Genomic DNA, 72,089 nt, shown 5'->3' with positions numbered 1-72,089 from the left:
ATAAGTCTCATTGAATCTAAAACTGTTCTTCACTAATGTACTCATCTAATATCATAATAACAGAATAGGGCTTACCTTGCAGAATCTGCATTTTGATGTCGACTAATTTAACAGCAAGCTACATTTAAAATGCCATAATTGAGAGTGATATTATATTTGCTCAATATAACAAAATACATTTCAAGGCCATCCCACCATACATTTCTGTATAGGTAAATGGATGTAGAACCAGCACAGCACAGCTAAAATTAGGTACAATAAAGTGAAGAATGGAGCATGCACCAATGTTTATTGGGTTCCCAGAATTCACTGAAAATGTTAATACTGGTATCTACATTTCCCATTGTGTCTAAGAATGTGTGAGTGTTACCAATTACATGTAGATTACAAGGTTCTGTGCCTGTCTTTAGGAAAGGCAAGCACTGATTGAAAAGCACTGGTATGCTGTCAGGTTCACCTAATTGAATGCATGGATGACTGGAGAAATGGATAGTTTCTGGGCATTTTAAGTATACTGTAACTATTACCATGCAAATTACAAATGTATCCAAAAGTATACTAAGTGTGATCAATGGTGTCACTCTTTTTTCTTCTTCTTTTTTTTTTAAACCTGTCCTGTTCAGCTGCATGGCCTTGCAGAATGGTGGCTCTGTATGCCTTTGTGCTAGAAAGGTTTAGCTGTCCAACCTTTACTCCCTCTGCTCATTTTAATTTTTTTTAAAATTATTATTATGATGTTGGCGGCACGGTGGCCGACTGGTTAGAGCATCAACCTCACGGTTCTGAGGAGCGGGGTTCAATCCCCGGCCTCGCCTGTGTGGAGTTTGCATGTTCTCCCAGTGCCTGCGTGGGGTTTCTCCTTGCGCTCCGGTTTCCTCCCATATCCCAAAAACATGCATGAATTGAAGACTCTAAATTGCCCGTAGGTGAGAATGTGAGTGCGAATGGTTGTTTGTTTGTATGTGCCCTGCGATTGGCTGGCAACAAGTTCAGGGTGTACCCCGCCTTCTGCCCGATGTTAGCTAGGATAGGCTCCAGCACGCCCGTGACCCTAGTGAGGAGAAGTGGCTCAAAAAATGGATGAATGGATATGATGTTTATTGAAAATGCAGCCGGACGGAAAAGGGGTTTATGGGACAGACAGAGGGACAGAGTGGACAAGGGGACTAGGGGTGAGAACCACAGCAGAACAATAGTGAGACACTATAGATATTTGGACACAAGTAACATTACAACAGTCAAATCGTGTTATTTGTGGATGGGGGTGGGGGGAATACTCACCAAGAGAATAAGATAAAAGAGGAAAGAAAAGGGTGTACCCCACCTCTCGCCCAAAGATAGCTGGGATAGGCTCCAGCACACCCGCGACCCTAGTAAGGATAAGTTGGACAGAAAATGGATGGATGGACGGATGGATATTTACCTGGCATCGAATTGCTTTTGCTATTCTATTATGTAATCACGTCACACTTCAACAGTAAACATCTCTGACAAATAGTTTTCTCGACTATCAAATGCTACATTTATTTTTAACATTTAAAGGAGATATAGTATGGAACAATTTTGTCAATTTGTCCGCTGTATGCACTACATGCATGGATGCACAGACTGATTGAGTGTCGAAGAGTAATCTGAAACTACAATTTTTCTTTTATGGGTGATCTACTGTATGTGCACTTCGCAGTCGCTTGTTCTGTTAAAGTTGCGTTTTGCTGGATTTGATTTCATCAGCCACAAAAACATCTTCAGCTGTTTTTGTACTACTAGTGTTTTGACATTTTTCCATTGAGTTACGAGATACAAGATTCCGACACAAATTGCTAGAGATGTGGATAAATAAATAATGCTGCTGGCTGTGTTGTTGTTTTTTCCATGAGGAGGAGTGCACAGGAAACTGGATGCAGCTGTCCAGAAGAAGAAAGTTTACACCAAGATACCAATATCTGCCAAGTTTGGCGAGCTCATGATGTATACATGCTCATTGAAAGAAATAAACAAGCTAAACCAGAATTCAAAAGGAAAGTCCTCTTCTGATGTTTTGACTGGCTGACCTATACACTGACAAGCACAATAGCACTACTGCCTCAATACTAGAAGGACGATCAGAGGTGAGTGGCCGATTGACTCAAAGGAAAACCCATATTATACTGTAACTTGTTGAATTGTGTCATGGGTCAGGCTACTACTATTACCATTAGTGCACCGATCCAACAACAGACGGCCATCCGCTCCATATGTGATTTAACCACATACTGTGCTATTGTATTTATTGTAGTGTGTTTCAGTATGTAACAGCTGCATGGCCTTGCAGAATGGTGGCTCTGTATGCCTTTGTGCTAGAAAGGTTTAGCTGTCCAACCTTTACTCCCTCTGCTCATTTTAATTTTTTTTAAAATTATTATTATGATGTTGGCGGCACGGTGGCCGACTGGTTAGAGCATCAACCTCACGGTTCTGAGGAGCGGGGTTCAATCCCCGGCCTCGCCTGTGTGGAGTTTGCATGTTCTCCCAGTGCCTGCGTGGGGTTTCTCCTTGCGCTCCGGTTTCCTCCCATATCCCAAAAACATGCATGAATTGAAGACTCTAAATTGCCCGTAGGTGAGAATGTGAGTGCGAATGGTTGTTTGTTTGTATGTGCCCTGCGATTGGCTGGCAACAAGTTCAGGGTGTACCCCGCCTTCTGCCCGATGTTAGCTAGGATAGGCTCCAGCACGCCCGTGACCCTAGTGAGGAGAAGTGGCTCAAAAAATGGATGAATGGATATGATGTTTATTGAAAATGCAGCCGGACGGAAAAGGGGTTTATGGGACAGACAGAGGGACAGAGTGGACAAGGGGACTAGGGGTGAGAACCACAGCAGAACAATAGTGAGACACTATAGATATTTGGACACAAGTAACATTACAACAGTCAAATCGTGTTATTTGTGGATGGGGGTGGGGGGAATACTCACCAAGAGAATAAGATAAAAGAGGAAAGAAAAGGGTGTACCCCACCTCTCGCCCAAAGATAGCTGGGATAGGCTCCAGCACACCCGCGACCCTAGTAAGGATAAGTTGGACAGAAAATGGATGGATGGACGGATGGATATTTACCTGGCATCGAATTGCTTTTGCTATTCTATTATGTAATCACGTCACACTTCAACAGTAAACATCTCTGACAAATAGTTTTCTCGACTATCAAATGCTACATTTATTTTTAACATTTAAAGGAGATATAGTATGGAACAATTTTGTCAATTTGTCCGCTGTATGCACTACATGCATGGATGCACAGACTGATTGAGTGTCGAAGAGTAATCTGAAACTACAATTTTTCTTTTATGGGTGATCTACTGTATGTGCACTTCGCAGTCGCTTGTTCTGTTAAAGTTGCGTTTTGCTGGATTTGATTTCATCAGCCACAAAAACATCTTCAGCTGTTTTTGTACTACTAGTGTTTTGACATTTTTCCATTGAGTTACGAGATACAAGATTCCGACACAAATTGCTAGAGATGTGGATAAATAAATAATGCTGCTGGCTGTGTTGTTGTTTTTTCCATGAGGAGGAGTGCACAGGAAACTGGATGCAGCTGTCCAGAAGAAGAAAGTTTACACCAAGATACCAATATCTGCCAAGTTTGGCGAGCTCATGATGTATACATGCTCATTGAAAGAAATAAACAAGCTAAACCAGAATTCAAAAGGAAAGTCCTCTTCTGATGTTTTGACTGGCTGACCTATACACTGACAAGCACAATAGCACTACTGCCTCAATACTAGAAGGACGATCAGAGGTGAGTGGCCGATTGACTCAAAGGAAAACCCATATTATACTGTAACTTGTTGAATTGTGTCATGGGTCAGGCTACTACTATTACCATTAGTGCACCGATCCAACAACAGACGGCCATCCGCTCCATATGTGATTTAACCACATACTGTGCTATTGTATTTATTGTAGTGTGTTTCAGTATGTAACATAACTGCCATGTCTTCGCTGCAGGGCATGAAGTAATAACTTACGGCATTTGAACAGTAAAGCCTGGGCTAGCCCGACTTTTTTTTTAATTTATTTTTTTGTCCTGTTCGGCTGTTAGGTCAAGCAGAACAGAGGATCTGTATCCCTTTTATCCCAGAACAGTTTTACTGTGTCACAGTGGAGTTTTTAAGCTTCCACTGTGGTTTCTTAGTATTATAATTGAAGTTTATTGAGAATCAAAGTCGATCAGTCCAACAGAACAAAGTGTATAGAGGGGAGAGAGAAACGAAGACAAAAGACAAAGCACTAATTGTAAACCGGATGAGAAAAGTAAGTCAATACATTGTCTACAACAATGAAACATTAAACATGAGTGTTGCATGTGGCTGTAGTGCTACACCCAGTGAGGGAAGGACAGGAGAAGAAGCATGCAGGAGGGGTCATGAACCCAGCTGTACAACTGAAGTGTGGTGGGCTTGACTTTGTAAATTATTAAAGTATATAGGATGAGAGTATGAGTGAGGGGATACACAAGCAATTCGCATATTCATGAGTTATTTGTCGCAATAAGTGAGTGGCCCCACACCCAGTGAAAGAGTCCCAGGGGTGTGTACCTGCGGACACATGCAAGTGAATTGACACCGTTTTACATGCACAAAGACTGACAGAAGTGTACTGTAATTGCTGTGCCCGCACCCAGGAGGCTGAGGACCCCAACCAATCAATCAATTGAGGGGTGGGATCGGACCCAGGGGTCCACCCGAGAGCAGCCTGGTGGACAGGACATGTCCCACACCGAGGGACCCAGGGCGATCCACCGGACACACCGAGGCGCCCCGACAACTGGCCACCGGGTGGGCGCTGCAGGGACCCAATGCCAAACCAAGGAAGCAGGCCAGAGGAGCAACAGGGGAGCCTCACCTCCCCCACCAGCAACCAGAGCGGGGGAACCAGGCGGGCGCCAGCTGACACCACTCCAGCACCCACGGAACATGGGTGAGTCACCATCACACCACCAATACTCCCCGGGAGGTCACCCCAGTTTCTCCGGGCACTCCGGTTTCCTCCCACAAAAACATGGATGGTAGGTTAATTGACAACTCTAAATTGCCCGTAGGTGTGAATGTGAGTGCGAATGGTTGTTTGTTTATATGTGCCCTGCGATTGGCTGGCAACCAGTTCAGGGTGTACCAATGATAGCTGGGATAGGCTCCAGCACGCCCGCAACCCTAGTGAGGAGAAGCGGTTCAGTAAATAGATGGATGGATATACGAAGAGTATGATATGATTCGACCTCTCAATACAGCTTTCCCGGTTTCCCACAACAGAGATGGGGATATAGTTGGGTAGTCGTTGAATTTCAAAAACTCATCCCATTCCTTCCTCACGAAAGAATCAAAATACGGGTCCTTCAATAGGGACGTGTTGAAGCATCATGTTAGTGGGGGTCCCAAACTTGACTAAACTTTTAGATTGAGAGTAATTGGTGCATGGTCGCTGAAGATGATTGGATGTATTTTGGGAGTAATTCTTTGAGCTGCCGAATTGTTTGAAAGAAAAAAAACTATTCTTGAGAAAGAGCGGTGAACCGACGTAAAAAAATGTGTATTCTCTATTTGTACAGTTTTTCAGCCTCCTTATGTCAACAAGACGAGAGTCGTCCATATACTGCTCTAGCATATTGGGGCATTGAGCGCTCTATTAGGGGATTTAGCGTAAGGTTAAAATCACCTCCCATGATAATTGTAGACTTGACTAACAAGTTTAACAAGTTTGAAAAGAGCATGTGAAAAAAGGCTGGATCATCTTTATTTGGAGCGTATACATTGACGATTGTGTAAAGCTTGTTAAATATTGTAGCCTGTATAATTATATGTCGGCCTTCTGGATCTGCTACTGTACTATTTATTGTAAAAAGTAGTCTTTTATGGACTAGTATTGAGACTCCTCTTTGTCTACAGTTATAAAAGGCCGAGATAACTTGAGTGAAATTAGAGACATTGAGGCATTTTTCTTCTGACTCAGTAATGTGCGTTTCATGTAATAGGAAGAGGTCTGTTTTAAATTTAGTGGTATAATCCATAATCTTAATTCTCTTTGCCTGCGATCGAATGTCATTGACATTCTGTTGGATTTATTTTACCCAACATTATAATAGACACAAAAGAAATGAAGACGCTGGTTTCTTTTTCTCATGAAGAGGGCGTATGGGAGACTGTTCAGATCACAGTCTCTCAACACGCTCTAAACAAACCCCCCCCCCCTCGCTCCTGTATTTATTTGAAATAGGAGGGATTTACAAATCATAATGTTCTAAGCAATAAGACACAACACAAAATATTTGATAATAAGAAGGTTATTCCCAGACATAGTATTCTAAACAATAAGACACGACACATAATATTTGATAATAAGAGGGTTTTTCCCATACATAGTATTCTAAGCAATAAGACACAACACAAAATATTGGACCAACACTTGTCCCGACCCGACCACATCCGATCACGTCCTTGGTCCAGGCACCCTTCCATCGGATGATGCTGAGTCATCTTTTCGAAGGCGAGACATCTAAAATCGTCCATAATACTAATGCAAGCTAAGCAAATAAATGATAACTTCTACAATTTATCTAACATTTCCCTCCTGTTTATCATGTATTTGCAAAAATTCTCATATCATCTTACAGTCACTTCATTTCGATTTTTAACTGTAGAATCATTTTTATGAAACAAATACATTTACACTCAGAGTAAACTTGTCATATATGAATGTTGTAGTTTAAACATCGTAATCATCTGTATCAGGAAACAAATCAGTTAAAGCAAAATCATCATTATCATCATAATCATCATTATCATCATACAGTAATGGATACATCAGCTCCATACGATTCTCCATGGGGGTTATGGCTGTGGTGATTAATTTACTGATTAATGCCCGAATGCATGGGATACAACAACATCCACATAATGTCAGAATGGCTGCAAAAACAGCAATTGATATCAATATTGGTGAAATTAGGGTTTTATATTTACCAAAAACGTCCATCCGAGCTGTCCCACAAGGAGTGTTGATTGAGGGTCCGTAGACCATCGATGGCTCTGGTCAAGCTGCCATCTGAAGCAGTATTGTTTGTTCTCCAAACATACCGCAAACACCTCCCTCTCTTGCGAGGAGCATGTCGACAGCTATGCGGTCTTTGGAACGTCCTTGAGCTGCTCGTGCACAGCTTCCAACCCACTCTGAGTCCAATTTCCTAATCTCTGTACATTGAAGTGGATGTAGTTTATCCCATCAACATTTTTATTAATCGTACACCACCAGCATATGAAAGACTCAAATCCTCCTGCAACTTGGTCAGCCAATTTGTATTGATTCGCCACCCCACGAGGAACACTTATGGTGTCGATGTATGTTGGATTATTTTGCCCCTGCCAGGACAAATCTCTTTTTTGTATATTTTCTAGATTGGACAAAAACATTAGTGCCCTTTCCATTAAATCTTGAACAGGCATAGGGTATACTGACACATGCAATATCAAAGTGATAATAGCGCATAATCTAGATATATCTTTAGGTAATCTATCAAACAGTCTATCATCTCCGCACCACCACCAGATGTCGCTCCGTGACACTGGCACAAAATATGGTCCGACTTTTAAGATTACTTTACACTGTGTGTCGTTCAGTGGTCCTAATTTTTTCCCTTTACTAATCATGTTTATACAAGTGAAATTATTTGGTGCTACTAAAGTAGAAAACATCGGTTTGTGTTTATCTGCTTCTGTTACGGGATATATAGGATCCCATGATTTACACCTCTTAGTTGGTACAGTAGTGTTCATGAATGGAATAATACAATCTTGTGATAATTGTGCCGGAACTATGCGCAACAAAGGCCTGGGACCCATGCAAATTACACAATCTTAGCGAATCTCATAACCAACGTGGGTGTGCCTTTCTGCTGAGTTCTCACTAAAAGGGTTGGTGTCTTTTTTCTTCACTGACCAGCAAGCGTTTTCAGAATCTACACATCTGCTCCCGCTCCGTTATCAGACTTTAGCTCACCTTCCCTATTTGAGTACTCAGCTGAAATGAGTCTTTTACAGTGTGTTAAATGAACCCACGTGTTTCTTTCTGCTATTTTTTTAGGGCTGTAAAGTGTCAATCTATCTGTGCCACCATCCCTCCGGTTGAGACATGTGACACAGCATGGCTCAATATAGCAGCCCATTTTGAATAGTTTTTTTTTCTCTTTTTTTTTCTCTGTGCTAATGTAAATTTCATTTTGTAGTTTTGCACTTTGTTTTTCACAATAATTACGGTCTTGTTGTGGAATACTCATATTGGCTATCAGTATAGATTGTACCATCTTTATTTATCATTAGTTTGCATGCCTCGGTTAATGCTACTAATTCAGCAGCTTGTTTAGCCAATTCCTGTCAATCATGCTGCGTGCCTTCATCAAGTAAGGGTATTAGTGTGGCTGGATTTAAGGTTGTGCATCGCTCAACAGTCAAATGTGGTTGTGATAGCAAGATGGCAATGCAAGATAAATGTCTTGCCGGTGATAAAAACGCCATATTGGTTTGCAATAGGAGAGCAGACACTGTATGTGGGACCTTAAGGGTGAACTGCTCTCTAGTTGAAAAATAAGCTATTGGTCTTAGCTTATCACCGTATTGTTGTGTAAGTACGGAGGTCATGCAATAGCTTTTACAATCTACCATTTGAATGAATGTTTTATCATTAAATTTGGAAGGCCTAGCGCAGCACTGGACACCAAATGTTGTTTAATGTCACAGAAGGCCTTTTCTGCCTCTGTACTCCATTAAACAGGTGATGTCATTTTAAGGTTGTTTTCATACATTAATTTTGACAATGGTGCAACAATTTCTGCATAGTTTGGAATCGATGCTCTACAATAATTTGTCAGACCTAAAAATGATTATTATATGTTTCTTCGTCTGTGGTTTAGGATTTTTTAAGACTATAGCTTTCCTGTCTTCTAATATAGTCCTTCCTCCTATACTTAAATTATGGCCTAGATATTTAACTTGTCTTTTACATCATTGCAATTTATTTTTGTTAACTTTATGTCCCTCTTCTGTTAGATGAGGCAGTAAAGTCAATGAATCTTTGCATGTCTCTCCATCTGTAGATGCCAGAAGACATGCGTGTTGTCATAACTTGTGAATAATTAGTTGGACTTTCACAGTAACCTTGCGGTAATCTAGTAAATGTATATATATTTTTTTTTTTTCTCAAATGTGAATGCAAACCAAAATTGACTGTTATTTTCTATTGGTACTGAAAAGAATGCATTATTATTTGGTTATTTCAGGTTTTTCAGCGTCCAAACTCAGAATGTCCTGTAAATTGAAATCCACCTCTTCATTCTCTGTAATGTTTACACAAGAGGATTTGCTGAGTTGGGAAGCAGGCTGGCCTAGTCATGCGGTAGTTTGTCCGTATGGGTGCTGATGCTTTTGTTTCCTTATTTTTTTTACAACTTTCTTCAATTATCTTTTTCTCGCTAATTCTTATTATTGGTCCTGTCTCGTCATCTTCCTGTCTTTGAAACAACATATTTTTATGTCTACCTTCCTGCTCTTTTTGTTCATTTGTTAAGTGTTTCTTATTTTCCCCTCCTTTTTCTCTTTTAGACGCCATGTTTAACCAGAAGAGTAAGTCGTCAAATCCATCTTTTTGTATTTGTGTATTTTTTGTAAAGTTGAACTATTTTTTTGCGAATTTAGCTGGCCAGCGAAACCGTATTTGGTTATCCACGTGTTTAAATGTTCTATTTTGGAATGGTTTTGTAGTTGAACATATTTCCAATCTTTACACGTTAGGTCTATTTTTTGATCCAGTTTACTGTTATTTATTCCCATTTTTGTGAATTTGGAAGTCAGTTCATTTGCACCTAGAGTGACCTAAATACTGAGTTTATTAAAAAATGACAGGGTGACAATAAATGTCTGAGTTTTGGCAATTCTCAAACTTCTACCCCAATTGGGGCGGAGAATTCTTGCCTTTGCTTCCAAACTCAGTTGTCACTTACAATCCCGTCTTATACATTCATACTTTTACACATACACACGATATTAATAACGTTTTTATAAACACACGAAAACACGGAAACACAGAAACACAGAAATACGGAATTTAAGTACGTACAGGACCCCGCCGTCCCCACGGATTTTATCGGACTCCGTCGTCCATCTGACCACTTGCCAGTGACTAGTATTACACAAGGTTTGTTCTGCCGCAGACTTCTTCGTCGCGCAATTCACTCACTCTTTAATCCTTTTTTCCTAAAATTTTTTTTAAAATTTAACTCACCACTCGTCTTCAATCCTGTGGATTGTCGTCAACCTTCAGATCCCAGTTGAGGAGAACGAAGACCAGTCCCGTAAAGGGTCTTACTTGCCGTGGCCACGGTCTCTTAACTGGAAGTCGGCTCCACAACTGGAATCCTCGGGTGTGTTGACATCCGGCTCGAAGGACCAATTTAATGTTGGATTTATCTTACCTAACATTATAATAGACACAAAAGAAATGAAGACGCTGGTTTCTTTTTCTCATGAGGAGGGCGTATGGGAGACTGTTCAGATCACAGTCTCTCAACACGCTCTAAACAATCCCCCCCCCATCGCTCCTGTATTTATTTGAAATAGGAGGGATTTACAAATCATAATGTTCTAAGCAATAAGACACAACACAAAATATTTGATAATAAGAGGGTTTTTCCCAGACATAGTATTCTAAACAATAAGACACGACACATAATATTTGATAATAAGAGGGTTTTTCCCATACATAGTATTCTAAGCAATAAGACACAACACAAAATATTGGACCAACACTTGTCCCGACCCGACCACATCCGATCACGTCCTTGGTCCAGGCGCTCTTCCATCGGATGATGCTGAGTCATCTTTTCGAAGGCGAGACATCTAAAATCGTCCATAATACTAATGCAAGCTAAGCAAATAAATGATAACTTCTACAATTTATCTAACACATTCCATGACACAAAAGTTAAGTGTGACATATAATGGGTGTGTGTATCATAATTTTAAATAGATTTGGTACTGTGCATTCTTTGTTGTTGTTTTCGGGAGATTTTTTGGTATTCTTTTGACAAATGTTATTTCGAGAGGGTGACAGAGATGCTATATTTAAGTCCTGCAGAGCCAGGGTACATAGAAGGGTAACGAACAAACACTGAACATAGAAAACAAACAGTGACAAGGGGATAATATGGTGTGTGGTGGTTGTTTGTAGTGCGAAAGAAGACTTTTGAACGACTTGTGTGTTTAGTGTGTGTGGAAACAAGCAGAGCAGGAAAGCAGACAGATAGGCGTGAAGATTCATGCTGGTGGCATGGGTGATTCCATTTTTTTTTTTTTTTTTTTTTTTTTTTTTTTAGCAAAAGTGGAAAGAATATAACAAAATACACTTTTGACAATTCATAATGACAACAGATCAAAAGAAGTATTTATCTAAAAGAGCCAGAGCGTGACGTTGGCATCACAAAACAGTTGGCCGTCGACATATAGCTTGTTGACAACTAGCCACGCTCATTTGCCTTTGTCGCTGTGATTCTTCATCAGCGGGTACAAGAGTTTACGCCTCTCGTTGATTTTCTAGGGGAACTGGTCGTTCATTCCAAACGAAGTACCTTTGAGCTGCCGACCTTTAGATTTTACAAACACAAACAAATTTTGCTGATAGTGTTCAAACTTTGCAATGATGGGACGTGGTCGGTTTCCTGGGCGAGGGCCTCCCAGTCGGTGAAGACGGTGAAAAGTAATCTTTTCGACTGTATATTGCTGTATTTTAAGCACGGACATCATAAACTTTTTAACCTGCACCTCGGGGTCTTCCGGAGCATTTTCTGGAATGCCCAGGAAAATTAGATTGTTGTGCATGCTTCTTGATTGAATGTCCAGCGTAGTTTCTTTCATGAGTTTATATTCCAGTCTAAGAGTTTGTAGTTCAGATGATGTTGATATCATGTTTGATCGAAGCACAGTATTATCTAGTTTTAGCTCTTTCACTTGTTGTTGCATGAATTCCAAGCTCTTTCTGAGTTTGGTGATCTCCTGGTGAAGCAAATCAAGTGTAATTGACAATTTCTTGTCGTTTGGGAGGAGGACACTCGTCTGTATCTGTCGAATCAAGTAAATCCTCAGTTGAAGTGGAAGAATAATTTTCTTTACTCCTCAGCGGCAGCTCAACGCGATGGCTCGGATCCTCCATGACAAACGAGTTGGCATTGACGTAGCTGCGCGGATGGCAAGTGGCTCTTTACAAGTTACCGCTGCTAGCGAAGCTGTCGAAGGAAAAGAGAAAAGAATGAAGCGACCATCTGCCATTGAAAAAGACTTGTGAAAAGAGAAATGTTATCTTGTAATAGCTGCCTTTTCAAGACCATGCAAGGGGCGCCGCCATATTTTTCATCTTCTGAAATCACGCAATCTCTCGCGTTATCACAGCATGCTTCCACTCCCTCGGTGCAGAACCCTAAAGTCAGCCTTGCATGATTTGATTTTGGCAGATGGAATGTTAGACTTGCTACTGTATGTACAGTATCTGGGCAAGAAGAAGTAAGAAAAAAAGGGCTCATGGGCCATGAACAATTGAGCGCCCCCATTTATTTGTTCACTTTTGTCATCAACACTGTGTCAACAAAATGAATGATCGAGTGAGCAATCAATGGATTGAGAAATAGATTGTTAGCCTAATTAAATCTCTAAGGATTGCGGTCAAGCTTAGAGGTACCACTGTAGATAATGTTTAGTCATAGTTGTACCAGGCTTGGCCTCTAAGAGAGAAAGTGATTTCCCACAACGGAAGTAGCCGTAGGCACATATCCATCAGCTGTTCTTCAAATGCGCTCTAAGAAACCTATCCGAGAAACAAGGGATCAGCAGGAGCTGGCCATTCCGAGCGTAAGCGCATTCTCAGGCCTCCTCCGACCACTGCACTAATGTTACTATTCCCAGTGGAGGATTGTCCCTCCCGCTCCGGAGCAAGCAGAAAATGCTCCACTTTCCACATGAATTCAACATTGCTCTGCTGAGCCTGTGCTAAATCAGGGTGAAAAGGAGGGGATCGAGTCAGCAGTAAAAATCCAATGTTGCTGAACAAGAATGGAAGCAGATTTTCTGGCCTCAATCTATTTAAACATGCTTGGTGTCAGCATATCAATTAGTCTGAGGAGGTAAACGGCCAGGAAAAGATGTTTGGACAGAACGTGGATTTTAATTCTGAAAAATGGCTTGGGAAAATGTATCCGAAAAAGGTAAGCGGAATGGAATTGATTACATCTGAGTTAGCTAAAAATCCAGGTTTGATTGTTCAGAAAGCCCGAGATAAGAGGAACGCAAAAATAGAATGACTTATCGGATCTTGTCTTTAACCGTGTAAACCTAAACATGCTAAATTATAATGTCTCTAGCAGGAAATTTTCGCAACAATTTATTAGTAAACGTTAAGCACATAGAATTATGTGCAAACTAGATATTGAATATAACAGCATTTTCAAATCAACCTAGACATTTATTAAATACATTTATGTATTTAACCACAAAATCACTGTTTGCCTCACTGCAATACTACAGATCTCTGCATTCAAATTCTCATTTCTTCCTCTCATTCACAATATCACATTACATTTCAAATTAAAAGACAAAATTTGACCTATGTGTTATCTTGGTTTATTGAATTTTTCCCTCACAAATGAAATCCATCTGAAATGTATATCAAAACTGAATGGTGTGAAAGCAACATTTTAACTGTATATTGAGACCTGTGCTTCTGCCTGCCTTTTCCAGGAAACAACTTGACTTAAGGCTGTCAAGTGTTATTATAAATCACATTAATTATGAATGTTTTTGGTGACATTTGCCTGCTTTTATCTGTGTCTGTCATTTCTATCCCCTCAGTGATGTCAGTGCAATAATTACTTTCAATTTGTGGTCAGAAAAGAGCTAGGTGGGGGGGAAATCCATTAATAATACAGCTCTAATAATCTTGGAAAATGTTTTTTTTTTTTTTTTTTAATTAAGTTGAATAGCTATCTTCCAGAATGAATGCATCACTCCCATTATCATAGCCTACTGCTTACAACATAGTCAAAAGGGAATAATTTTACATTATAATCAACATTTTTAAGAAATAACATTCATTCATTCATCCTCCGTTCCACTCATCCTCACTAGGGTCATGGGCGCGCTGGAGCCCACCCCAGCTACCTTCGGGCGAGAGGCGGGGTACACCCTGAACTGGCCGCCAGCCAATCACAGGGCACATATAAACAAACAACGATTCGCACTCACATTCACACCTACGGGCAATTTAGAGTCTTCAATTAACCTACACTGAATGTTTTTGGGATGTGGGAGGAAACCGGAGTGCCCGGAGAAAACCCACGCAGGCACGGGGAGAACGTGCAACCCCGGTCCTCAGAACTGTGAGATATACATGCTACCCAGTCGTCCACCGTGCCACCAGGAATAACATTTGACAAAAAAAATATCATTTAAAATGATTCTTCATTAAATTTATTCACAGAAGTACAAAATCAGAACAGCGTTTCCCAACCTTCATTGGGCCAAAGTACATATTTTGCACTAGAAAACTTTCTTGGCACACCACCACACAAAAATGTCACAAATAGTATACATATTGAAATGATGATCTTGCCTCAATTTACTCACAAACGTACTTACTCGGCGGTACGGTGGACGACTGGTTAGCAGATCTGCCTCACAGATGTACAGAAAATGGATGGATGGATGTACTTACTCTGTTTGAAATCTGAGTTTATTTAGTTGAGGTTCTTCTTCTTTTCCTTTCGGCTTATCATGATGGCATGATGTTTGCAGATGACATTGTGATCTGCAGTGAAAGCAAGGAGCAAGTGGAGGAACAGTTAGAAAGGTGGAGGCATGCACTGGAAAGCAGAGGAATGAAGATTAGCCGAAGTAAAACAGAATATATGTGCATGAATGAGAGGGGTGGTGGGGGAAGAGTGAGGCTACAGGGAGAAGAGATAGCGAGGGTGGAGGACTTTAAATACTTGGAGTCAACAGTCCAGCGCAATGAAGGGCTGAAGGGATGAAGGGCAAAGTTTATAAAACAGTGGTGAGGCCAGCCATGATGTACGGATTAGAGACAGTGGCACTGAAGATACAACAGGAAGCAGAGCTGGAGGTGGCGGAAATGAAGATGTTGAGGTTCTCTCTAGGAGTGACCAGGTTGGATAGGATTAGAAATGAGATCAACAGAGGGACAGCCAAGGTTAGATGTTTTGGAGACAAAAGACCAGACTTCAATGGTTTGGACACGTCGAGAGGAGAGAGAGTGAGTATAATGGTAGAAGGATTATGAAGATGGGGCTGCCAGGCAAAGAGAGCGAGAGGAAGACGAAAGAGAAGGTTGATCGATGTCGTGAAGGAAGACATGAGGGCAGTTTGTGTGAGAGAGGAGAATAAAGGAGAAAGGTTTACATGGAAAAGGATGACATGCTGTGGGCACCCCTAACGGGACAATCTGCTAATTGCTATTCTGGCTAGACCTAATCTATTTTATGATTGATGATCATATTTACCTGTTTTCTAACTTTGGAGCAAACCATGGAGTTTAAATTTTACACTGCACTTTAAAGAAGGTATTGTTCTGCCTTCCATGAGATTATTGCCAAAACAGCTGGCTTGTCTTGCCTCTGACTCATGGTGCAAGATAAAAAGATAACACACACATTCAAAAGAATTATATAACAAAAAGTTAAGAAACAATAAATGCTGCTGAAACAGACAAGCTCAATTAATGTTCACATTATTATAACTATTTATGGAATTTGTTAACTTTCATAAAACACATTTTAAAAACGTAACTTTTCTATGGCTTCTGGGTAAATCTCTGATAGCAAGCCACCATGTTTTAACGATGACGTCATTGTCATTCTCCAAATCATTTCGTCATCATTGACGTCATCGTCATGGTGGCTCGCTTGCCAATTACTGCAGCATTGGCTTCTAGTACTGTAAATGACACTTGGCTGGCACAATCACATTGCTAAAATGTTTTAACCACAAATTAAGATCGGCTTTTCCTGCCGCCCGCCAAATGCAATGTGCAGTACAATGTGCAACCACGATGTTCTGTGAAATAACTGGCTATGACCTCTTTGTATTTAAAAGCCTCTAGGCCAGTGTTTTTCAAACATTTTACTCCAATACTGGCTCAAAAATAAATACGTAAGTAGAAACTTTGTTCTGTTCAACTGATCAAGTCTGATTCTCAAAAAACCTCAATTATAATACCACAGCGGAAGCTGAAAAAACTCCACTGTGTCACAGTAAAACTGTTCCGGCATAAAAGGGATACAGATTTTCCATTCTGCTTGAACAAACAGACACAGGACACACGCAAAACAAATTTCATTAAATAAATAAATACGTAAGTAAGTTCTAAGTACCAACAGTACCGCCTGTTTGGAGTTTGCATGTTCTCCCCATGCCTGCGTGGGTTTTCTCCGTACACTCCGGTTTCCTACCACATCCCAAAAACATGCGTGGTAGGTTAATTGACGACTCTAAATTGTCCGTAGGTGTGAATGTGAGTGCGAGTGGTTGTTTGTTTGTATGTGCCCTGCGATTGGCTGGCAAACAGTTCAGGGTGTACCCTGCCTCCTGCCCGATGATAGCTGGGATAGGCTCCAGCATGCCCGCGACCCTAGTGAGGAGAAGTGGCTCAAAAAATGGATGGATGGATGGATATTGCACATCTTCTTTTCCTTTCGGCTTGTCCCTTTATGTGTCGCCACAGCGCGTCATCCTTTTCCATGTAAGCCTATCTCCTGCATCCTCCTCTCGAACACCAACTGCCCTCATGTCAACCTTCTCTTTGGTCTTCCTCTAGCTCTCTTGCCTTGCAGCTCCATCCTCATCCTTCTACCTATATACTCACTATTTCTCCTCTGGACATGTCCAAACCATCAAAGTCTGCTCTTCCTAACTTTGTCTCCAAAACAAACTTTGTTATGTTGGCTGTCCCTCTGTTGAGCTCATTTCTAATTTTATCCAACTTGGTCACTCCGAGAGCGAACCTCAACATCTTCATTTCCGCCACCTCCAGCTATGCTTCCTGTTGTCTCTTCAGTGCCAGTGTCTCTCATCCGTACATCATTGCTGGCCCCACCACTGTTTTATAAACTTTGCCCTTCATCCTCGCAGAGACTCTTCTGTCACATAACACACATGATACCTTCCTCCACCCGTTCCAACCTAATTGGACCTGTTTCTTTACTTCCTGACCACACTCACCATTGCTCTGGACTGTTGACCCCAAGTATTTAAAGTCCTCCACCCTTGCTATCTCTTCTCCCTGTAGCCTCACTCTCCCCCCCCCCCCCCCCCCCCCCCCACCCCTCTCATTCATGCACAAACATTCTGTCTTACTTTGGCTAATTTTCACTTCTCTGCTTTCCAGTGCATGCATCCATCTTTCTAACTGTTCCTCCACCTGCTCAATGCTTTCACTGCAGATCACAATGTCATCTGCAAACATCATGGTCCGCGGGGATTCCAGTCTAACCTCATCTGTCAGCCTATCCATCCCCACCGCAAACAGGAAGGGGCTCAGGGCTGATCTGTCACACCTACAGCACACCTCACCACTGTTCTGCTGCCCTCGTACATGTATTATTCTAACGTACTTCTCTGCCACTCCAGCTTTCCGCATGCAGTACCACAGTTCCTCTCTGGGTAATTGGTTTTCGCTAGATCTACAAAGACACAATGTAGCTCCTTCTGACATTCTCTGTACTGTTCCATCAACATCCTCAAGGCAAATAATGCATCTGTGTTACTCTTTCTAGGCATGAAACCATACTGGTGCTCGCAAATACTCACTTCTGTCCTGAGTCTAGACTCCTACTCTTTCCCATAACTTCCTTGTGTGTCTCATCAACTTTATTCCTCTATAGTTCCCACAGGTCTGCACATCACCCTTGTTCTTAAAAATGGGCACCAGCACACTTTTCGTCCATTCCTCAGGCATCTTCTCACGCACTAAAATTCTATCAAACAAGCTGGTCAAAAACTCCACAGCCACCTCTCCTAGATGCTGCCATACCTCCACAGGAATGTCATCAGAACCAACTGCCTTTCCATTTTTCATCCTCTTTAATGCCTTTCTAACTTCCCCCTTACTAATCATTGCCACTTCCTGGTCCACCACACTTCTACTCTCCCTTCTCTATCATTTTCCTCATTCATCAAGTCCTCGAAGTATTCTTTCCATCTACCTAGCACACTGCTGGCACCAGTCAACATATTTCCATCTCTATCCTTAATCACCATAACCTGCTGCACATCCTTCCCATCTCTATCCCTCTGTCTGGCCAGCCTGTATAGATCCTTTTCTCCTTCTTTAGTGTCCAACCTGCCATACATGTCATCATATGCCTCTTGTTTGGCCTTTGCCACCTCTACCTTTGCACTGTGTCGCATCTCAATGTATTCCTTTCGCCTCTCCTCCATCCTCTCAGTGTCCCACTTCTTCTTAGCTAACCTTTTTCCTTGTATGATTTCCTGTACTGTGAGGTTCTACCACCAAGTATCCTTCTCTCCTTTCCTGCCAGAAGATACTTACTCATCACTTCTTCATCACCCCTGTTTCCTTCACCATCATGCACAGTTTGCACTGGCTTGTGCCCCCCATAGGGCTGCACATAAAGTTAAATAAAAATTGTACCGAAATAAATGTTTGAAAAAACATTCCTAAATGATTACATACAAAAGAATAATTCTTAAAAGTTAAATATAATTGAACTGTACTTAATAAAATAACTTAACTGTATTTAAAAAAACAAAAAAATAAAAAAAACTTCACAACATTCCCTGCAAGCAGGGTTCAAACCAGCGCTGGAAAATCCCATTGGATTTCTAGTCCAACGCCTTAACCACTAAGCCATCGCAGCCACACTGAGTTTTCCCTTGCCCAGATGCAGGTCACCGGGGCCCCCCTCTGGAGCCAGGCCTGGAGATGGGGCTCGAACGCGAGCGCCTGCTGGCCGGGCCTGCACCCATGGGGCCCGGCCAGGCACAGCCCAAAAGAGTAATGTGGGTCCCCTTTCCCATGGGCTCACCACCTGTGGGAGGGGCCATAGGGGTCGGGTGCAGTGTGAGCTGGGCGGTGGCCGAAGGCAGGGACCTTGGCGATACGATCCCCAGCTACAGAAGGTGGCTCTCGGGACATGGAATGTCACCTCTCTGGCAGGGAAGGAGCCCGAGCTGGTGTGTGAGGTCGAGAAGTTCCGACAAGATATAGTCGGACACACCTCCACACACAGCTTGAGAGGGGTTGGACTCTCTTCCACTTTGGAGTTGCCCACGGTGAGAGGCGCCGAGCAGGTGTGGGTATACTTAGCGCCTGTACATTGGGGTTCGCCCCGCTGGACGAGAGGGTAGCCTCCCTCCGCCTTTGGGTTGGGGGACGGGTCCTGACTGCTGTTTGTGCCTATGCACCAAACAGTAGTTCAGAGTACCCACCCTTCTTGGAGTCCTTAGAGGGGGTGCTGGAGAGCGCTCCTGCTGGGGACGCCACCGTTCGACTGGGGGTCTTCAATGCACACGTGGGCAATGACAGTGAGACCTGGAAGGGCGTGATTGGGAGGAACGCACCCCCCCCGAACAGAACCCGAGTGGTGTGATGTTATTGGACTTCTGTGCTCATCACGTTTTATCCATAACGAACACCATGTTCAAGCATAAGGGTGTCCACACGTGCACTTGGCACCAGGACACCCTAGGTCGCAGTTCGATGATCGACTTTGTGGTCATGTCATCAGACTTGCGGCCGCATGTCTTGGACACTCGGTTGAAGAGAGGGGCGCAGCTGTCAACTGATCACCACCTGGTGGTGAGTTGGCTTCGATGGTGGGGGAAGATGCCTGTTCCGACGTGGTAGGCCCAAACGTATTGTGAGGGTCTGCCTGGAACGTCTGGCAGAATCCCCAGTCAGAAGGAATTTCAACTCCCACCTCCGACAGAACTCATGTTCTGGGGGTAGTGGGGGACATCAAGTCCAAGTGGACCATGTTCCGCACCTCCATTGCTGAGGCAGCCGACCGGAGCTGTGGCCGTAAGGTGGTCGGTGCCTGTCGTGGCGGCAATCCCCGAACCCGTTGGTGGACACCAAGTCGGACTCGTTTCCAGCGAGGGTTGGACTCCGCCAACCCTGCCCTTTGTCACCGATTCTGTTCTTAACTTTTATGGACAGAATCTCAAGGTGTAGCCGGGGCATAGAGGGGGTCCTGTTTGGTGGCCTCAGTATTGCATCTCTGCTTTTTGCAGATGATGTGGTTATGTTGGCTTCATCAAGCCGTGATCTCCAACTCTCACTGCAGCGTTTCGCAGCCGAGTGTGAAGCGGCTGGGATGAGAATCAACACCTCCAAATCTGAGACCATGGTCCTCAGTCGGAAAAGGGTGGCGTGCCCTCTCCAGGTCGGGATGAGATCCTGCCCCAAGTAGAGCAGTTCAAGTATCTTAAGGGTCATGTTCACGAGGGAGGGAAGAATGGAAGGGGAGATCGACAGGCGGATCGGTGCAGCATCTGCAGTAATGCAGACTTTGTATCGGTCTGTTGTGGTAAACAAGGAGCTAAGCCAAAAGGCAAAGCTCTCAATTTACCAGTCGATCTATGTTCCTCCACTCACCTATGGTCACGAGCTGTGGGTCGTGACCGAAAGAACAAGGCCGAAATGAGTTTCCTCTGCAGGGTGTCCGGGCTCTCCCTTAGAGATAGGGTGAGAAGCTCGGTCATCCGGGAGGATCTCAGAGTAGAACCGCTGCTCCTCCACATCGAGAGGACCCGGATGAGGTGGCTGGGGCATCTGATTCGGATGCCTCCCTGGTGAGGTGTTCCGGGCATGTCCCACCGGGAGGAGACCCCGGGGACGACCCAGGACACGCTGGAGAGACTACGTCTTTCGGCTGGCCTGGGAACGCCTCGGGATCCCCCCGGAAGAGCTGGATGAAGTGGTTGGGGAGAGGGAAGTCTGGGCATCCCTGCTAAAGCTACTGCCCCTGCGACGTGACCTCGGATAAGCGGTAGAAAATGGATGGATGGATGCATAAAAAAGTTTAAACTGCTGTAACAACATGCAGTTTGAACCTTTGATTTGGATTCTTTCAGGTACCTTGAGAGGGAGCCCACAGCATACCACACCTTGAGGACCACTGCTTTATACTGTTTTTTTTATCCATAATTGTTGTCCATGTGACCCTCATAGTACACTGATTATTGCAGTTAAAATTGTGGACCCCCCAACCAACAAATCAATCAACAAAACGTCTGCGACAGTGCATGATGACATTCACTGAGTAAGTAATGTCTTTTACACGGACCAAAATTTCTTGCACCATCCTTACTTGTGAACATCTGAGCTTTATGAGGATGGTCCTTTTATACCAAATCACCATGAAACTCACCTTTTTCCAGTTAACCTGTTCACCTGTGGAATGTTCCAAGCAGGTGTATTTAGAGCACTCCTCAACTTTTGTAGTCTTGTGTTGCGCTTGTCCGAGAGTTTGTTTTTTTTTGTTAATGTTGCAGGCATCAAATTCAAAATTAAACATTAAATATCTCGTCTTTGTAGTGTATTAAACTGAATATAGGTTGAAAATTACTTTTGCATATCGACAGGAAGTGGAGCGCCTGGAGCTATGGTGCGGCTGAGACAACCTGGAGCTGAACACGCTCAAGACTGTAGAGATGATCGTGGACACAATTGTCAAAAATAATAATAATAATTGTAACGGCATTACCAGATAACTAGCGACCCTTTATTGCTCAGTGACTGTTTTTCTCAAAGTCTTTATGTCTCAAAAGTGTTCTCTGTCAATTGACTGTCTGTTGTCGTACTAGAGCGGCTCCAACTTCCGGAGACAAATTCCTTGTGTGTTTTTTGGAAATACTTGGCAAATAAAGATGATTCTGATTGTGATTAGTCTCAACATATCACAAATACGTTGATTTTGTTTGATCCATCCATCCATCCATTTTCTGAAACACTTATCCTCACAGGGGTCGCGGGAGGGCTGGTGCCTGTCACAGCTATCATCGGGCAGGAGGTGGGGTACACCCTGCACTGGTTGCCAGCCAATTGCAGGGCACATATAAACAAACAACCATTCGCACTCACATTCACAGCTAAGGGCAATTTGGAGTCTTCAATCAACCAACCATGCATGTTTTTGGGATGTGGGAGGAAACCGGAGTGCCCGGAGAAAACCCACGCAGGCACAGGGAGAACATGCAAACTCCACACAGGCGGGGCCAGGATTTGAACCCCAGTCGTCAGAACTGTGAGGCAGACGCTCTAACCAGTCACCCACCGTGCCGCTTGATTTTGTTTGATGTTAATTTATTTTCTAAATATAATGTATTTTTATTTGAGCACCAAACAGGCAAGTTGGTTGTAAGAGTCGATGTTAAGCATAATACATGACATGTAAAGTAACGTCTGAATGACAAACGAGCCCTCACGTCATTCTCTCTTTATCTGTCTTTCCTTGTCCCTCCCCCTTAAATTACATGCGTCACTATCATATTTGCTTGCTTCCTACCTTCAATCTGTCATTCTTATCTCTTATTTTAGGAATAATTGCTATTTTGACACTCTGCTATCCGTTAAGGCTGATGAGTACATAATGTATGTGTGCAAACAGATGTGACGATAGGATGTGTGGGTGTGAATATTATGTGATTAAAGGAGACTGCAGTCCTAGCGTTGGCCATGACAAGCAGTAGGTTTTGTTACTGAAAGCTTATGTTGGCTCACGCTATCCAAATCAGTCAGGGAAGGCAAATTTATATTTATTTATAGAGCACATTTCATAAACAAGGTAACTCAATGTGCTTTACATGATTAAAAGCATTTAAAAACAAAGTACTGAAAATAAATCAGAATCAGAATCAGAATCAGAATCATCTTTATTTGCCAAGTATGTCCAAAACACACAAGGAATTTGTCTCCGGTAGTTGGAGCCGCTCTAGTACAACAGACAGTCAATTTACAGAACACTTTGGAGACATAAAGACATTGACAAAAAACAACAACAAACAACAATTGTGCAAAAAGATGCAGAGTCCTCAGTTCGAATGGCTAATATCGCAATAGTCCGGTGCAATGACCATTGTGCAAAGGGCACTGAGACTTCAAGGAGTGTATGCGGTTTAAAGTGACGAGTACTGCGATAATCTGGGACAATGGTTGTGCAAATGTTACAGATACTCCTCAATCAGTGTGCAAATGGAGCAGATGCTACTCTGGCATGAGTGGCCACTATATGCAAATAGTACAGCACGGCGAGACAACTACAGTGAGTGCACGAGTAATACATAATACAGAAATGTGACAACGAACTCAAGTCAAAAAATTGCCAGCTTGTTGTAATGGAATTGTAAGTTAGCTGTTCAAGAAGTTGATTGCAAGAGGGAAGAAGCTGTTGGAATGTCTACTAGTTCTAGTTTGCATTGATCGGTAGCGCCTACCTGAGGGAAGGAGCTGGAAGAGCTGGTGACCAGGGTGGGGAGACATCTTACTAAAATTACTAAAAGAACGTCCAGTGCAAGAAAGATTAAAAAAAATGCTCTGACACTCTCAATTGTAAGCATGAGAAAAAAAGAATAGGTTTTAACCTAGACTTAAAATATTCACACTTGGGGCTGACTTCACATTGGTTGGTAAGTTATTCCATTTGTGTGCAGCATAACAGCTCAATGCTGCTTCACCATGTTTGGTTTGAACTCTGGGCTCCACTATCTGACCTGAGTCTGTCGATCTCAGAGCCCTTCACGGTTTATATGCCATTAACATTTCTCGAATGTCTTCAAGACCTAAACTATTCAGTGATTTATTTACCAGTAGCTAGTGCTGCACAATCAATAAAATTTTATTCGTGATTGTGATTTTGAGGCGGCACGGTAATCGACTGGTTAGAGCCTCACAGTTCTGAGGACCCGGGTTCAATCCCCGGCCCCGCCAGTGTGGAGTTTGCATGTTCTCCCTGTGCCTGCGTGGGTTTTCTCCGGGCACTCCGGTTTCCTCCCACATACCAAAAACATGCATTAATTGGAGGCTCTAAATTGCCCGTAGGTGTGAATGTCAGTGCGGATGGTTGTTTGTTTGTATGTGCCCTGCGATTGGCTGGCAACCAGTTTAGGGTGTACCCCGCCTCCTGCCCGATGACAGCTGGGATAGGCTCCAGCACGCCCGCGACCCTAGTGAGGAGAAGTGGCTCAGAAAATTGATGGATGGATGGGATGGATTGTGATTTTGAATGCTACGATTCAATGAGCCTGATCATCTGCAATTTTTTACATTTAAATTGCGGGCACTGCTGGATATGAAAAGGGCTTCATTTGCAGTGCCCGCAACCTAGTCAACCAGCCACCAGGGGGCGAACATATAGTTAAGGATTCATTAAGGGCCAGTACCGCACTCCATGGCCAACTTCAAAACAAAAGCTGAAAATGGCATTGATGTCCAACGTGGTAATATCCATCCATCCATCCATTTTCTGAGCCGCTTCTCCTCACTCGGGTCGCGGGCGTGCTGGAGCCTATCCCAGCTATCATCGGGCAGGAGGCGGGGTACACCCTGAACCCTGCTCCTCAGAACTGTGAGGCTGACGGTCTAACCAGTTGTCCACCGTGCCGCTACGTGGTAATATGTGAAGTTTTTTTTTTTTTAAATTTTTTTTTTTTTTTAAGTTGGCCTTCTCAGCATGTTAGAAGGAGAAGCGTCGTGTTACAGTATGACACTTAATTGTTGTAGCAGATGCCTTGACTTCAACTTTTCAGCTGGCCTGACCGCAGTAAAAAACCCCAGGAGTAAGAGAGGGATATCACAACTGTCGAGTTCTTTGCATTTTGTGAGCATGCACAACTAACCAACGATCAAGTAGAACAACGAAGACATACTCTTCACTATATAATTCACTATATATTGACGGGGATTTTTAAATGAAAAGTTGGTGTTTGCAGCCTAATGTTATTGGGTTTTATGCATTAATTGGATTTGCTTCCATTAAGTTGCAATTTGTTCAGTTAGTCCTTGGTAAAGTAAAATTTTTGGGGGTACATTTATTTTTTTATCATTATCGGTCATTTATTCTTATTTAAAGATTAATTTTGCAATGAAAACTGTTACATATGTTTTGTTGAAAAGTAGTGCAATAATTTATATTTCCTAACATAAAGAATAATCGTGACTCGTAATCGTGATTACAATATTGATCAGAATAATTGTGATTATTATTTTGGTGACAATCATGCAGCCCTACCAGTAGCAGAACTTTAAAGTCTATTCTATAGCTGACTGAGAGCCAGTGCAAAGACTTTACAATAAGAGTAATATGCTCTGATAACTTTCTTCTGATCTGAAGCAGTAAACATTTGTAAAAGCTGAGTTTTTTTTCTATTGCTGCAAGGGTGTCTCATGAGATGATTTAGCTAAGCGTACACAAAGTTATGCACAGAGTTTGCTATTTTATCCAATGAAAATGCTATACCGACGTATATTGAAAAATATTGAAAATATTGAAAATAATTCATTTAGCACATATCACCGAACTTCCCCCTGGTCGTACAATTTACAATATGACTAAAGGAATAAATATGCCACAAAAGTTGAAAAATGTTGGTATTCAAATTGTTGTTATGCATGATGTCAGCCAACTCAGAAATACTGTGTTGCCGTTCAGCCGAGTTGCGTGGGTGGTTACAAAGCGCGTAGTGGGCAGGTACTTGAATAGTAATTGATGAGGCTATGTCACAATGATAATGCAGCCCTATGGGGGGCACAAGCCAGTGTAAACTGTAGGCCGGTCCCAAGCCAGGATAAATGCAGAGGGTTGCTTCAGGAAGGGCATCCGGCTTAAAACTTTGCCAAACAAATATGAGCGTTCATCCAAAGAATTCCATACCGGATCGGTCATGGCCCGGGTTAACAACGTCCGCCACCGGCGCCGTCAACCTGCAGGGCGCCGTTGGAAATTAGGCTACTGTGGGTCGAAGAAGAAAGGTGAAAAGTGGGTCCTTTGGCAGAAAGAGAAGAGGAAAGCACAGAGCCAAGAACTGAGTGTGGGGACTTTGAATGTTGGGACTATGACAGGAAAATCTCGGGAGTTGGTTGAAATGATGACTAGGAGAAAGGCTGATATATTCTGTAAGGCTAGAAGTCTAGGGGCAGGGTTTAAATTTTTTTTACCATGGTGTAGATTGGAAGAGAAATGGAGTCGGGGTTATTTTAAACGGAGAGTTGGCTAAGAATGTCTTGGAGGTGAAAAGAGTATCAGGTTGAGTGATGTGGCTGAAACTTGAAATTGAAGGTGTTATGTTTAATGTGATTAGTGGCTATGCCCCACAGATAGGATGTGACCCAGAGGTGAAAGAGAAATTCTGGAAGGAGCTAGACGAAGTAGTTCTGATCATCCCAGACAGAGAGAGAGTCGTGATTGGTGCAGATTGTAATGGACATGTTGGTGAAGGAAATAGGGGTGATGAAGAAGTGATGGGTAGGTACGGCATCCAGAAAAGGATCTTGGAGGGACAGATGGTGGTAGACTTTGCAAAAAGGATGCAAATGGCTGTAGTGAACACTTTTTTCCAGAAGAGGCACGAACATAGGGTGACCTACAAGAGCAGAGGTAGAAGTACGCAGGTGGATTACATTTTGTGCAGACGATGTAATCTGAAGGAGGTTACCGACTGTAAGGTAATGGTAGGGGAGACTGTGGCTAGACAGCATAGGATGGTGTTGTGTAAGATGAGTCTGGTGGTAGGGAGGAAGATTAGGAAGACAAAGGCAGAGCAGAGAACCATGTGGTGGAAGCTGAGACAGGATGAGTGTTCTGCAGCTTTTCGGGAAGAGGTGAGACAGGCTCTCGGTGGACAGGAGGAGCTTCCAGAAGACTGGACCACTGCAGCCAAGGTGATCAGAGAGGCAGGGAGGAGAGTACTTGGTGTATCTTCTGGCAGGAAAGGAGAGAAGGAGACTTGGTGGTGGAAGCTCAAAGTACAGGAAATCATACAAGGAAAAAGGTTAGCTAAGAAGAAGTGGGACACTGAGAGGACAGAGGAGAGGCGAAAGGAATACATTGAGATGCGACACAGGGCAAAGGTAGAGGTGGCAAAGGCCAAACAAGAGGCATATGATGACATGTATGGCAGGTTGGACACTAAAGAAGGAGAAAAGGATCTATACAGGCTGGCCAGACAGAGGGATAGAGATGGGAAGGATGTGCTAGAGGTTAGGGTGATTAAGGATAGAGATGGAAATATGTTGACTGGTGCCAGTAGTGGGCTAGCTAGATGGAAAGGATACTTCGATGAGTTGATGTATGAGGAAAATGAGAAGGGAGAGTAGAAGAGGCAAGTGTGGTAGACCAGGAAGTGGCAATGATTAGTAAGGGGGAAGTTAGAAAGGCATTATAGAGGATGAAAAATGGAAAGGCAGTTGGTCCTGATGACATTCCTGTGGAGGTAGAATTCTAGTGCGTGAGAAGATGCCTGAGGAATGGAGGAAGTGTGCTGGTGCCCATTTTTAAGAACAAGGGTGATCTGCAGAGCTGTGGGAACTATAGAGGAATAAAGTTGATGAGCCACACAATGAAGTTATGGGAAAGAGTAGTGGAGGCTAGACTCAGGACATAAGTGAGTATTTGCGAGCAACAGTATGGTTTCATGCCTAGAAAGAGTACCACAGATGCATTATTTGCCTTGAGGATGTTGATGGAAAAGTACAGAAGGTCAGAAGGAGTTACATTGTGTCTTTGTAGATCTAGAGAAAGCCTATGACAGAGTACCCAGAGAGGAACTCTGGTACTGCATGCGGAAGTCTGGAGTGGCAGAGAAGTATGTTAGAATAATACAGGACGAGGGCAGCAGAACAACGGTGAGGTGTGCTGTAGGTGTAACAGACGAATTTAAGGTGGAGGTGGGACAGCATCAGGGATCAGCCCTGAGCCCCTTCCTGTTTGCAGTGGTGATGGATAGGCTGACAGATTAGGTTAGACTGGAATCCCTGTGGACCATGATGTTTGCAGATGACATTGTGATCTGCAGTGAAAGCAGGGAGCAGGTGGAGGAACAGTTAGAAAGATGGAGGCATGCACTGGAAAGCAGAGGAATGAAGATTAGCGGAAGTAAGACAGAATGTATGTGCATGAATGAGATAGGAGGTGGGGGAAGAGTGAGCCTACAGGGAGTAGAGATAGCAAGGGTGGAGGACTTTAAATACTTGGGGTCAACCGTCCAGAACAATGGTGAGTGTGGGCAGGAAGTGAAGAAACAGGTCCAAGTAGGTTGGAACGGGTGGAGGAAGGTGTCAGTTGTGTTATGTGACAGAAGAGTCTCTGGTAGGGCAAAGTTTATAAAACAGTGGTGGGGCCAGCCATGATGTACGGATTAGAGACAGTGGCACTGAAGAGACAACAGGAAGCAGAGCTGGAGGTGGCGCAAATGAAGATGTTGAGGTTTGCTCTTGGAGTGACCCGGTTGGATAAAATTAGAAATGAGCTCATCAGCGGGACAGCTGAGGTTCAATGTTTTGGAGACAAAGTTAGAGAGAGCAGACTTCGATGGTTTGGACACGTCCAGAGGAGAAATAGTGAGTATATTGGTAGAAGGATGATGAGGATGGAGCTGCCAGGCAAGAGAGCTAGAGGAAGACCAAAGAGAAGGTTCATGGATGTCGTGAGGGAAGACATGAGGGCAGTTGTTGTTTCAGAGGAGGATGCAGGAGATGGGCTTACATGGAAAAGGATGACGCGCTGTGGCGACCCCTAAAGGGACAAGCCGAAGGGAAAAGAAGATGTCACAATGATGGTGATTTTCAAATCACTCATTTAGCAAACCCTTTGCCAACTGCACAGATGTCAAACTCAAACCATGACATAGACTCATTTTGACCTGTTATGCTTAAAAGAGTAACACAAAAATGATTTTGATAACATGGAACTTATGTTCTACTTAATAAGTACATTGCTTTTCCTATAACAGGGTACTAAATACCCACGACAACAGGCTTTTTAATGTAAGCAGCAAGCAAACAGTTGTGATAATTTACTTTTAATTAAAATCCTAAATGCTCTCACTATGGTTATTGCTGTCGCATTAGGCCCAGTGTAAAATGTGTTTATACAATGATATTAATATTTAACCAGTCCACAATTATGACTTCATTTGTTAACTTCAATCTATGAATCAATCACTACTGTCCGATTATGTCACTGTGTATAACATCATTACTATGGCAACCCAAGATCAACTACTTGAGTGGACTGGTCTATGATATTAATGGTTGAGTGTCAAAAGGCAGCACCCTGAACTGGTTGCCAGCCAATCGCAGGCAGATTATAGTCAAACTCATTTAAGATTAATAAACCGACTGGATAATTTTTTTGTGTGATACAGACCACAGTTCACCCATACCTTGAAGCAACAACAAAATATAGGCTAATACCAATCCATATAAGTCTTTGGTAGCTATTAGTACGAGCATATTATGCACATTAAAGAGGTGGTGGGAACAAAAATAAAGCCAGTACCTTCTTGAACAGTTTATTTGTGCAGCAAAGATCTATTGCACAGTGTAACCTATCAAAGAGGTTCTGAGCCTCACTCTGTGCGTAAATGTGGCGAAGCCGAGTTTAGTGGTCTCTTTCTTAGACACATCAAGGTGAAGCACAGGCAATGGTAAGGTCTCTGCGTCATGCCTGATAAGAGAGAGTTTCCATTAAGTTGCTTTGCCTCACAGGGATTAAAGAAGAAACCCTTCCCTCTTCCCCTTAAAATGATTTCCCAACGCTTTCCTCTTTATCATTCCTCTGCATTTGTACCGGTGCGCCCTCATATACTGTATACCGTTTACTAGTGGGGACAACCTTCATTTTTTTCCCCACCCTCCATTGAACCTTTAAAGTTAAAGTGTTCTCTTATTGGTAACTGTAAACTGAAGTTAAAATGGATGCCACATGTTTGGAAAAGCACCTAACTGACCAGTTCTGCCAGCTGACACCCTCCAACACCTTAAAATGTTGATAGAATTTCCGAAGAGAGCACTGGTTTAAAACGAGATTATTTTATGTCTCCTAATTCATTTACTCTGCATGGATCATTTGACAAATGTATTGCCTATATCGGCTATATTAAGGTAGTACATTTATGATCATATCGAGGCAGACTGTTAACGTATACACTTGGTTATTTTCTGCATGGCCTATTGTAGGATATATTTTAAACTTTATGGTGGGATGTCATGCAAAATTTCATCAGCTCATGTTTCCACTGTAAAAATTACTACTCTGATGAATAAAAGGTTTGCGTCAAAAAAAGATAAAATCGGCCTAAAGGTTTAAACAATTTTGTTAAAGACATTTATATTAAAGAAAGGGTCAAATGTTGTTGCTGTTAACCTCCTTTCTCCACTTTGTGCTCATTTGAACTTTTAACATCATTGGATTCTCTGTGTTCATATGTATATATTGCTATAATGCGAAACAACCAGTGAAACCAGGTTTTATAACTTCATGTTCATAGAAATATTTCCATTTGCTCCATCAAATGCAAACAATGTTGTCAGCGTAATGTTTTGAGAAGATCACCAATAAAGGTAAACAGAATATGATTAATGCATGCACAGCAAATTTCGGTATCTAAAATATCCATTAAAATATAAACTATGCTGATTTCAATGTAAAATATCAGTGCATTTTGATGAGATCCTGAACTAATACTACATTTGTACTATGTTCCAAGCGTCCACAGCAGTCACATTTCTACCCACTGTGGACAAAATGGGATGGACATCAGACAATGCAGGGGGAAAGGATGGGCAAACGTGATAGGCCATAAAGATTTGCCTCAGCAGTCTCGGTGCGGATGAGAAACCTAGCCGACTGTCGTAAAACGGGGTGAACGCAACAAAAAACAAAACCTGACCGTACGGGGAAAAAGTAATCACCCCCTTGGCGTTTTACCCCTATTTGATACATTAGAAACTCTAATTTAAATTACTTTTTAATCTGATTGTTTTTTTGCAACCTGTCGTGTGCAGCTGCATGGCCATGCAGAATGTTGGATCTGTATGCCTTTTGTGCTGGAAAAGTTTTGCTGCGTCAGGGGAGTTTGAAATACACCCTCTGTTTAGATTTTTATTGTTCTTTGTGTTAATTATTCTGATATTTTTTGAAAATGCAGCCAGACAGAAAAGGGCTTTAGGGGACAGACAAAGGGAGAGAACGGACAAGGGGAATAGGGTTGTGAACAGCAGGAAAACGATAGTTAGACAGTCTACAAGTACTACTACAAGTAACATTACAAAGTCAAAAGCACATTCTTATATGTGGACAGGGGGGACACCCGGTGAGGACATGCAACAACTAACCAATAGGACAATATGAAAGAGGACAGAAAAGGTCGGGGTAGGACAGGACGTGGGAGATGAGCAAAGAAATGCTTCTGATAGTGGTGTGGTGAAATTCTTTTACATTATCTAAAAATGCGCCATCCCGTTGGGGGATCATTCAGGGGGGCGCCACCCAATTTTAATCTGAATTTCATTTTATGGATCTGCACAAAATAGTTCTTAAGTGAAATCAGAAATACATATATCAAAGATGAAAAAAAATAAAAATTGGCATTTGTGTCTGTGTATTTATCCCCTTTGTTATTAAGCCCTTAAAAAGCTATAATGTAACCAATTAGCTTCAAAAGTCACATAATTAGTGAAATGAAGTCTACCTTTATCCATCCATTTTCAACACTGCTTATCCTGGTTAGGGTCGCAGGGTGCTGGAGCCTATCCCAGCTGACTTCAGGCGAAATGCAGACTACACCCAGTCAGTCGCAGGGCACATGAAGTCTACCTGTGTACAATCAAAGTGTTACATGATCTTTGAGTCATCACACACCTTTTCTGAAAGGCCCCAGAGGCTGCAACATCAAAGCAAGGGGCACCGCTAACCAAACAGAGCCATGAAGACCAAGGAACTCTCCAAACAAGTCAGGGAGAAAGTTGTTGAGAAGTACAAGTTCGGGATGGGTTTAAAAAAAAAATATCAAAACTTGGATGTTCCCCAGGAGTACCATCAAATCCATCATAATTCAATGGAAATGATATGGCACCACAACAAACACACAACAGACTCCCAGACCAGGCAAGGAAGCAGCACAACGATCAGAGGTAACACTGGAGAAGCTGCAGAGTTCCATAGCAGAGGACGGAGTGTCTGTTCATAGGACAATATGCCGTGCACGCCACAGAGGTGGGTTTTATGGAAGAGTAGCCAGAAGAAAGCCGTTCCTTTCAGCTAAAAATAGGAGAGCGTCGTTTGACTTTCCAAAAAGGCATGTGGGAGAATTCCAAAATGAATGGAGGAAATTATTGTGGTCAGATGAGATTGATCTTTTCGGCCATCAAGTAAAGCTCTATGTCTTGTGCACACCCAAAACATTTAATCACCCCAAGAACACCATTGTGGTGCTTAATACAGTGATATTATTGAGCAAAAGTTATATGAGTCTTTGAGTGACTGTCAAACTTGAAGGAGCTGGATCAGTTTTCCCTTCAGAGTTGGGGAAAAATCCCAGCGGCAAAATGTGGCAAACTCCTAGAGAGTAGTCGTATTGAACTTTTTTTTTGTCATTTGAAGCCACTTCCCCCCACTGGCCCTCACAGATACAGTGAGAAAACTTAGCAAGACTTGAATACTGTACGAAGAAAAAAAATCCCAAGCCACACTCCGTTTCGAGCAAACGGGGCTGCTTGGCCCCAAGTGGAAACATCATAAACGACATGAAAGCAGCTGCTTGTTCTAGAAACAATTTATGTATTCAACATACTGTCATGTCTGTGAAAGTATATTATTTTTTTCTGGTGCATATTTGTGCTGTGCTTTATTGAAATGCTCCTGAAAATAAACTGGAGGCAACATACAGTACATACTGACATCAGGCAGTAACAATACCAAACCACAACATTTTTATGACTGTTATATTTCGAAGTCATGAAGTGATTACATTCTGAGGGAAAGTGTAGTGTGCGACCAGAGCTTCCTTGTAAGACTGAGAAAATAGGGAATTATTATTATTCATGCATAACTGAGCAAGACACTCCAGTTGGCAAGAATACAAACTGGAGTCCTAGCTTAACGGTGCTGAATACCATCAGGATGTTAGTGGGAAATGAAGAATTCATTGACTGTCAGATTCCATCTGAAATGTCATTATGACTGTGGAGCTTTTGTCCAGGTTTTGATAAGAATCTTAAGAAATAGTCTGAATATGGTGGAGTAGCATTCTGAAAAAAAAAATGGTACTATGATAACAGCTGTTTTCCTTACGTTATGTGGGTTGTTCATCAGACAGGAAACGAAACTCGTGTTTCGCAGTGTTGCAATTTAGAAGGGAGGGGTAAAATATGGCTTGCGGGCCAAACACAGCCCACTCCCATTTTTAACCATTTAATAGTGTTAATGGCTATAGAAGTCAAATATCCATTTCAACTGGCAAGGCTGGCAGTGGATGAGTTAATCTATCCCCCAAAGCATTTACGTTATCAAGAGTCCTGTAATATTTGTTGCAGCAAATTTTTTCTTTGATTGGTAAATGAAAATAGAATTGTTCATTTGGTATTGTTTTTGTTACACCTTTATCTCATACCATAATCACATTGAATCCCCCTCTTGTTGCACTGGGAATGCGGAGAAGAATTAAACGTATTGCTGCTACTGATGGTGTAGTGGTTTACTCACCTGACTTGATGCACCGCGGGTTCAGTTCCGAATGATGTGAGTGGTGAATGAGTCTCTGTGAATGTGCCCAATCTCGGCTTCCTTTTTCGTGAAGCTAAGTTCCAGCTCCCTGCAACCCTGAAGAGGATATATGGTACAGATAAAATATGGATGGCTGGTGCTACTCAGCAATTTCAACAGCAAGTAATGGCACGACCCATTTTTTGTATGTGTTGTATTGACTGCGCTGCAACAGATTTACTGATTAAATTGTCCATAATACATTTATTTCTTCGCCACATCAGCTCAACAAAACATTTGTATTCACTTGCATTTTGTAGCCAAATTTGATGATCAAGTGTATTCGTTTCAGCGAGCTGGATCATTTTCCAATGTGCGTATTTTGAAGTATTTGCTACACTGTATCTTACTCCCCCCCCCCAAGATGGCAGCGTGTGCATACACAATGGCTGCTCTCTGTCCCAAACAAACGGTGTTTTAATATTTTTTGTCTTATAAATCAGGGTTTTAGTTCGTCTTCGTCATGTCTACATGTTCCAAGACGCAGATACAGTCGCAAGCTTCTGCTCGACATCGCCAGAACTACTTTCACATAGTTAAATTCTACTTTCACTGAGGAGCTACGGAACTGTGGGTTGCTCCGGGTGCCTACAACAGCTGTGACCACCACTCCTGCGTTGCGCCCAGAGTGGAGGCTCCACGAACGGAGGAAGCAGAAACGGGGCAAGCGTGGAGGTGTCCGAGCGAGGCTAACAACTAAACCACACAAGCCGGCTATTCCCTCCATTGTGTTAGCCAACGTACGCTCTCTGGACAACAAGCTGGATTACATTCAACTGCTCCGCTCTACTCGTAAGACTGTGGGAGAGTGCTGTGTTTTTGTGTTTGTGGAAACATGGCTTAACAGCAGCGTTCCAGACAGCGCCATTCAGCTAGACCGGCTTGCATGGTACCGAGTGGACAGAACTCTCATGGGAGGTAAGATTCACGGTGGCGGATTGCGTGTTCACATCAATGACGCCTGGTGCCGGGACGCTATCTTGGTCAGTCAACAATGCACACCGCTACTGGAGTTTTTGGCTCTGAAGTGCTGGCCGTTTTATTAACCAAGGGAATACACTGCCATAGCGGTTGTGGCAGTCTAGTTCCTCCAAACTCCAGCAATAACAGGAGTGAGGCCCTAAATGAGCTATAGCATCATATCAGTGAACAGCTGACGGACCACCCAGATGCTTTCCTCATCCTAGCTGGGGACAATGCTGTGTTTCCTAAACTTTACTCAAACATTGACTTTCCAACACGGGGAAATAACACTCTGGACAATGGTTTTACCCCCCGGTTTTACTCCTCCCCCACCTCATCGGCTCAGACCATCTCACTGTTATGCTAAAGCAAGCTTACAGACCTCTGGTTAAAGACTCCCAACCAGTTAGGAAACAAGTACGAGTGTGGTCAGAAGGGTCCCTTGAAGCTCTTAAAAACTGTTTGCCACCACAGACTGGACCATGTTCAAACAGGCTGCCTACACCTACAAGTCCATCACAGACCTTTAGGAGTACACAGAGACTGTTACTGCTTACATCGGCAAGTGCATGGATGATGTCACCACCACTAAGTACATCACTGTCCGTGCCAATCAGAAGCCATGGCTGTCGGGGGAGGTCTACAGACAACTGAAGGTCTGTAATGCGGCTTTTAGGTCTGGGGGTGAGGAGGGCCTGAGGACAGCCATGGCCAATCTGTCCCGTGGCATCAGGGAGGCCAAGAGGGAGTATTCCAGGAAGATCGCCCACCGCTTCAGTGACAGCAGTGACACCACGAGTCTGTGGCGAGGTATTCAGACCATTACGGAATATAAACCCTCATCACAGAACTGTGACAGCTCCACCTCCCTGCTAAATGAGCTGAATGACTTCTTTGATCGCTTTGAGGCACACAACAGCACCCCTGCACACAAGACTCCACCCTGTCCTGGTGACCAAGTGCTGACACTGACCCGGGACGGCGTGAAAAGATCTCTCGATAGGATCAACACACGAAACGCGCGAAATGTTCTGAGGGACTGTGCAGCTGAACTCACAAATGTCTTCACGGACATCTTCAACACCTCCTTGAGTCAGGGTGTTGTCCCCACGTGCTTCAAAGCCATCATCATGCCTCACTGACTACTGTCTGGTAGCGCTCACTCCCATCCTGATGAAGTGCTTTGAGCGGCTCGCCATCTACCACGTCAAGTCCCCCCAACACCCACCCACCCCCCTGGACCCCTTCAAGTTTGCATATCGGTCCAACCGGTCAACCGATTACGCTGTCTACACCGCCCTCCACTGTGCCCTCACACACCTGGACTCTAAGGACTCATATGTCAGAATGCTGTTCATAGATTTCAGCTCAGCATTCAATACCATCATCCCTAAACAACTGATCTACAAACTGGACCAGCTGGGGCTCAACATATCGATGTGCAACTGGCTGCTGGACTTTTTGACAGGGAGACCGCAGGCAGTACGGGTTGGCAGCAACACATCCAGCACCATCACTCTGAAAACGGGGCCCCCTCAAGGTTGTGTGTTGAGCCCCCTCCCCTTCACCCTGCTGACCTATGACTGCACACCGACATACAGCTCCAACCTCTTCATCAAGTTTGCAGACAACACAACTGTGGTGGGTCTCATCAGCAACGGGGACGAAACAGACTACAAGCCGCCTGGCCGCGTGGTGCATGGACAACAATCTCTCCCTGAACGTGGAAAAAAAAACAAGGCTCATTCTAAATCCAATTGAGCACATCTAGGACATCATGTATTGTTCCATCCACCAATGCCACATCGAACCACAGACTGTTAAGGAGTTGACTGATGCACTGATCCAAGTCTAGGAGGAGATCCCTCAGGAGACCATCTCATCAGGAGGTATTGGCTGGAGTGCATACAGGCACGTGGAGGTCACATACAATTGAGGCTCATTTTCTCTCATCTTGAGCTGACTCAACTTTTCACAGAAGCCTGATCAGCCTGCGATCTTACTTTCCACTTTGATTTTGAGCATGCTTCTGAATCCAGACCTCCATGGGATGAGGATTTTGATTTCCATTAATCATTCTAATATTATTTTGTTCTCAATGGATTTCACTATGTAATGATTGAATATTTTCAACCAGAATATCTATTTATTGAGCTATAAGAAATGTTGTTTAAGTGTTCGCTTAAATTTTTTTGAGCGGTGGTATGAGTCAGCCAGTTGACGGAAACTACTATTATTATTATCATAAGCTGCATTTTTAGTGCATGCCATATTATATTTCATAGATTAATTGAATGTTTCAAAATCCATAGCCACTCATTCTTCATCAGGTCTTATTTTCTTTTTTTTTCTCAATCAGAAGTGATTTTACAGTCGAAAATTTGCACAGATTGTGCCTGTCCTTACTTTTACTTTTCTATGCGTCTCATGTTTTGCACCACGGACGGGAGCTGCAGATGAAAGGCTAGGCAGAAACGTGGTCATCTCTTCCGAGACCTTCTCTCCATATGTTAATACAGGTGCAGCAAAATTTTTACTCTGCTCGTCAGAAGTGCACAGAGGCAAATAGTCGCTAAAGGGAGCTCATCTCTCCTCACCTAAAGCTGCAATGTCAGAAAGGTGAGTGATAGAGTGCAGCAGTAGCAAGCGCGTTGAATCAGGAGTGATCATGGTACTCTGCATACTGCATACGTCTTTGTATGGTAACAACTGCTGCATTGTTGAAAGAACAGTCTATTCTTAAATTCTGCATTCATGGATGCTGGTTGATTAAGATTAAGATGGTTTCACAAGTCACTTTGGAGATTAGGAACTTGTCGTTTAGTTTGAAAAGGGAATCTTAAAAGGGAATGTGGTAAAGCATGAATGATTAAATATTGGTTGAGCATTTGTGTTTTTGACTTTTACAAATAGTATAAGTGGAAGCTCCTCCAATGTCCAATTATTTATAGTGAAGAAACAAGACATACACAGTAATTGTATTATTATGTACTTGACTTGACTATTATTAATTTTATCTGTTCGGTTTATCGATAAAATATCAAATTAATTAATTACGGTATGCGAGCGGATGGTGGGAATGGCACTGTCATGATTGGAGGATTCGCCTGTCAATCTGGTAATGGCACTGTAATGATTAGAGGATTAGCCTGTCAATTCTTCAATCATTCCCGACCTCGCTACGGAGAAGCACGCCCTCTCACATCGGACTGCCTCGTCAGGTCATCGTCATGTAACACCTAACACTGTGTTACACCCTAGTTAATTGCCCCTCTCTTCACTCACGCATACAAATTCACTGGTCCATATTTATCTACAGTATCTATAAAACACTGATTGGAAAGACCCCACGCTATGTTCAGTCTCTGCTCACATGCATACCACCCGCACTCTCTGTTCCAGCAGTTTTATTAATCTCTTGTTCCCAATGTTTGCACTATTTCTTGTTCATCTTCTTTTCAATTTTCTACACCAAATGAAGGAAAACTCTGCAGCAAACAACAAAATTCTCCTCACTCATCCGAATATTATTATTTAAAATGGTAGAGAGGGATACTGTGAAACGTATTTGTTTTGCAAATGGCAATCTGTTCTCAATTGCCTTACCTGGATAAATAAAGGTTAAATTAACAAATAAATCAATAAAATGTCAGCAGGACACGGAGGGAAGCAGACTTCCAGCTATAAAAACGAGTGTGATATAAAACAGACAGCCAGACCAGAAGGCCAGACTACAACGTTGAACTTTGTCATTTGAATACCCATTCTGCCCAGTATTAATCTGCAAATTCCTTAGCCTGATCTTAAACTCTAGTACAGTATACTGTAGTAGTGAGCTAATGTTAGCTTGATATGATGAAAAGTTTAGGGTTGCTGACGTTCAGGTAAGATATGCTTAGTTTGAGCGAACAAATTAGTAATGGTTTAAAAAATGGGGTATATTTCAGTTAAAAACAGTACATGGCATATCTATTTCAAAATGTAAAAAAGTAAAGTTAACCGATACACATCCATCCATCCATCCACTTTCTGAGCCGCTTATCCTAAAAAAAGGGCTCATGGTATCAATATGGTTTTAAAAAATAATGAATGAAATTGAAGAATAAAAAAACTACATTTCAAAATGGATCCAAAAACTACTTCTCACAGTTGCAATGAGAGCACTTGCAGTGCCAGCATGAAGCACCCCAGTTGGTCAGGTCTTCAGTCATGGTGGAATCATTAATAGGCCACCGTGCTTGACTGGCAGCCAAGACACTTTCAAATATTGTTTATATTCATATCATATTTAGAAAATGCAACAACTTGTAAAAAGGCCATGAATTTTGAGACATTCTGCAGACAGATGTAGTATTGCTTTATGTTTAAAAAAAACAAATAAAAAAAAAAAAAAAAAAAGCTTATGTTTTTTGTTTGGAAAACAATATTTGATTGACACTCTAATATTCAACTACATCATGATTGTTGAAGTTGTGCCATGAAGTGGTGTTTAATTGGAGTACATTATTTTGGAAGGTTTTATCCATGCATACAGTTAAATAGATTTTAGACCGCTTTCAAAAAGTGACTCTACTGGAGACTTGACTTAACTTATCACTGGAGTTGATTTGGCCAAGACAAACTAAAGACGGATCACAGTTTTTTAGTCTCCCTGCTGAGATCTATTTAGGGGTTCTGGAGAGGAGGGTTTGTTGGGTCGTTGAATCTCATATTCAGGAGGACAGTGTCGTTTTCGTCCTGGTCGTGGAACAGTGGACCAGCTCTACACCCTCAGCATGGTCCTCAAGGGTGCATGAAAGGTCATCCAACTACATGTGTTTTGTGGACTTGGAGAAAGCGACGTATCGACCAGTGACCTTTCATTGTCATTGTGAAGAAGGAGCTGAGCCGAACAGCGATCCTCCCATTGACTGGTCAATCTACAGTACATTCCCACCTATTGTCTTGACCTGTGGGTTGTAACCAAAAGAACAAGATCATGGATATAAGCAGCCAAAATGAGATTCCTCCTCAGGGTGTCAAGGCTCTACCTAGAAGCTTGGTCATTCGGGAGGGGTTCAGAATAGAGCCATTGCTCCTCCATATCAAGAAAAGCCAAATGAAGTGGCTCGGGTATCTGGTTAGGATGCCTCCTGGACACTTCTCTGCTGAGGTGTTCCGGCATGTCCCACCAGGCGAAGGCACCGAGGATGAGCCATGACATGCTGGAGAGACTACACTCCTAGCTGGTCTGGGAGTGCCTCGGGATCCTCCATGAAGACCTGGACAAAGTGGCTGGAGATACGGAAGTCTGGACTTTGCTGCTTGAACTGCTGCCTCTGACCTGACCTGTATAAGTGAAAGAAAATTGATAGATGGATGGCAGGAAAGATACCATTGAAACTCATTATATATTCTATATTGCCAAAAGTATTCGCTCACCTGGCAGCTTCAACTCTTGTGGAAAGGGTTTCAACAAGGTTGAACAACAAGGTTTCAGAGTGAGTTTATGGGAATTTTTGCCCATACTTCCAGGAGCAGGAGGTTGGACGAGAAGGCCTGGCTCACTGTCCACTCGAAATCAACGCAAAGCAGTTCCATCATGTTGAGGGCTGGACTCTGTGCAAGCCAGTCAACTTCATCCATACCAAACTCTCTTATCCACGTCTTTATGGACCTTACTTTGTGCACTGGTGCACAGACATTTTGGAACAGGAAGGTGTAATCCCAAACTGTTTGACTGTCCAAAATCTCTTGTAATGCTGAAGCATTCACTGTTCCTTTCACTGGGGACCAGAGGCTAATATTTTGAACATTTCCCATTTTGTGGGAACAGTTTTGGCGATGGCCCCTTCCTATTCCAACATGACTGTACATCAGTGCAGAAATCAAGGTTCATAAAGACATGGATGAGAGAGTTTGATGTGGATGAAATTGACTTTAAAACCCTATGGATTAAGAATGGGATGTCACTTAAATTCATATGTGAGTCAAGGCATGTGAGCAAATACTTTTGGCAATATATTGTACCCAGAGGTGGGTTTCACCTTCCAAGACAATGACCGTAAGCACACAGCTAAAATAACGAAGGAGTGACTTCAGAACAACTCCGTGACTGTTCTTGAATGGCCCAGCCCTGATTTTAACTCAATTGAGGATCTCTGGAGAGACCTGTTATAGCTGTCCACCAACGTTCACCATCCAACCTGACAGAACTGGAGAGAATCTGCAAGGAGGAATGGCAGAGAATCTCCAAATTCAGGTGTAAAAAACTTCATTCCCAAAAAGACTCATGGCTTTATTAGCTCAAAAGGGTGCTTCTACTAAATACTGAGCAAAGCGTCTGAATACTTATGGCTGTGTGATATTTAAGTTTTTCTTTTTTAATAAATCTGCAAAAATTTCAACAATTAATTTTTTTCTGTCAATATGGGGTGCTGTGTGTACATTAATGAGGGGGAAAAGATCTTAAATGTTTTAGCAAATGGCTGCAAAAGAACAAAGAGTGAAAAATTTAAGGGGCTCTGAATACTTTCCGTACCCATTGTAAGTGGAAAGCCAATCATACCACCATAAATTTGCCTCGATCAGGTGCTCCTCACAAGATTTCTGACAGAGGAGTGCAAAGAATAAGCCGAAGATTTGTCCAAGAGCCAAGGACCACCTGTGGGGAGCTTCAAAAAGACCTGGAATTAGCAGGTACTGTCACAAGGACGCCATGCCCTATATGCACGCTCACCACGCATGTCCCCATTGCTGAAAAAAAAGCATGTCAAAGCTTCTTTAAAGTTTGGTGAAGAACATTTGGACAAGCCAGTTAAATAATGGGAGAATATAGTCTGGTCGGATGAGAGCAAAATTGAAGTGTTTGGGTGCCATAATGCACACCTCTTTTGGAGGAGAAATGGCACTGCAAATCACCCTAATAGCGCCATACCGACACTGAAGTTGGGAGGTGGGAACATGATGGTGTGGGGCTGCTTTTCAGAAAATGGTACTGGTAAATTTCACATTATTGAAGGAAGGATGAATGGGTAAATGTACTGAGAAATTCTTGACAAAAATCTGCTGCCATCTACGAGAATGATGAAAATGAGGGTGGTAGAGTTGGAGCCAAAGGGGAGGCCGGGGTAGCACTGGACCCCCCTGAAATCTTATTGGAACCCCAGGTGCCCCCCCAGATGATTGACATATCACGGCACCGCACGTCTTGTTTAAATGAGCCTTTTGAATTTTGAAATCAGTGACTCCTTTTGACTGCTAAGTCCCTCCTGTACAGTAGTTGGCGCTATGTACCACAAAGAGTTGTAATCCACATTCATTAGGAAAAGAAAAATCGCCACAGAAGAAGAGGATTTGCCCCAGAGCCAGTCTACGTCACGACCTCATCCTAAAATAAGTTTTACGGTGGTGTCCTAATGAGTCACTGTTTAAAATCACTTTTGTGTTCAGATAGGAGATCGTTTTGCTAGAACACGGTTATCAAGCTAAAGTTAACGTTAAGTTACATCTCATGGCAGTAAAAACGAAAACTTATCACCCAGCCCAAGCAGTGTTTCAATAAGCAGCCAGTGTAGTGTGCCAGTTTCTCTCGCCCGCTGGCACACATAAACACAGGCACATGGACACGTTACATCTCATGGCGTCTACACATGACCAGTGTCAGCGTCCAACAGTCACTCCACATTAGCATGCACATTTAATTCAGGTTACATGTTTCTCCAATGATTTTAGAGGAATGAAACTAGCAGACAATCGACAGCCACACGAGTGTTAACTTTGTGACGCAGTGTAGTTTTGCGTCTGCCCAAACCTTTTTATTTTGTTTTATATTTATTTTTTATATCTACTTCTAATTTGAGAAAATACCTTGTGTTAAGTTGCAGATGTTCTTATAGTTGTTTTTGCAGTGCATCTGGTGACATTTGCCCTATTTTATGGTCATAAATCACTGTAAAAGATGCTTTTTTGGGGATACGTGCCATGCTGTAAACTTCATCTCTCTCAGTCTCTCTCGCTCTCTCGCTCGCTCTCTCTCTCTCTCTCTCACAGGCAGACACACACACACAAAACCACACACACACACGATGTCTATAACTAACTAATAAATGGTTAACTGTCCCTGACCTGCATCTGTTATGTCAAGCAACACACGATACAACACTGAGTGAGGTGATGACTTTGGACGAGTCTGCTGTGGATGTTAGCCTGTCTTAAGTGAGCAACAAGCCTAATTGGGTTCTAGAGTCTGTTCTAATCATAATTGTGTTTTTATCAAATGCATTCACCTTCAGAAATAGGAAGGAAAATCGAAAAATGTAATAAAAATACTTACTGAACAATGACAACAGTGACAACAATGATGTTTTGTTTTGTCATTGACTGCATTGTAAATTAACAAATGAAAACCATTTCGATGCTTATGGTCTCAGTAAATGAACTGTCACAATAAATACACAACATCACATTTATTGAGCAATGTTTATGATATCTATAATTGTTAATAGCACCCATAATAGTAATGTTATTAAAGTATTAATTAATATTCTTTCCATTTGATTCATGTGATATGATCAAGTGCTCAAAAGATAATGTCCATCCATCCATCCATTCTCTACCGCTTATCCGGGTCGGGTCGCGGGGGCAGTAGCTTCAGCAGGGACGCCCAGACTACCCTCTCCCCAGCCACTTCATCCAGCTCTTCCGGGGGGATCCCGAGGCGTTCCCAGGCCAGCCGAAGGATGTAGTCTCTCCAGCGCGTCCTGGGTCGTCCCCGGGGTCTCCTCCCGGTGGGACATGCCCGGAACACCTCACCAGGGAGGCGTCCGGGAGGCATCCGAATCAGATGCCCCAGCCACCTCATCTGGCTCCTCTCAATGCGGAGGAGTAGCGGCTCTACTCTGAGATCCTCTCGGATGACCGAGCTTCTCACCCTATCTCTAAGGGAGAGCCCGGACACCCTGCGGAGGAAACTCATTTCGGCCGCTTGTATCCGGGATCTTGTTCTTTCGGTCACGACCCACAGCTCATGACCATAGGTGAGGGTAGGAACGAAGATCGACCGGTAAATTGAGAGCTTCGCCTTTCGGCTTAGCTCTTTCTTTACCACAACGGACCGATACAAAGTCCGCATCACTGCAGACGCTGCACCGATCCGCCTGTCGATCTCCCGTTCCATTCTTCCCTCACTCGTGAACAAGACCCCAAGATACTTGAATTCCTCCACTTGGGGCAGGATCTCATCCCCGACCTGGAGATGGCAAAAGATAATGTCATAAGATATAAATATATATATTTCAGGAGACGGACAGGCCTCAACAAGAGGTGTTAACAAGTTGTACTTGTTTGCCAATTCTTTTTTGAGCTGGGAGTCCCAATGGTTGTTTGTTTACATGAGCCCTCCAATTGGCTGGCGACCAGTTCTGGGTGTACCCCCGCCTCTGGCCCAAAGATAGCTGGGATAGGCTTCAGCACGCCCGCGACCCTACTGAGAATAAGCAGTTCGGAAAATGAATGGATGGATGTTTGATTGGATAGTATTGTTGTTTTTTTTCCTGTGGGGAATATTTCTTCCACTTCGATTGGCTGGCAACCAGTTCAGAGTGTACCCCGCCTCTCGCCGTCGCCTGATTCTCCGCGAAAACGCGATTTCAGCCAGATCTATGTGACAAGTTTACTATATTCCCAAATCACTTACTTATATATTTTGTTACTGCCTGTAACAATAGCTTAGCAATTAGCATGGCTTTGACATCGTCTTTGCCTATCCACTCCTTTTCCTCCCTTCTTGACTTTTGTAAGGAACATGGTAAGAATTGTAGCTGATTCGCTACCATGGAGGTGATGATCAGTGACTTACAATATGTTGACAAAGGATGCAAAGAGAAATTTCACCTTTGCGCCTTGGCAGCCAGGGGGTATAATAAAATTGCATGTACCAAGCAGGTGTTCAATGTGGATGTGTCGGTAATGTTAGACACTGGATTTCTTTTTCTTAATATCCGGAACAAGCAGTGTTACGGCTGTAAAATTATTTTCACACTGCGATGCGATTGACGCCTGCGGCTTTCCCTTTCATTGTGTATGTTGTGAAAGGGCGACAGCGCGATTTGCCATCTCATGGAGCAGGGCGACAATATAGGACGCCTGACACTCCGCAGAGCGACCTCAAATAGAAATTCTATTTGGACAAAAATATTGCAGTGACGTCAGAATGGTCGTCCAATGGGAGAGGGGCTAGCGGAGTGATTTCCGTGTGCCATTTTTTTTTTTTTTTTTTTTGCACACTTGTACTTGGGAAACAAAAAAGCCTAAACTCTCTGAAGTCCCAAATAGCCATTACTATGGGGTGCAACCATTTCCTTTTTTTTTCTGCAGCTCGTGTCCTCCTCCTTCTCGTAATTAAAATGAGCAATGCCAGGGCTTTCTTTTGACAAAAAGTCAGATAGTGATCTACTTCTCCAGTGGGAAAACCTTCCAACTTTCCTGTTACTTCTTGGTAGGCGTCTATATCAGCGCTTCCAAATTTTGGCCGGGGCGCTGTGGCCATTGTTGCTGTGACGCGCGGTCCTTTCACATTGAGCAAGTGCGGTGTGAAAAGGCCTTAATGAGTCAACGTTCAGTGATTTCCGTAACAATATACAGACATTCCATCATCAGAATCAGAATCAGAATCATCTTTATTTGCCAAGTATGTCCAAAACACACAAGGAATTTGTCTCCGGTAGTTGGAGCCGCTCTAGTACAACAGACAGTCAATTTACAGAACACTTTGGAGACAAAGACATTGACAAAAAACAACAACAAACAACAATTGTGCAAAAAGATGCAGAGTCCTCAGTTCGAATGGCTAATATCGCAATAGTCCGGTACTCAATGTCATGTTGAAAATGGGCATCTGTGTGAAAACATAATCAATAGAGTCATCAAATTAAAGCTAGTGAGTTATTGTCATCCGCAGTGTTAAATAAACCGGCTAAAATTAATAAGTGTTATGGTCACTGCACAGTTGTGAATATTTTTAGTGTGAAATATCTTTTGTTGGAGTCATTATGTGCACCTGGACAGAATATGTAACAATGTTTATTGTTTAGATGTTTATGCTGATGTAGCTAAAGGCTACCCACCCTCATTCTGACCCCGGTGTGCCAAAATCAATGACACAATGCTGACTTGCAGTAAAAATGATTAGCCAACCGCTTTGATAAATAATCCCCGTTATCCAAGAGAGCTATTGTGTGTGTGTGTTTGTGTGTGTGTGCGTGCGCGCACGTGTGTGTGTGTGGTTGTGTGTGTGTGTGTGGATTGACAACAATCAAAACATCACACAATATCTGGATCTCAGCACTACCGTCATAAGGTTGATGGGGTGGACTGGAGGGGTGGGGGGGAGTGGATCCTTGCTGGAAACAACAGATTTCGACCCGGTCCTGGATCATATGAAGCAAAAAAAAAAAAGTGTTAGAGCAACCTCAAGCTGTTAAACTAGATTACACGACTACCTCCACAATGGCTGGATTTGAAGATAAATTGGTATCAGTTCAAGGCAGGAGGTGATTCATTGTCTCGAGAGAATGTTATTGTCAGTAGTCATTTTAACTAAGTTGAATACATGTATCACAGTCACTGATGGTGTAGTGGTAGACTCGCCTGACTTTGGTGCAGGCAGCGTGGGTTCAGTTCCCACTCAGTGACGGTGTGAATGTGAGTGCGAATGGTTGTCCGTGTCTATATGTGCCCTGCGACTGACTGGCGACCAGTTCAGGGTGTAGTCTGCCTTTTGCCCGAAGTCAGCTGGGATAGGCTCCAGTGTCCCGCGACCCTAACCAGGATAAGCGGTGTTGAAAATGGATGGATGGACATGTATCACAAGAACTATGACTCTTGTCAGCCCCTACACCAGTGCTCAGGGCACAACTCAAAACCTAAATTAAAGAAGGCATTATATATACCTGTTCTGGCCTCACAGGTATACCCTTTAGATCCTTGAAATTGTTTGAGACAAGTGAGATTTGCCTTATTTTTTAATGGTTGTGATTGAATTCCATTCATGTACTTTTGTACCCGTGAGCTAACTTATTTTGGTTTAGTTTTCTTCTTACTTTGTCATTTTATTTTCCTCCACTTTGAAGTTACTTTCAGTAGATATAAGATATTCCAGAGAATGTGGCTACTATGCGAATGATTAGTAAATGAATCACTATTATGCATTATAAAGGGCTCCGCTGTCTTGACACATGTTCAAATAATTAAAATCAATTGGTCACCATCCTTAAAACAACTTTCCTTCCAAGAACAAGCTGTAATCTTCCTCTTCATGTATGTTACCATGAGTGTCACTCATCAAAGTTCAGGGTTAGCACACAATTTATTGTTTTATATGCATTTACAGTGCCTTTAAAACTGTTTTGTTATGTTATAGTTCTACTTACAATGAACTCAAATACAAATCAATCAATGGTGGACTAACGTCCCACACAACATGTGTTCAACCTTTTGAGGTTTCAGTGTTCTACTAAAATGTATTTTTAACTCAAATGGGATAAAGAAATGATGACATTTGAAAGATTGCAACTGTAAAAGTCATCTTACCCCAGAGAGAAACACTTATGCTACAATTTGATAGAACAGGCTTGTTGTTTCAGTATCATTCACCACATGCTCTTTAAACTGTGACATTAAACTCAGTATTTGGAGTCAAATGAGTATTTCTTCATAGCTTGTTTGATTTTGACTTTGGGTGCATCTTTGGGTGTTGTATGACTCAAAACACAATTCTGTTGTTGGAAAACGATTCATTAGACAATTAAGATGTTTGGAGGGCATTCTTCTGCATCTCTCACCAACCAAGGCGTTCCCTGGGGTGCCAGACTACTTGGAAATATGATTTAATTTTTCCATTTGACTGCTAGCCTGCAACAAAGTCACTTTTAATTGACAAAATGTATTTTGAGAAGCAAACTCAATGGAACAGACTGTGTGCAGTGCAGCTGAACAGATCTTGAAACCAGATAGAAGGCTTGTGGTGTCGCTTTGTTTCTGTGGGGTCTTCGTCTGAGTCTGATTGGATGTTTCGTTTTTCCGATTGGTGACTGCTACTCAGTTTTTCCTTTCTATCTGCCTAACACATTTCTGACCTTTGCAGGTGTTATCAATTTGTGAAAGCTCATTTATACATAATTCCAACACAAGCTAGTATAATAAAAGAAAATAACTAAAATGTTCTGACAGCAAACAATGAACAGGTTATGTAGTCAGCAAATATTGACCATAGTGGGTTTTAGGTTGTTTTAGTTCTCTTTTTGTTACTGTTCAATTACTTATGAGCAATGACATGCATACCTTTCAATTTGGAAATAACACAGGGTGGTACAGTGTAGTGAGTGACCATACACTGCCTAATTGTATGTACAATAATGCAAATAAATAACAATAAAATGTTTAAAATGTGGTTGCTGTTCTTTAAAAAGAGTTCTTTTTGTGAAGTTAAATAAAGGTGTCCTCATGTACTGTATTTTTGGCATCATGTTTTTATTTTGCAAAATACTGGAAATATTACTGAGGATTTGGATTATAATGAAGACATGAGCTTTTGGCCACACTTGAGCTTATTATAATCAGGTTGTTAGGTCATCGGAGGGTACTGATTATTTTAAAGCAGTTGGATGCAATGAATGACATCATGTGCTTTGTACTTTTGTATTCAAATGCAATATACAAGAGTTTTTGGCATTGAATCAACAAGGTTGAGCCTTACAACTGTGCTCACAGCCATGCATTCATCCATTTGATACAGTAAAGTAGCTCTTATAGTGTCCAAGGTCAAGGGGACTCTGTAGGAAATGTCAGCTGACAATGCTGCTTTTCCACTACAGCATCCCTGCTTGGCTTAGCTATGCTCACCTTGTTATCTGCTTAAAAAAAAACTGCGTAAACAACTTGCATTGAACGCGTCAGTCAGAATGAGTCATGTTGACAAACAATGGAGACGCATAAGGTCGTCCTGTGTTTACTTCTGAGCATGTGACTGTTCATAGTTGTTAAGGACAGATTTTACTTGAGAGGAGAAGGAGGGCAGGAAAAACAAAACAGAAACAGTTTAGTAGAGATTCTAGAGAATAATACTTCAACTTTCAGAGCTCAAGCACAGCAGCAGGGTAAGCGTGTGTGTTTATTTTTGTCATTTGGTGCAATGTATCCTCAAAAGTTACAGGGATGTCGTGATGATGAATCTGCATGCCACACAAAGGCCCTCAGTTTACGACCACATTCCATAAATACAGTGGCGACATAACCTGGATTTGGATGTAAGTTTGTACTTGCTGTAGTCTTGTCACTAACCTTTACCTACAGTTGTAATTTGACCAATAAACTTCTCGGCCAAAAATATGAAACAATCAAATGAAAAAAACTGTAAGTATGTAACAGTAAGTATCTTCTTGCTGTGAGGCAGTAGCATGCAAAGGTGTGGTGATGCCCGTGACCAACATTGATGGGGGGCTACTGACTGAGTTTCTCGATTGGAAGCCATTCGTCGATGAGGGGGAATGGCTTACGTTGCAGGCATCGAGATTTAGAAATCAATAGCTTCATTGACACTCTGATTGCATGCTCCAACCACCTACCTAATTTGGATGCCCCTCCTTATATGGAGCCTGAGGGCCACCGTCCCATTGCCCCCCCAGCACGCCACTGCTGTGAGGCGACAGTCCTAACAAAAGCTCTACTACGCTGCCAAGATATGTATTCCTCATAGTCATTTGTATTTTGCGCAAAGATCCCAGAGTTATTTCGATCCTACCTATGGTTGGCAGATGTATTGTTTTAAGAGAGTCCTCACTACCACATGGGATTTAGAGTAGCTATACTATATTTATATTGGACTGGATTTTATTTAGGAGCCCACAGAGCTCTTTGATGGTGAATTAATATCGATGGATGTGGTTTGTGTTGGCAGGGAAGACAGTGTTGAATGCTAATTGTTTTGAAGGGCACAGGATTTGTTGGTTGTTATGGTAACGGGAGACTGCAGATGTGCTGTAGATAAACACTAAATGAAAGAAAATGAGGATAAGGTGGACAGGCATACTAACAAATATACTGCATATAGCCATGTGAAACACACAGTTATATGAAGTATCTCATCGACCCTGAGTTGCTATGACAACTGGGTCAGCGTCACTACAGTATCACCTTCTTAAAGTCCCTGTAAAGGGCTTAAATTTGACACACCACCAAGAAGTCTTGTTAACAAGCCTGCCAAATTTGAATGAATAAAAAAAAAAATCCCCAAGTATATGAAATCAGGCTTCAAAAAGGTAAAATATTGAGACATCTTGAAAAGTGCCCTACTGAGCTTTCCACTGTCACTCAAATGGTTTTCAACGTCTAGCATATGCCTACACATCCCTATATGTTTGAGCCGTGAAATGATGTCCACTTAAAGCCTCCAATGGCTGGAATATATCCCACCAAGTTGTCGTGGGGCTTTTTCATGCAGCGATGAGAGGCATTAGCTGCCTGGGATCCTGTTAACAGACTTCCGAATGCCGAGGACCGGCATCCAATAAGTCACAGACTCACTCGATTTTGGGTCATGTCTGGGTCCACAAATATAGCACATCTATGAATTCACTTAGAGGACCTTTAAAAATTGGATGTAAATTGTGCTGTAATTCTTGATCCCTGGGGTATTTTGACGAAAGCATGTCACAGACATGTTATTAATATACCTGGGAACTGCAGAATATGTCTGTCTCCTTTAACGTCAATGTGGCATGTCTGGGATGTGTGTTAAATTTGATTTACCAACCTGTGCACACAGTTTAAAACTCAGCAGAGTAAGCAGACAAATGTATCAGGTCTGAATGTTACTTCATTGAAGTCTATTTGTTGGCTAGAAACTGTCATGTTTTATCCTGCGATGACTTAAACTTAATTCTAGGATTTATTGTAATAATTTGAATAATACTGCTCTATTTTAGGCACTGACTTTATCAACATATATGCCATTACACAAGATTTTGTGGAGGTTTTTCAAGGAAAACTACACATTTGTGAGGTATCATGTTTAGCGGGTGAGCAGCTGCTCGCTAAACGGTTTTAGAGAGATTTATCTTCCTGACTGCCAACTGCAACTGTGCTCATTTTCTCACCCACCATATGCCAAAAAGAAGAAAAAATAAGCTAAACACACACACACACACACACAAATGTACCAAATAAAGTTAATGCTGGTGGTTGTTTTGTGTAGTGTTACTTTTTGTCAGTTTGTCATTACTAATTTATTTTGAATTGATATATGCTACTGTGCAAAAAAAACTTTTATTAGGTTGATCATATTTTGGTTGCTATAAAAGAAGACGCTGTATTTTCCTTCAATCCATTTTCTGAGCCGCTTCTCCTCACTAAGGTCGCGGGTGTGCTGGAGCCTATCCCAGCTATCTTTGGGCGAGAGGGTGCACCCCGAACTGGTTGGCAGCCAATCACAGGGCAGATATAAACAAACAACCATTTGCACTCACATTCACACCTACGGCAATTTAGAGTCCTCAATTAACCTACCATTCATGTTTTTTGGATGTGGGAGGAAACCGGAGTACCCGAAGAAAACCCACGCAGGCACGGGGAGAACTTGCAAACTCCAAACATGCAGGGCTGGGATTTGAACCCCGATCCTCAGAACTTTGAGGCAGATGTGCTAAGAAAAATGCAAATTGTGAAATCCTGCATGACTTTTAAATCATGGCCGGACAGTATTTTTAGGCCTAAAAATATGGATGACTGCTCAACCTAAAAGTTAATTAATTAATTTATTTATTTCCATCCACCCATCCATTTTCTGAGCCGCTTCTCCTCACTAGGGTCGCGGGCGCGCTGGAGCCTATCCCAGCTATCATCGGGCAGGAGGCGGGGTACACCCTGAACTGGTTGCCAGCCAATCGCAGGGCACACATAAACAAACAACCATTCGCACTCACATTCACACCTACGGGCAATTTAGGGTTGTCAATTAACCTACCATGCATGTTTTAGCGATGTGGGAGGAAACCGGAGTGCCCGGAAAAAACCCACACGGGCACGGGGAGAACATGCAAACTCCACACAGGCGGGGCCGGGGATTGTTTGTTTGTATGTGTCCTGCGATTGGCTGGCAACCAGTTCAGGGTGTACCCTGCCTCCTGCCCGATGATAGCTGGGATAGGCTCCAGTGCGCCCGCGACCCTAGTGAGGAGGAGCGGCTCAGAAAATGGATGGATGGATGGATTATTATTATTTTTTACAGCACTGATTTTGACTTACTAAACAGCAAAATATGCCTGTGAATATTCTCTTTCATTCAGGTCATTTCATTCTCAGGGCATTGAATCGATGGCAACTGTACTGTTCTGGTTGTCTTAGAGAAAACAACCAGAACAGTCCAGTTGCCATCGATTCAATGCCCTGAGAATAAAGAGCAACAACGCACAACCGGTTTTGTAAATGTGTTTTGAGTGGCAGTGCATGGGCCAAGAAAGAACTAACTTAATAATTAATTTTACTGACTATCGAGATCTATGTACGAGTTAGTACGGCAGTGATTCTCAAACAATCCAATTTCAATTAAGTGGTTCAAAAATATTATTTATTACAAATAATATATCTTTGCTCATCTATCTACTATCTATAATTATTGCTCTTCGACAGGGCAGAAAGTACAATTAAACTGTGTATCCACCTGTTTCAATTCATACAAGCGAATGATGCCTTTGTGTTCAACTCTACAGGCTCCAGATTTCACACTAAGTAAATTTATGAGTAAATTGTGACAAGATCATCAATATTTCAGTATATATAATAACTGTTATTTTTTTTCTTTGGTGCTGCGCTTGAAGATTTTTGTAATCTTAAATCTATTCCATGGCTCAATACAGATTGTGAAACATTGTACTATGGCAACCCTGTACCCACCCAAGCCCTTCTGTTCATTATCTTTCATGAATCAGGAAATGGCCTGCTAAAACAAACTCAAATAGACATTCCATGTTTAGTTTCACTATTGATGGCAATTTGTCCTTGGTGGAAGTCTGCTCTCTACTGAATGACATTTTAGCAATATGTGGTCATTATAGCAATGCTACAACAACAAATCTAATGGTGGCCCAAGACTTTTTCCACAATGTTGTGAGTTGCGTAATGTGTGTGGCAGTCATGAATTGTGCTTAGGAGAGTGCTTACCCATACAGCTGTGCTAATTACAACTTCCTCTGGAGGGCATTCTCATTCAAGTGACCCTCATATATTTCATAAACCCTATTAACCTCTACCCCCCTTCACAATAATTGCTGGTATCCCTTTATTGTAAGAGCAATAAATGCTGCTAGGGAATGATTAGCCTACAGCATTATTAAGAAACAATGACTTTTTCATTACCAATAGGCCTAACGGAAGGCCCATTTCTTAAGTGAAAGTTGGGATGTGATTTTGGAACTATTGTGCTAAATAGAGCAATGGACAGCCATGCTTAAAATTAGGACTTTTTTTTTTTTGTATTGGTGGGTGAAATTGGTTAGATGATAAAATTACATCCTAGTTCAGTTTTGTGTATGATAACTTACAGTATCGGATAATAATAATGCTCGCAGTTTTGCCAGACTTACCATCACTCCAGTCATTCTGTCTGCAGCCCAGATTTGCATTTAAAAACATCAATTTTTCTGAGCCGCTTCTCCTCACTAGGGTCGCGGGCGTGCTGGAGCCTATCCCAGCTGTCATCGGGCAGGAGGCGGGGTACACCCTGAACTGGTTGCCAGCCAATCGCAGGGAACATAGAAACAAACAACCATTCGCACTCACAGTCATTCCTACGGGCAAAATCTATCCAAAATGCAAGGTTATCTGGGATTTGGAATGGATTTCTACAGGGCGGCATGGTTAGCACATCCTCACAGTTCTGAGGACTGGGGTTAAAATCCCGGCCTCGCCTGTGTGGAGTTTGCAAGTTCTCCCCGTGCCTGCGTGGGTTTTCTCCAGGCACTCCGGTTTCCTCCCACATCCCAAAAACATGCATGGTAGGTTAGTTGAAGACTCTAAATTGCCCATAGTGTCACGGTTAGGGTGTTAGAAGGCGAGGAAGGCAAGGCAAAAACGTGGAGGACAAAAGTGCAGGGAAGCAGGGAGGCAAGGCAGGAGTCTCAAAAATTATATTTAATTTAAAAAAAAAAGCAAACAAGGAACATGGATAAAGCAAACTAAACAAGAAATAACCGAAGTAACAAAGAAACACTTGAATAAACCTAAAACTGGAAACAAAACATGACTGGTGAGTAAGACGTGGCACAGAGAGAGATAATGACACCTGACAATGATAATGAACCGACAAGAACTGAAAGAAACAATGGAACAAAATACAAACAGATTGACAAGGCAACGAAGAACCCCTGGACAAGACACGAGTGGCTGGAGGGAGCTGATTGGTTGACACAAGGTAGAAGGTTGATGAGAACAGGTGGACAACAACTAAAGGAGCACACAAAACATTAACAACATGGAACACAGGAAAACATGAAACAAAACCAAACACAACCCAAACCAAAACATAGACCATGACACATAGGGGTGAATGTGAGTGTAAATGGTTGTTTGTTTCTATGTGCCCTGCGATTGGCTGGCGACCAGTTCAGCGTATACCCCGCCTCTCGCCCGAAGATAGCTGGGAAAGGCTCCAGCACGCCTGCGTCCCTTGTGAGGATAATTGGTTCAGAAAATGGATGGATGGATGGATTTCTAAACAAATAAAGAATGTGATAGGATGGATGAACTCGAAACTATTATCTCAGATCTCATAGATCCAGCAAAGTCCTGAAACATTTTCCCATGTTTGCTAAAAAAAGAACAGACCACAATGCACCAAGGTCAAGGAGCAACAAATATACTGAAAACACAATTCTGCAACTCCTAGAAAACAGAAGAAGTGCCCTGGAGAAAATAGACAAAAAACACAGCAAGACATGCATGAGAAGCTGCTGAAGAACTCGCCCATCAAAAGGCTCACCCAACCAGAAAATGGTGTCTTAGCCAGGGGACTGAATTTTGAGCTATCACTGGAACAGATACTGAAAGCTGATATTATCATGGATACAGAATCAGTGGCTGAAATACACCTTGACCGTTACCTGTGTGAGAGCACCACCTTCCAAGAAATAAGCCAGAGGCGTCACAAAAGAGACACCAAGATATCATCTTATTCTAACCACTATATTATGTATGCGCTCAATTGTCGCAACATAGGTTATACCTGCACGATGAAACAAGATCCAAGATCAGAACTGTATAAAAATCTGGCTTCTGAAGATGACTAGAACAACACTCAACGTGGCACACACCTCCTCCAAGGCCAAATAATCCCAAACCTGCGGAGATAACGTGTTTGATAATTCATGTGAGGCCACCCTGTATCACTCAAGCTCTATCATCTGGGTCTGGTTGGTCACTTGCACCCATTTGGGCCCAATACAAGGAGACTGCAATAATCTATCCATCCATCATTTTCCTTTTTTAGTTGTCCTCTTGGGGATTGCAGGTGGGCTGGAGCCTATACTAGCTGACTTTTTTTAAGACGCAGGGTACACCCTGGACTAGTTGGTAATCAAATATATAAACATTGAAAAACAACCATTCACACTCACACTTATTAACAATTTAGGGTTGGGATATGTGAGGGGGAAAAAAAATCCATGCAAAGGGAGAACATGTTAACTCCACAAGGCCATGTTTCCAACCCAGAACCTCTTGACTGTGAGCCAGATGTGCTCACCCTGACAGACTGTACGACTTTAACAATTAAAAGTGAAAATAACGGTTATTATATCTGCAGCTTCATTTCTATTCGCACCTTTGCATGCACAGTCTCAGAGCAAAATGAAAACACACCCGGAGCCTGAATGGTTTGATCCTCTAAGACATCAGAAAACTGTTTTAGCTGAGGTTTAGAAAAAGGTTTGAACAAACTGGACTTGACAACAGACTTGGGTATTTTATTTTTTAGTATTTTCCCCCCAAAATGTTGGTGGTGGTGGTGCTAATTTTGTGCCTTTAAAATTTTTATTTTTTACATTTTTTTTGCAATCATCCATTTGACATGCCATCATTGGCAGCTTCATTTGTATGCACAACCTGTAGAAAATACAAGGTCCTTTTTGTCTAAACCACAAGACGCATTTGAGTGACAGGACAGCTGACATGAAAATAAATTTTCTAGGTGGATGCCAGTGAGCTTGCTAATTGGAACTACAGATGGACTGGGCAAAACAATCTCATTTGTGCATAATTGACACATTTTCACATGCAAATTTGAAACAGTAATATTTCAGCAGCGGTGCTGACAGTTTGGGACATTTTGTTGTTGTTTTTTTTTCCTGTCGTCTATCTACTTCTCTTGGGAGAAATGCCTCATAATGTATTCTTTACCTGACTGAATCCAAAGATGTTTTAAAAGATGTAATTAGAATTTGTATAAAAGTAATTCATCTGTCTTGTAGTGTATATGAGTTGAATAAAAATGTAATTAATTTAGGAGAAAAGAATAAGATGGAAGTGACGCCTGCGTAACTTACGGTTTAGCGTAATTTTAAATTACAGGGTTATAAATCAAGCTATTTTATCTAGTAAAGGGGCACCACGTCACTTTTTAGATGTATAAAACTTCAGGACAAAGTGACGACAAACCTTTTATCCTCTCTCTAGTAATAAGAAAGTTCATCCAAAGAATTCCATACCAGATTGGTTGTGGCCCAGGTTAACAACATCTGCCACCAGCGGCGTTAACCTACAGGGCGCCAGTGGAAATTCAGCTACTGTGGGTCGAAGACGGAGAGGTGGAAAGAGGGTTCTTAGGCAGAAAGAAAAGAGGAAAGCACAGAGCCTAGAACTGAATGTGGGGACTTTGAATGTTGGGACGATGACAGAAAAAGCTCGGAAGTTGGTTGACATGATGATTAGGAGAAAGGTTGATATATTGTGTGTTCAGGAGACCAGGTGGAAAGGCAGTAAGGCTAGAGGTTTAGGGGCAGGGTTAAAATTATTTTACCATGATTAGATGGGAAGAGAAATGGAGAAAGGTTATTTTAAAGGAAGAGTTAGCTAAGAATGTCTTGTGGTGAGAAGAGTATCAGATCGAGTGATGAGGCTGAAACTCGATACCGAGGGTGTTATGTATGATGTGATTCGTGGCTATAGCCCAAAGGTCGGATGTGACCTAGAGGTGAAATAGAAATTCTGGAAAGAGATAGACGAAGTAGTTTTGAGCATCCAAGACATAGAGAGACTTGTGATAGGTGCAGATTGTAATGGACATGTTGGTGAAGAAAACAGGGGTGATGAAGAAGTGATCTTTTTGGTGATCCCAAGACACACACAACACACTCTCATACACTTATACACACACCCGCACACGTACCTCACCTTCTAGTGTACTAGGTGCAGTCCTCTCCTGGATCTCCCTCACTGTGGCTGCAGCGGCTGGGGTCCTTGGCAAGTGCTGCCTCCGTTGGATGGGTGGTGTCACAAGTGCCTTCCCCAGCTCATCGAGAAAGATGCGCCTCTTGTACAGCTTTGACACATTCCAGTCAGGAAAGATCTTAGTCCAGATGACAAACGCATTATGGGCCGATAGATTGATCATGTTATGAAAGATGACCAATGGCCAGCATGCAGTCATTGGCTTGGTGCTGTAGGACCATGTTACTTTGTCCAAGTTGTCTACCCCCCCCTTTGGTGGCATTGTAATCCAGGATCATGCTTGGTTTTTGGTCCTCTCTTGGGCTGATTTCAGCAGTTTTGTGCAGTGCTCATGAGCACAAATTTTTTTCCCTTTTTGGGGCAGTAAGACACTAGGGCTGTGGTGTCTGTGAAGGCAAACATGAAGATTGACTGACATATTTGGGGATGAAGACCACTGTATTTCACCATTTTCTTGTCTTGGTTGGAGGGATAGGAATATCAATTCCCTCATCTGGTTCAAAATCAGAATCAATAGAATCAGAATTTAGCTCAAGATAGTCTTCATCTTCAGACACATCCTCCTCTATTTCACGGTCATGATCAAAGATGACTTCCAGAGCCTTCTGGACTGTCTTCCTTTTGCTTCTGTTGCTCATTTTGGAAAGGTCTGCCTGACAGAGTGTAATGTTGGTCGGACTCCCATGCAGAGAATCTTTTATGTTTTGCCCCTCCCCTGTTGAGTGTACACTGAACACACTTTGTGTGTGTGTGTGTGTGTGTGTGTGTGTGTGTGTGAGTGAGTGAGTGAGTGAGTGAGTGAGTGAGTGAGTGAGAGACTAAGTCTCACAGTTACAAAGAAAGAAATACGCTGACATTTCTGACACCCTTTTACCTCCAGTTTGACTGGTGGGTCAAATTGACCCGAACAGTATCTATGTGATATAAACATGCAGGGGGTGGTTGCAAATATGTGAGATGAACCATTTTCATTTTATATGTTGATTGCACTAATTAAGGCAAGCAGAAGAAGTTTCATGCTGCAAAAATACTTTTAACTATTTTTCCTAGATCTTCAAACCTTAAAACGGGTCAATTTGACCCGTAACATAACAGGAGGGTTAAACCATGTGCTGGAAGCTGAGAAAGGAAGAGTGTTGTGCGGTTTTTCGAGAAGAGGTGAGACACGCTCTCGGTGGAATGGAGGAGCTTCCCGAAGACATAGGTTGGCCAGACAGAGGTTGATAGATGTGTTCAGGCGTAAGCCAACTTTTATGAACAAATGATCATCCACTTGCATTCAACTATTCCTTTTCATATTGGTCATAAAACTAAGTAATCAAACTGTCAAAGTCAGGTTGAGATAAAGCACTATGACATTAAAACACACTTACCCAGTTAAGTAAATGTCCAGTGGCAACACTGAACACAAAAACTCTGTAAAATATCATTGTTGCCATCAAGCACATAAACTAGAAAGTGAAAAGGTTTTGAGCCATTTTTAAACAATTGTTGGAAAATGTCAAAATCCTCTGATTTCAGCCTCTCAGATGTGAAGATTTTCTGTTTTCCTTTGTCCGCCATGAAAGTAGACAAATTGTTGTGTTTTAAGCGACATTTTTGCTGATTTTCTCATTTGTTTTGAATCAAACACTACCCCAGTCATTCCTTAACTTTTAGCATGAAAGGGCCCAATTTGAAATAAAAAAACCTCTGAAGCGCACCAAAACCTCAACACGAGACGAGGATCAGTCAATCCTAAATGTCATTTTTATAATGAGAATAAGTGTATATGAAAATGTTTCATATATATATTGTACTAATATGTTGTGTTATGTTGTACATAATGTTTCACTTGTTCCACACTATCCTCGCTTAAGTTGTGCAATCTGTTGCCCTCTCTGTGCCTGCTAATCTTGGTAGCCAAGAGCAAGTATTCTTGTATTTTTCAATTAGTTTCTCCTGGTGTTTTTGACCTTTCTTTAGTATTTCCTTCCCCTCGCCTTTGTCTTTTCCGTGGTGTTTTTTTCTCCCCATCTAATCTTTTGTTTGGCCTTTGAAACTGAAGCTACTTGAAGATCAAGATTCAGTTTCATAGTCATACATTTGGCTGCTCATTTATTATTGACATGCTGTAAGCAAGGCAACTATTTGTAACGCTGTAAACCAATCAGTAAGCAAGAGATTGTAATACACTGTATACAAAAAAGTGCACAGGACAAATTGACAGCTTTATTCAAACAACAGGGTAGCAAGCTCAGAAACTCAGTCCACTGTACCTTTGCAGAGAAGTTTTAATTAGCAGCTTCCTGAAAAATCTCTTCTCTTCTCTAACACAAATACAGTATGAATTACTTTGGCTGCAATACAGGCAGTTCGTGTCGACAATAAGGTCAACAAATGTGCTGAAACCTTAATTTTGTTGCGTTGTTAGCTTGTGATGGTATTTTCAATCCAGAAACAGATTATGCCTACATTGGAAGCATGGGGGTTACAAGAGGTTTTTGAAACTAAGGGATTTCGTCTCCTTAATTGCAACTGTAAAAATCTAATTGTTTTGGAAGTTTTATATAATTTTTATTTTTTATTTTTTTTCAGCATTTTATGGGTTATCATTTGGTGGGACTCTAAATAATGCAGTTTGCACTGGCACAAGCCAGTGCAAACTGTAGCCCGGTCCCAAGCCCGGATAAATGCAGAGGGTTTCGTCAGGAAGGGCATCCGGCTTAAAACTTTGCCAAACAAATATGAGCGTGCATCCAAAGAATTCCATAACGGATCGGTCATGGTCCGGCTTAACAACGTCCGCCACCGGCGCCGTCAACTTGCAGGGCGCTGTTGGAAATTCAGCTACTGTGGGTCGAAGTCGAAGAAGAAGAGGTAGAAAGCGGGTTCTTTGGCAGAAAGAGAAGAGGAAAGCACAGAGCCGAGAACTGAATGTGGGGACTTTGAATGTTGGTACCATGACAGGAAAATCTCGGGAGTTGCTTGACATGATGATTAGGAGAAAGTTTTATAAAACAGTGGTGAGGCCAGCCATGATGTACGGATTAGAGACAGTGGCACTCAAGTGACAACAGGAAGCACAGCTGGAGGTGGCGGAAATGAAGATGTTGAGGTTCGCTCTCGGAGTGACCAGGTTGGATAAAATTAGAAATGAGCTCATCAGAGGGACAGCCGAGGTTTGATGTTTTGGAGACAAAGTTAGAGAGAGCAGACTTCGATGGTTTGGACACGTCCATAGGAGAAATAGTGAGTATATTGGTAGAAGGATGATGAGGATGGAGCTGCCAGGCAAGAGAGCAAGAGGAAGACCAAAGAGAAGGTTGATGGATGTCGTGAGGGAAGACATGAGGGCAGTTGGTGTATGAGAGGAGGATGCGGGAGATAGGCTTACATGGAAAAGGATGACGCGCTGTGGCGACCCCTAAAGGGACAAGCCAAAAGGAAAAGAAGATTTGTTGGGGCTCTAAATATTATTGATTGGCCATGTGGAGGTGTGCACTCCTCTTATTCCCATTGAAGTTTACAACTGGACAGGAAGCAGAACAATCTCCAATCATATTCAAGCCAATTGCAACATCAAACAACCAGAGGCAGAGGCAACCGAAGGTATATCCAGTACCATTTGTTCCCTTCTCCTGGCTGTAGCACTGACAGTTGTTGACCATGAGTTGTACAGCGCGTCAGTGACTATGTGATTAGGCTACAGGAGTGCATTCCACAATGCAACAATTTATCATGCAGAAATGTCACGCCTATTCACTACTGTATAACATTGTTGGTTGCAAACAGTATATACTGTACATGTTGCCATTATTCGCACAATCCATTTAATTCCCTCATCCACCCAATAGCTACAGTGCCATGAAAAAGTATTGGCCCCCTTGTCAAATTTTTATTTTAGAGTATAGTTTCCCCACTTAAATGTTTAAGATCATCAAACAAATGTAAATATCAAAGATAACCCAAGTAAATACAAAATGCAGTTTTTAAATGGAGATTTTATTTATTAAGGAAAAACATAAAAACTGTGTGGACCACCCTCAGCAGCAACAACTAAAATAAAGTGTTTTCTATAACTGGCAATGAGTCTTTCACATGTGGAGACATTTTGTTCCACTCTTCCTTGCAGATTTTTTTATTTTTTTTTCCGAGCATGAAGTGCCTTTTTAAGGTCCTGCGACAGAATTTCAATAGGCTTCAATAAGATTTTTTGCTCATGAGCAGAATTCATGGTTCCATCAATCACGGCAAGTCATACAGGACCTGAAGGAGCAAAGCAGCACCAGATCATCACACTACCACTACCAAGTTTGACTGTTGCTATGATGTTCTTTTTTTAAAATGCTGCATTACATTTATGCCAGATGAAGGAAGGACAGGACAATATAGGACATGATGGGAAGCATGTAGGACAGAGGTAGTGGACCCGGCTGAACAACTGAAGTGTGGTGGGAGTGGCTATGTAAATTCTAAACGTCTTTAAAAACAGAGTGCAAGTGAGGGGATACCCAGGAAATTTGCACAGTTATAAGTGTTATCACAATGAGTGAGTGGCCCTACACATAGAATATTCTTCCAAATGTCTTGGGAATTATTCAGATGTTGTTGTTGTTGTTTTGCAAAAGTAAGATGAGTCTTTATGTTCTTTTCAGTCAGCAGTGGTTTTCGCCTTGGATCTCTGCCATGGGTGCAATTTCTGCCCGGTCTCTTCCTTATTGGACGGACCTTAACTGAGGCAAGTGAGGCCTGCAGTTCTTTATATGTTGTCTTGGGTTACTGTGTGACCTCCATGATGAATCTGTCATGATCTGTATCCTGCAGTTCCTCTGCAAGGCGTTTGCCTTTTTTCTTTCTCCCCAGCACTAATCACCTCCTCGCCCGCACACCTGGTTCCAATCAGCACTCATCACTGCGTGCACTTAAGCCTGCCTGTTCCTGTGTTCCAGTGCCAGGGTATTCTCGCACCTCTGTTGTACACCGGCCGACTCATTGCTCCAGCTTGTGAGAAAGACTCCCAGATTACTTGTGCTTGTACTTACTTGTTTTTCCTCATCCTTCTCCAGTGCCTTCCTGTGCCTCATAATTAACCTCCTGCATGGTAGAGCTGCTCGGTGGGCTACCGCTTTGTGGCATAATTCCTCCCCCTTGTTAATCTGTTTTGACTTGTTTTCCGCCAAACTCACTAAGGTTTTTGACCACCCCATTAAGGGCAGTCCCTTACTCAGGGCTCCAAATCCGTAGCCTCATACTTGATCGATGTCTGAATTGAGGCTGAATTCAGGATTTTTGCTAAAGGGCTGTCTGAACGGCTCAAGGATGAGTTAGCGGCCAGAGAAGAGCCCACCTCGTTGGAGGGGCGAATTTCATTGGCCATTAAAATAGACTATCGTCTTAGAGAAGGACATAGAGAGAGAGAGAGGATAAATCCCGCAGTCTAGCACTCTCTGCAGGCTTTGCCCGTCCAGCAACACCGCTGCATGCGGAAACCCCTACTGCCTCCTCATCATCCCCCAGTGGACTGGAGGAGCCTCTGCAACTGGGCAAGACCCATCTAGACCCTCTGGATCGTCAGTGCTGTTGTAGTCACTGGCTTTGCATTTACTCTCACTGTCACTGGCTTTTGCAACTCTCACTGTCTTCACTCAGCCGTCCCAACCTCCAGTAAACCTCAGCCGCCAGTAGCACCACTCGATCTCTCCCTGGTCCCGGAAGAATACCACAATCTCTCTCCGGTTTTCTGTAAGGATTTGGCCATCTCCTACCCCTCCACCGCCTTATGACTGCGCCATCGACCTTCCTGGAGTTCCTCTCCCCTAGAGTTGCCTCGTCAACCTTTCCTGCCCTGAAAAGATTGCCATAGAGAACTACATCAGTGACTCCCTAGCCTCTGGACTAATTCGGCCTTCCTCCTCCCCACTGGGGGCTGGTTTCTTCTTTGTTGGGAAGAAATATTCCACTCTCCACCCCTTATTGACTTCCATGGGCCCCACGACAACCATCAAGAACAAATCCCCGCTGCCCCTCATTGACCCATCATTTGAACTCCTATGCGACGGAAGTACTTTAGTGGGGACACAACTCCAAAGTGACCTGTCATCCCGGAATCACTCGAACCCTCCAATTCCTCCAACAACACTTCTGGTGGCCCTGGTCCCACATTGCCTTGGACTTTGTTACTGGCCTCCCCCCCTCTGAAGGTAACACCATCATTCTTACCGTCATAGATCGTTTCTCTAAGTGTGTCCACTCCGTGGCCCTTCCCAAGTTACCTTCTGCTCTCGAGACCGCTAACCTTCTAGTCCTCCACATGTTGTAACTTCACGGAATACCCATAGACATTGTCTCGGACCGAGGTCACGTGTTCTCCTCCCAGGTCTAGAAAGAGTTCTGTAAGGCGGTGGGCGCAGCAGTCCGTCTGTCTTCTGTCTACCATCCGCAGTCCAACGGTCAGACGGAGCGTGCAAATCAAAATCTGGAGTCTGCTCTTCGCTGCGTTACCGCACACAATCCTGTCTCCTGGAGCACCTTTCTCCCGTGGGGTGAGGTGGGGGTGTACTGTCAAGATCTGTGCCCTGCAGTTCCTTTGCGTGGCGTGGGTGGCGCCTTATGCCTCTTTTTTCCCTCTCTCTCCCCAGCACTAATCACCTCCTCGCCCGCGCACCTGGTTCCAATAAGCACACATCACTGCCCGCACTTAAGCCTGCCTGTTCCTGTGTTCCAGCACCAGAGTATTGTAAAGAGCCTACTCGTTGCCCCTGCTTGTGAAAAAGATTCCCAGATTACTTATGCCTGTACTTACTTGTTTTTCTCCTCCTTCTCCAGTGCCTTCCTGTGCCTCCAGCCACACTGCCAAGCTCACTCCCCTGCTCACGCTACCTTCTCCTGCAAGCTCCCTGCTCCTACGGACCGGGCTCAAACCTTGGAATTCTCGGCTCCGCGCTACCCTCAATAAATCCCTTTCCAACTGGTTCCTCCGTCTGTCTGCTTCTGGGTCCAGTCTAATACCACTTGATTGCAAACCGTCACAGAATCGTCACTGTGCTCTTGGAGTAATTATTGTAGGCTGGCCTCTCCTGGGAAGGTTCCTCACTGTTCCATAATTCCTCAATTTGAGGATAATGGCTCTCACTGTGGTTTGCTGGAATCCTATAAAGTTTTAGAAATGTCTTTGTAACCCTTTCCAGACTGATAGCTTTATTTATTTCTCTATTTAAGTGATTTCTTGATTTAACAGGTCTGGTCAGGTAATCAGGCTTGGGTGTGGTCCGTGAAAATGAACCAAAAAAGTGATTAGCCATTAATGATTTAACAACGGGATCCATTACTTTTTTACACAGGGCCGGGTCGCTTTCTTCTTCTTCTTCTTTTCCTTTCGGCTTGTCCCGTTAGGGGTCGCCACAGCGCGTCATCCTTTTCCATGAGAGCCTATCTCCTGCATCCTCCTCTCGAACACCAACTGCCATCATGTCTTCCCTCACGACATCCATCAACCTTCTCTTTGGTCTTCCTCTAGCTCTCTTGCCTGGCAGCTCCATCCTCATCATCCTTCTACCAATATACTCACTCTCTCTCCTCTGGACGTGTCCAAACCATTGAAGTCTGCTCTCTCTAACTTTGTCTCCAAAACATCGAACCTTGGCCGTCCCTCTGATGAGCTCATTTCTAATTTTATCCAACCTGGTCACTCCGAGAGCGAACCTCAACATCTTCATTTCCGCCACCTCCAGCTCTGCTTCCTGTTTTCTCTTCAGTGCCACTGTCTCTAATCCATACATCATGGCTGGCCTCACCACTGTTTTATAAACTTTGCCCTTCATCCTAGCAGAGACTCTTCTGTCACATAACACACCTGACACCTTCCTCCACCCGTTCCAACCTGCTTGGACCCGTTTCTTCACTTCCTGACCACACTCACCATTGCTCTGGACGGTTGACCCCAAGTATTTAAAGTCCTCTACCTTTGCCATCTCTTCTCCCTGTAGCCTCATTCTTCCCCCACCACCCCTCTCATTCATGCACATATATTCTGTTTTACTTCGGCTAATCTTCATTCCTCTTCTTTCCAGTGCATGCCTCCATCTTTCTAACTGTTCCTCCAGCTGCTCCCTGCTTTCACTGCAGATCACAATGTCATCTGCAAACATCATGGTCCACGGGGATTCCAGTCTAACCTCATCTGTCAGCCTATCCATCACCACTGCAAAAAGGAAGGGGCTCAGGGCTGATCCCTGATGCAGTCCCACGTCCACCTTAAATTCTTCTGTCACACCGACAGCACACCTCACCGCTGTTCTGCTGCCCTCGTACATGTCCTGTATTATTCTAACATACTTCTCTGCCACTCCAGACTTCCGCATGCAGTACCACAGTTCCTCTCTGGGTACTCTGTCATAGGCTTTCTCTAGATCTACAAAGACACAATGTAGCTCCTTCTGACCTTCTCTGTACTTTTCCATCAACATCCTCAAGGCAAATAATGCATCTGTGGTACTCTTTCTAGGCATGAAACCATACTGTTGCTCGCAAATACTCACTTCTGTCCTGAGTCTAGCCTCCACTACTCTTTCCCATAACTTCATTGTGTGGCTCATCAACTTTATTCCTCTATAGTTGCCACAGCTCTGCACATCACCTTTGTTCTTAAAAATGGGCACCAGTACACTTTTCCTCCATTCCTCAGGCATCTTCTCACGCACTAGAATTCTATTGAACAAGCTGGTCAAAAACTCCACAGCCACCTCTCCTAGATGCTTCCATACCTCCACAGGAATGTCATCAGGACCAACTGCCTTTCCATTTTTCATTCTCTTTAATGCCTTTCTAACTTCCCCCTTACTAATCATTGCCACTTCCTGGTCCACCACACTTGCCTCTTCTACTCTCCCTTCTCTATCATTTTCCTCATTCATCAACTCCTCGAAGTATTCTTTCCATCTACCTAGCACACTGCTGGCACCAGTCAACATATTTCCATCTCTATCCTTAATCACCCTAACCTGCTGCACATCCTTCCCATCTCTATCCCTCTGTCTGGCCAGCCTGTATAGATCCTTTTCTCCTTCTAGAGTGTCCAACCTGCCATACATGTCATCATATGCCTCTTGTTTTGCCTTTGCCACCTCTACCTTTGCCCTGTGTCGCATCTCAATGTATTCCTTTCGCCTCTCCTCGGTCCTCTCAGTGTCCCACTTCTTCTTAGCTAACCGTTTTCCTTGTATGATTTCCTGTACTGTGAGGTTCCACCACCAAGTCTCCTTCTCTCCTTTCCTGCCAGAAGATACACCAAGTACTCTCCTGCCTGCTTCTCTGATCACCTTGGCTGCAGTGGTCCAGTCTTCTGGAAGCTCTTCCCGTCCACCGAGAGCCTGTATCACCTCTTCCCGAAAAGCTGCACAACACTCGTCCTGTCTCAGCTTCCACCACATGGTTCTCTTCTCTGCCTTTGTCTTCCTAATTTTCCTCCCCACCACCAGAGTCATCTTACACACCACTATCCTATGCTGTCTAGCCACACTCTCCCCTACCACTACCTTACAGTTGGTAACCTCCTTCAGATTACATCGTCTGCACAAGATGTAATCCACCTGTGTGCTTCTACCTCCGCTCTTGTAGGTCACCCTATGTTCGTGCCTCTTCTGGAAAAAAGTGTTCACTACAGCCATTTGCATCCTTGTTGCAAAGTCTACCACCATCTGTCCCTCCAAGTTCCTTTCCTGGATACCGTACTTACCCATCACTTCTTCATCACCCTTATTACCTTCACCAACATGTCCATTACAATCTGCACCAATTACGACTCTCTCTCTGTCTGGGATGCTCAGAACTACATCATCTAGCTCCTTCCAGAATTTCTCTTTCACCTCTAGGTCACATCCTACCTGTGGGGCATAGCCACTAATCACATTACACATAACACCCTCAATTTCAAATTTCAGCCTCATCACTCGATCTGATACTCTTTTCACCTCCAAGACATTCTTAGCCAACTCTTCTTTTAAAATAACCCCGACTCCATTTCTCTACACCATGGTAAAATAATTTAAACCCTGCCCCTAAACTTCTAGCCTTACTGCCTTTCCACCTGGTCTCCTGGACACACAATATATCAACCTTTCTCCTAATCATCATGTCAACCAACTCCCGGGATTTTCCTGTCATAGTCCCAACATTCAAAGTCCCCACATTCAGTTCTAGGCTCTGTGTTTTCCTCTTCTCTTTCTGCCGAAGAACCCGCTTTCCACCTCTTCTTCTTCTTTGACTTTGACTTCGACCCACAGTAGCTGAATTTCCAACAGCGCCCTGCAGGTTGACGGCGCCGGTGGCGGACGTTGTTAACCCGGGCCACGACCGATCCGGTATGGAATTCTTTGGATGAACGCTCATATTTGTTTGGCAAGGTTTTAAGCCGGATGCCCTTCCTGACGCAACCCTCTGCATTTATCCGGGCTTGGGACCGGCCTACAGTTTGCACTGACTTGTGCCCCCCATAGGGCTGCATTCGGGCCGGGTCGCTTTGAATGGTTTAAATATAATCAGCATTTATAAAAATCATTTTATGTTTACTTGGGTTATCTTTGTCTGTATCTGAAGCATTAAAGAGGGGAAACTATGCCAACATATAAGAATTTGAGGGGGCCAATAGTTTTTATGGCACTGCATAACATTTGTCCTCATTCGGGTCATGGGTGAGCTGGAGCATATCCCATCTGACTTTGGGCAAAAGGCGGGCTAGATCCTGGACTGGACACCAAACATCGCAAGAAATAGACAAACATTCCAACTCACATTCAAATGTATGGAATTAACCTTACATGCATATTTTGGGAATGTGGAAGGAAGCTAGAGTGCCTGGAGAAATGCTATGCATGTCAAGACTTCCCCATTGACTTCCAGTGATGGTGATCTATGAGTTTGATACAAAAGATGCATTCCATGGCAAACTACCACTATGATAAAAACTTTATTCACTCCACAGAAAATGCTTAAGTAAAATTTTGACATTTATAAGCGTCATACAAATGTAAGTCAACCACTGTTCATAATATGTTGCATGACCATAGCTTGTTTTTTTTTAAACACTTGTCCTTCAGATGCATTTCAAGCCCAATTTTCGGGAAATGTACTGAAGTACACATGCCATCAAAGACCATGAGAATTTAAATTTTTTATGCAACTTTAGAGGCATGTTCTTGGCTGAACCTGAAGGTTCCACTGTACTCGTTAAAAAATACATCCAAAGCGAAACTGTAGTGAATGGCTTCAACTTGAATAGTGTGCAAATATTTTAAGGACAGAAAACTTTCAATCACCATTCCAGCAGGGACATGAGTCCTGAAAAGAATGAATCATTTATAGTTGTCTGGGAATATTACTTTTATTTTTTATCCTAATGGAAAAGCCAGGGGCGGGATGGTGAACGACTGTTTAGAGTGTCTGCATCACAGTTCTGAGGACCGGGGTTCAATCCCCAGCCCCGCCTGTGTGGAGTTTGCATGTTCTCCCCGTGCCTGCTTGGGTTTTCTTGAACCCAGGTCCTCAGAACTGTGAGGCAGACGCTCTAACCAGTCGTCCACCGTGCCGCGTATATATATATATATCGATTTTCTTTACCGGTTATCCTCACTAGGGTTGTGGGCGTGCTGGAGCCTAGCCCAGCTATCTTCGGGCGAGAGGCAGGGTAAAACCTGAACTGGTCGCCAGCCAATTGGTTGTTTTGTTTGTATACCACCATTCGCACTCTCATTCACACCTACGGGGAATTTAGAGTATTCAATTAACCTACCCTGCATGTTTCTGGGATGTGGGAGGAAACCGGAGTACCCAGAGAAAACCCATGCAGGCACGGGGAGAACATGCAAACTCCACACAGGCGGGGCCGGATTTGAACCCCAGTCCTCAGAACTGTGAGGCAGATGTGCCGCCTCCTTGAATCATGTGTGAGAAAAAACATCATGCATTATGTATAAGAGTTTTTTTGGGAAGCATTTTGTTTCAAGGATAAAGGCAAACTTCAAAGGGGCATCTCCTCGCTTTCATTTTGTGCAAACAGCAACACAGCACTTCTAAATGGTCCACTTTTCTGACAATGCACGTATTCATAATCATTGTGATCAAAAACAAAACTGTAGATCAGTCACATGAGAAACAAACATTTTAGCTCCGTTTTTACGAGATTTGTAGCCCATGAGACTGATTTACACAACGAAAACATTTTATTGTGGTAGCAACGCAACTCTTTTGGTTCATTCTGCAAGAAGGGCAGAGGGTGATTCATCAAGGGATGCTATCATCAACTCGCTAATGAAAGCAAGCTTCGTCTTCTCTTGTCCATTTCACTCATTTCAGTCCGTCGCCATCTCTCTGGAAGTATTGATATTTTGCTGACATTTGTAGCATTAATATAAGCCTGATTCAGCAATGCTGTACCATAAATATCATCGATCTATAGACACCAGGCTGGCGCTGTCACTGAGAAAAATCAGTGTTTGCCACATGCTAACGGTGCAATCTTGAGTGATACACTGTGGTGTTTGGAGCGAATTCCACTATCAAAATAGTAATTTTTACTTTACTTACGTGACTTTTCTTAGTTTTGGGTGTCTTCCATAACCAAATGGATCTGTGTCAGAAAATATCCAATATGGCCAGTTAGTGCTGTGACATCTGGTCTTTTAATTTCATTACTCAATAAAAAGTTGTACCACAAATCTCCACGTAATCTCCACATCTATACTATGATCCATATTTTATGAACTCCACGTTACATTAAAAAAATATGATAGGTCCCATGACTTATTTTTTAGAATGAATTTTATGCACCCACGGCTCAACACAAGTCAGTGGTATCCAAGACAAGCTGTATCAAAAAAAAATAAATAATTACTTTATAAAGATAATAATAGTACGCTTTGATTGACACTCTCACAGGTATTAATGTAACAATACATTTATTATTGTGGTTATACTTTGCAGCAGTGAAGAACTGTACTGCATCATATTGAGAACTGGTAATACTGAACTTATAATAGAGCTGCGTGATGTTACGATATATATCCTAATCCGATATCAAACATACTACACGGTAGGGCTGGGCGATATGAACTAAAATCCTTATCACCGTGTGTGAAAAAGTAGTTACCCCTCTTGTTAAATCATAGATTAATTGTGGGTAATCACAATTTTTGGTTCATTTTCATTGATCACACTCAATCCTGATTACCTCCCGACCTGTTCAATCGAGAAAGACAGAATCTGTACGGACAAAATCAAGTCAGACAAAAGACCTCAAAAGCTGCAACAAAATGACACGATCCAAAGAAATTCCAGAATAGTAAAAAAATTAAGTAAACGACATCTATCAGTGTGGAAAGGGTTACAAAAGCAATTTCTAAAGCTTAGAATTCCAATGAACCATAGGGAGAGCTATTATCCTCACATTGGAGAAAACATGGAACAGTGGTGAAGCTTTCCAGGAGTGGCCAGCCTACGAAGATTACCTCAACAGAACAGCAATGACTCATCAAGGAGACCACAAAGGAACTCAGGACAACTTCTAAAGGACTGCAGGCCTCCCTTGCCTCAGTTAAGGTCTGTTCATGAAACAGCAAAAAGGAAGAGCCTGGGCAAAAATGTCATCCATGTCAAAGTTCAAAGGCGAAAACCACTGCTGACCAAAAAAAACACGGCTTACTTTTGGAAAAAAAAACAAAAAATACTTGATTCCCAAGACATTCGGGAGAGTATTATATGGACAGACAAGATAAAAGTAGAGCTTTTTAGAACATGTGTGTCTCGTTACATCTGGCGTAAATGTAGCACAGCATTTCAGAAAAAAAAAAATCATAGGAACAGTCAAATATGGTGGTGGTAATGTGATGGTCTTTGGCTGGTTTTCTCATTCAGGACTTGGACTACTTGCCGTGATTAATGGAACCATGAATTCTGCTCTTTAACAGAAAATCCTGAAGGAGAATGTTCAGCCATCAGTTTGTAACCACATTTTGAAGCGTACATTTTGCAGCAGGGTAACGATCCAAAACGCATCAGCAAGCCAACTTCTAAATGGCTTAAAAAAACAAAATGAAGGTTTTTGAGTGGCCTAGTCCAAGTCAAGACTTGAATCCGATTGAAATGCAGTGGCATGACCTAAAAAAGCCCATTCATGCTCGAAAGCCCTCCATTTTTGCTGACTTCAAATAATTCTGAATGAAAGAGTGGGCCAAAATATCTCTACAGAAATGTGAGAGATTCATTGCCAGTTATAGAAAACACTTGATTTCAGTTGTTGCTAAGGATGGTCCAACCAGTTATTAGGTTTAGGGGGCCATTACTTTTTCTCACAGGGCCAGGTAATTTTGAATAGTTTTTCTTCCTTAATAATTTTTAAGTTCACTTGATTTCTAATTGTCTGATATTTATGTTTGTTTAACGATCTTACACATTAAACCTATGCAAAATTTCAAGAATTTGAGAAGGGGGCAAATACTTTTTCATGGCAATATATATACACATAAAAAAACAAAGCCATGTAATTTAGAAAACGTGTTGTGTTGATTTTAAAACTCTAAATTAAAATACAGCATTCTAAAATGCGCAAACAAGGTTCGCATTGGTGATATTTGCAATATTATAGAGTAGTATAGTACAGTATTTAATACAATATTGTATATGAATGTACTTTAGACCTTAGGCTCCTCCTGGCTGACGTCTGCAGTAACGTACACCATTGTTTTTCAGATGTGTGTGCTTGCTGTGCAGCTCTTAATCATTTCTCTCTAGACAACTGTTAAATTGCAGTA

The 72,089-nt window shown here is 42.7% G+C and overlaps 1 long non-coding RNA gene and 1 other non-coding gene across 2 annotated transcripts; one reads left to right on the top strand and one right to left on the bottom strand.

The window, feature by feature from the left end:
- Positions 1-13,092: 13,092 nt before the first annotated feature.
- LOC133477344 (uncharacterized) lies at positions 13,093-64,250 on the top strand. Its single transcript, XR_009788310.1, has 4 exons — positions 13,093-13,278; positions 61,944-63,830; positions 63,927-64,024; positions 64,114-64,250. It is a non-coding gene; the product is annotated as an uncharacterized LOC133477344 (long non-coding RNA).
- On the bottom strand, positions 18,882-18,963 carry trnas-aga (transfer RNA serine (anticodon AGA)). The gene has a single exon. It is a non-coding gene; the product is annotated as a tRNA-Ser (tRNA).
- Positions 64,251-72,089: the final 7,839 nt, after the last annotated feature.

The sequence above is a fragment of the Phyllopteryx taeniolatus genome, chromosome 4 (assembly GCF_024500385.1).
Source record: "Phyllopteryx taeniolatus isolate TA_2022b chromosome 4, UOR_Ptae_1.2, whole genome shotgun sequence".
NCBI classification, from domain to species: domain Eukaryota; kingdom Metazoa; phylum Chordata; class Actinopteri; order Syngnathiformes; family Syngnathidae; genus Phyllopteryx; species Phyllopteryx taeniolatus.
This window is presented reverse-complemented; position numbering and strand designations above follow the sequence as displayed.